The sequence below is a fragment of the Carya illinoinensis genome, chromosome 2, assembly GCF_018687715.1.
Source record: "Carya illinoinensis cultivar Pawnee chromosome 2, C.illinoinensisPawnee_v1, whole genome shotgun sequence".
Classification (NCBI taxonomy): Eukaryota; Viridiplantae; Streptophyta; class Magnoliopsida; order Fagales; family Juglandaceae; genus Carya; species Carya illinoinensis.
Genome location: NC_056753.1, coordinates 2,594,076 through 2,655,023, shown reverse-complemented (window position 1 = coordinate 2,655,023; position 60,948 = coordinate 2,594,076). Strand labels below are relative to the sequence as shown.

The 60,948-nt window shown below is 37.1% G+C and overlaps 6 protein-coding genes and 1 non-coding gene across 10 annotated transcripts; 4 read left to right on the top strand and 3 right to left on the bottom strand.

Annotated features, from left to right (window-relative positions):
• Positions 1-1,060: 1,060 nt before the first annotated feature.
• On the bottom strand, positions 1,061-4,813 carry LOC122301604. The gene is made up of 5 exons (XM_043113012.1): positions 4,279-4,813; positions 3,560-3,933; positions 2,546-3,391; positions 1,553-2,458; positions 1,061-1,291 (listed from the first exon to the last, which is right to left on the bottom strand). The coding sequence occupies exons 1-5, from the start codon at positions 4,811-4,813 to the stop codon at positions 1,061-1,063; spliced, it is 2,892 nt and encodes a 963-aa protein (XP_042968946.1).
• Positions 4,814-7,545: 2,732 nt separating this feature from the next.
• Positions 7,546-7,618, bottom strand: TRNAD-GUC. The gene has a single exon. It is a non-coding gene; the product is annotated as a tRNA-Asp (tRNA).
• Positions 7,619-9,717: 2,099 nt separating this feature from the next.
• Positions 9,718-12,003, top strand: LOC122296844 (UPF0496 protein At2g18630-like). Of its 2 annotated transcripts, none has more exons than XM_043106648.1 (2): positions 9,718-10,171; positions 10,569-12,003. In XM_043106648.1, exon 2 carries the CDS (start codon positions 10,578-10,580, stop codon positions 11,712-11,714), a length of 1,137 nt encoding a protein of 378 aa, XP_042962582.1. In that variant the 5' UTR covers positions 9,718-10,171; positions 10,569-10,577; the 3' UTR covers positions 11,715-12,003. The 2 variants fall into 2 exon arrangements, with proteins under 2 accessions (XP_042962582.1, XP_042962577.1); XM_043106643.1 differs by having other exon boundaries at positions 10,560-12,003.
• Positions 12,004-16,591: 4,588 nt separating this feature from the next.
• LOC122296838 (calcium uniporter protein 2, mitochondrial-like) lies at positions 16,592-18,153 on the top strand. The gene is made up of 2 exons (XM_043106637.1): positions 16,592-17,299; positions 17,527-18,153. The coding sequence occupies exons 1-2, from the start codon at positions 16,745-16,747 to the stop codon at positions 18,001-18,003; spliced, it is 1,032 nt and encodes a 343-aa protein (XP_042962571.1). The 5' UTR covers positions 16,592-16,744; the 3' UTR covers positions 18,004-18,153.
• A 1,296-nt stretch (positions 18,154-19,449) lies between these two features.
• LOC122296829 (E3 ubiquitin-protein ligase RNF185-like) lies at positions 19,450-20,936 on the top strand. Of its 2 annotated transcripts, none has more exons than XM_043106631.1 (2): positions 19,450-19,606; positions 20,112-20,936. In XM_043106631.1, exon 2 carries the CDS (start codon positions 20,148-20,150, stop codon positions 20,841-20,843), a length of 696 nt encoding a protein of 231 aa, XP_042962565.1. In that variant the 5' UTR covers positions 19,450-19,606; positions 20,112-20,147; the 3' UTR covers positions 20,844-20,936. The 2 variants fall into 2 exon arrangements, with proteins under 2 accessions (XP_042962565.1, XP_042962562.1); XM_043106628.1 differs by lacking the exon at positions 19,450-19,606 and adding an exon at positions 19,613-19,909.
• Positions 20,937-30,032: 9,096 nt separating this feature from the next.
• On the top strand, positions 30,033-31,411 carry LOC122296822 (probable galacturonosyltransferase-like 1). Its single transcript, XM_043106621.1, has one exon. The coding sequence runs from the start codon at positions 30,106-30,108 to the stop codon at positions 31,147-31,149; it is 1,044 nt and encodes a 347-aa protein (XP_042962555.1). The 5' UTR covers positions 30,033-30,105; the 3' UTR covers positions 31,150-31,411.
• Positions 31,412-48,223: 16,812 nt separating this feature from the next.
• On the bottom strand, positions 48,224-52,471 carry LOC122296810 (probable vacuolar amino acid transporter YPQ1). 2 transcript variants are annotated; one of them, XM_043106616.1, is made up of 12 exons: positions 52,143-52,471; positions 51,939-51,981; positions 51,659-51,685; positions 50,410-50,508; positions 50,188-50,306; positions 49,890-50,064; positions 49,433-49,537; positions 49,252-49,344; positions 49,098-49,118; positions 48,938-48,996; positions 48,730-48,796; positions 48,224-48,561 (listed from the first exon to the last, which is right to left on the bottom strand). In XM_043106616.1, exons 1-12 carry the CDS (start codon positions 52,364-52,366, stop codon positions 48,436-48,438), a joined length of 1,158 nt encoding a protein of 385 aa, XP_042962550.1. In that variant the 5' UTR covers positions 52,367-52,471; the 3' UTR covers positions 48,224-48,435. The 2 variants fall into 2 exon arrangements, with proteins under 2 accessions (XP_042962550.1, XP_042962544.1); XM_043106610.1 differs by having other exon boundaries at positions 48,706-48,796; positions 52,143-52,470.
• Positions 52,472-60,948: the final 8,477 nt, after the last annotated feature.

Here is a 60,948-nt window from a genome sequence, read left to right as displayed (position 1 = left end):
ACACTACTCTAGAATTGTCTATAACGCCCTTTCTAGATGACTCCACACAATTCCACAAGATTACAAAGGACTAGGAGGCTTCTAGATGGTTAGAAAATTCTCTAAAAAAAATCTAGGTGGTGACATTCTCCCCCACCAAGCTTCGCGACGTCCTCGACGCGGTGTCTTCATGGAACCTTCGGATGTGATCTTCAAACTGCCACAATGACTCCTTTGGTTCCCAAGTTGTCTCACTTTCGGGCAATCCCTTCCACTTGATCAAGTATTCTTGGCGTGGCATATGAATTTTTCGCCTGATGACACGGTCCGCCAAGATTTCTTCTACTTCTTTGTCGAAAGTGGTAGTTATGCCCAATGGTGCACGCTTGGACTCTCCTCGTTTTGGCTCATCTTCATCACCATGGTAAGGCTTCAAGCAGCTGACATGGAAGACTGGATGAAGCTTGAACTTAGAGGGCAAGTCTAGCTTGTAGGAGACCTTCCCTATTTTCTTGATGATTGGGAATGGTCCCTCGTAACGTCGTACAAGCCCCTTGTGTAGCTTTCTTGTGAACTTGTGTTGGCTCGACAAGATCTTTACTAACACCAAGTCGCCTATACGATATTCTGCGTGCCTCCTTTTCTGATCAGCCCACTTCTTCATCTTCTTGGTTGCTTTGTCTAAGTAGGAACGAGTTACATCTAATTGTTCGTTCCAAGACTTAGCAACCTTGAAGGCTGTTGGACAATTCCCTGCGTAGCTTGTCTCCAATGACTGGGGAGTAAGTGGTTGCTGTCCCATTACAATCTCAAATGGGCTTTTGTTTGTGGATTCGCTCCTTTGTAAATTGTAGGAGAATTGAGCGACATCCAATAACTTGGCCCAATCGGATTGATTGGCACTTACAAAGTGCCTCAAGTATAACTCTAACAAGGCATTCACCCTCTCAGTTTGCCCATCTGTCTGTGGGTGAAAGCTGGTAGAGAAATGTAGGGCAGACCCCATAAGCTTGAATAGTCCTGACCAGAACTTTCCTGTGAAGCGAGGGTCTCGATCACTAATAATGCTCCGTGGTAAGCCTCAATACTTCACCACATGCTTGAAGAATAACTTTGCAGTTTCTTCAGCTGAGCAATCCTTAGGAGCCGCGATGAAGGTGGCATACTTAGAGAATCGATCCACCACCACAATGAGGGTACCGCAACCCTCGGATTTAGGTAGAGCCACTATAAAATCCATGCTCATGCTTTCCCATGGGTGAGAAGGAATGGGTAGTGGTTCTAGTAATCCTGCAGGACTTTGATTCTCCACCTTGTCTTGTTGACACACAAGACAAGTCTTCACGTAGAGTTCCACCTCATCTCTCAATTGAGGCCAATAGTAGGAAGCTTCCAGCAAAGCTCGAGTACGTCATTGGCCCGGATGTCCAGCCCACAAGGAATCATGGGACTCCTTGATAAGGTTCCTCCGTAGGTTTCCCCACTTTGGAACATAGATTCGCCGCCCTATGGTGTAGAGAAGACCGTCCTCTACCCAGAATCTCTTGGTTTTGCCCTCCTTAGCCATGTTTACCAAGTTCTTGGCTAAGGGATCATGCTCCATGCCTTCATGGATCATATCAAGTAGCTCCCCTTGAGCTTGAGTGATAGCAGAAAGTTCCCCCTTCCTACTTAATGCATCAGCAACGAGGTTGGCCTTGCCCGGTTTGTACTTCAAGACAAAGTCAAATTCTGCCAAGAAGTCTTGCCACCTAGCTTGCTTTGGGCTTAGTTTCTTCTGACTTTGGAAGTAACTAGTGGCAATGTTATCTGTCTTGACTACAAAACGGGAGCCAAGCAAATAGTGTCGCCAAACTCTGAGGCAATGGATGATGGCCGTCATCTCCTTCTCTTGCACGGTGTATCTCCTTTCAGTCTCATTGAGTTTGCGACTCTCATATGCAATGGGATGTCCCTCTTGCATGAGAACTCCCCCTATAGCAAAATCTGATGCATCTGATTGTACCTCAAAAGGCTTGGTACAATCTGGTAGGGCCATGACCGGTTCCTCCGTGATGGCTGTCTTCAGATCGTCAAAGGCTTCCTGACACCTTGATGACCACTCCCAGGCCCTGTTCTTCTTGAGCAAGTCGGTGAGGGGGGATGCTCTTGTGGAGTATCCTTTTATAAATCTCCTGTAATAGTTGACAAGCCCAAGGAAGGATCGAAGCTCGGTAACCTTAGTGGGAGGATCCCACTTCTTGATTGCCTCAATTTTCCCCTCTTCCATGCTGAGTTTTCCACCTTGGATTTTATGGCCAAGGAAATGGACTTCGTTTAGAGCAAATGAGCACTTCTCCTTCTTGACATAGAGTTGGTTTTCCTTTAGGACACGGAAAACAACCCTTAAATGCTCCACATGTTTTTCAAGGGTAGAACTATAGATGACGATATCATCTAAATAGACTACCACAAATTGATCAAGATAGGGATGGAAGATCTTGTTCATGAGCGTGCAGAAGGTAGCTGGAGCATTTGTGAGGCCAAAGGGCATCACTAGGAACTCGTATGCCCCATAGCGAGTTACACAAGTTGTTTTGGCTTCATCTCCTTCCGCAATCCTTACTTGATAATATCCCGATCTTAGATCAAGCTTGGAGAAGTACTTTGCATGGCCCAATTGATCAAACAAATCAGCAATTAAAGGAATAGGGTACTTGTTTTTTATGGTTACCTTGTTTAGAGCTCGGTAGTCGATGCACAGCCGCAACGACCCATCATGTTTCTTTTGGAACAACACAGGTGCCCCATATGGTGCCTTAGAGGGTTGGATGAATCCGGCATCAAGTAGCTCCTTAAGTTGCCTCCTTAGTTCTTCAAGCTCTGGAGGCGACATGCGATAAGGGGCTTTGGCGGGTGGTTTAGCGCCGGGTTCCATCTCGATCTGATGATCCACCTCTCTCCTAGGTGGTAGTTGCTTGGGCAATTCTGGCGGCATGACATCCTCATAGTCCCTGAGGACCTTTTGGATCTCCTTGGGTGGAGGGGAGGAAATCTTCACTTCACCTTCCTCCATCGAAGCCAAATAAGACACCTCGCCCTTCTTCCATCCTTTCTTGAATTGCATGGCAGATAGAAGCTGGGTGGTGTTTGGCTTGGACATGGTGGGTATCATGCATGGACCGCCCTCCAAGATACACACCGAGTTGTAGTGAGGAAGAGACACTACATTGAACTGTCTCAAGAATTCCATCCCCAATACGATGTTGAAGTCATCCATGGGAGCGACAGAGAAATCCACCGTACCTTTCCACGTGCCAAGTTGTAGCTCCACCCCGTGAGCTACGCCATAAAGGGGTTTGGCTTTAGAATTCACAGTCTTCAGCCATCCTTGACCCTTCTTAAAAGGAATCCCTAGCCGTGTGGCCTCTTCCTTCTTAATGAAGTTATGAGAAGCTCCTGAGTCGACCATGGCGTGACTCTTCTTCCCATTAACGAACACTTCTACAAACATCAAAGACCCATCCTTAGTGGTTGGCTTTGTGCTTGCCTTTAGGGAGTTGAGAAGTTGTAGACACCCCAGGTGCGACTTCTCTTGAACTTCCTTCTCCTCCAACATAGCGTTGAGGGCCTTCCGCTTAGGACAATCTCTAGCCCAATGCGGTCCGTTACAAAGGAAGCAGGCATCCTTTGGCTTCTTGTCTTGAGAGTAGTCCCTCTTGCCCTCCTTTGATGTTGAAGGCTTGTCTCGTCGGTCCTTGTACTGTGAGGGCTTGAACCCCTTCGCTCCCCCACCCTTGCTGTAATTATCCTTTGAAGACTTGGGCTTTGAAGAGTTGTCACTCTTATGATACTCAAATTCTTCTAAGGTTTCCGCCACAGTCAGGGCGGTGGAGATGTCGTTGACTCCACGACGCTTGAGTTCTTGAGCCACCCAAGACTTGAGACCATCGGTGAAGTTGAAGAGGAGATCTTCTTCACTTATGTTTGTAATTTGAAGCATGAGGGCAGAAAATTCCTCAACATAGTTGCGGATAGAAGAAGTGTGCTTCAACTCTTTCATTCTCTTCCGCGCATGAATAGCCACATTCTCGGGATAGAATTGCCTCTTGAGTTCACGCTTGAACTCTTCCCAAAAATCAATAGTGCAAGTACCCTTCTCTATCTTATTATGCTTACGACGCCACCAAGTACCAGCAAGATTAGTAAGATAGAGAGAGGCAGTACGTACCTTGACATGCTCGTCTTGCATGTTCAAAGCTTCGAAGTAGCGCTCCATGTGCCACATATAATTGTCTAGTTCTTTGGCATCCCGCTTGCCATCGAACTCCTTCGGTTTGGAGGTATCCACCCTTGGTGTTGCCATCATTCCAGCTCCGACGGCGCCCCCATTGGCCACTGCACGCTTGCATATAGCCCAATCCGCCTTGGTCTCCTCCAGACCGACGCGGTAATCCTCCATTTGTCCTTGGAGTTTTGTTAGCTCCCCCAAGACCCGGTCTTGGAAAGCAACGTTCTCAACACGTTGTGCCTCGATGGTAGGGCTGATGGTGCTCAGTATGGACTCCTTGAGCGATTCGGATTGTCCCTCCAATCCTAGCTCCTCCAAACCTTGCTCCACGATGTCAAGTCGGTCCCTGACATCCGCTACCGCCACCTCCATCCTGGTCACCGTGTTGTCAAGGGTGCTCACCTCCCTGTGAGACTGATCCCAATCCTCAATCTTGGCCAATATCTTGGCCATGGCCTTCTCGATCCCATCGAGACGGGACTCCATAGATGAGCTTGAGTCTTTTGACCTCTTGCTCTTCCGTGTCTCCAGGTGCTCCAGGGTGATCTCGCTTTGATCCGCCATCCTAACTTGGTTGGCTCTGATACCAACTGTCACAGACTTAGAATTTCTTCACTCGACCTGTGCGGCCTTAGGAGGCTTTCTCTCCCACAAAGCTCCTAAGTAAGCATTCTAAAGGACTCAAGACAATAGAGAACAAACTAGAGAGAGAAGATAGAGAGAGATGCTCTAGAGAACTTGTTTCTCTTATTGCTTGGTGATTTACACAAATGAGAGCCCCTCTATTTATAGGGAGCTCTTGGTACAAAGAATGGTTAGGATTGTGACACTTGTCATCAATCCAAGGGTAAAGAACTTTTTAGATTCCTACTCTAGAATTGTCTATAACGCCCCTTTCTAGAACACTACTCTAGAATTGTCTATAACGCCCTTTCTAGATGACTCTACACAATTCCACAAGATTACAAAGGACTAGGAGGCTTCTAGATGGTTAGGAAATTCTCTAAAAAAAATCTAGGTGGTGACATAGGGCTCATATCTCTACAAAATTGTTAAAATTAATACCATAGAACTGGACAAAGGTGAAAATCATATGACCATTCTCATCTCACAGGATCCCTTCACCTCCATTTCGACCAGGATTACTAAGGCCATTGCCATCAACGTTAAGTTTAGCAAATTACTAAGCCGGGCGCATCCACTTCAATATCTTCGTAGACTTTATCTGGATGAGCATATTCTTTAAACCGAGTTGCTGTAAAGTCACCCCATCTGTCTGTTTCGTGAAAAGCTTATTCATTCTAGTGTTCATGAGTTGAGCTAAAAAAATCTTGATCTTGTAGCACTCTTGCTCTCTAGTTTGACTAATTCCCTCAATTCTAGCTTTACATCTATATAACCACAAGGACCAGCTTATTAGTGAAGGGAGAATGTCAACCACGGCATGTATTGGCAAGTACAAGATTTAGAACCAATGGTGCCTCAAAATACTTCCAAACAAAAGTTGAAATCTCTCCTAAAACTAACAAATGATTTAAAGATTCGCAATCAACCTCTTGACAACATTCACATTTAGAGGCCATAGAAACATGCAACTTCATAATATTTTGGTCAAAATTCAAACCGTTAAATTACCACGCAAATTTGTCTCTTGAATGGCTTTTTAATTTCTCAAAATGTCTTATCATTAACGATATTTGTAGTTTACTCTATAAATTAGGTATGCAATTATGGTGTATATAATATATAAGAACTGCTACAGACATAAAAAAAAAAAATTATACAAATTAAATTCATAAACTGATGTGGCTTTATGGAATATGTTAAATCTAATTTATAATAAAAGTAGCTATATAATTTGACATACCACATCAAGTCACATCAATTTGTGGGTATATTTTTGTATAATCACTTTATGGTTAAAGTATTTTTCATAATATATAAGGTAAGATCCTAATTAAAGATGTAAATCGGAAAATTTTAATAATTTATAATGTTAATTATTAATTTTGATCACATGTGAATCTGTGATCCGCTTAATGTTATATCTATCTCTCCACCACTTAAAACTTTCAGTCCTATTAATATCTGCTGCATTAGATCTGTAGGGCCTTGGCTGTTCCTAATTTTGCAGGATTTGATCATAATGGTATACTGTATATTCTTCTTTGCTTGTTACTCTCCTAACCATCATCTGGAATGCCACTGCTGCAAATGACGGACCTGAATCCTGATTTTTGCGTTTGATTGTGCTTTTAAGGATTGTTCTCTTTTTTTGCTGCTCCCTTAGTTAGTATTCTTTTGTAGAAAATATATGGTTATGTATGATTCAAAATCTGTGGATCCAGTTTCAGAGTCTGCAGCAAGGGAGGCTTTGGCCTCGTCTTAAGTACTAATTCATGAGAATGGATAAATGGTACTGCAATATTTTTAGATTTCCAAGATTTTTGGGAATTTTCTCGAGAATTGGGATTGAGTTTCTTTTTAAAATGAACAACTACACAGTAACACAAAGACGGGCCTGAATAAAATGCACATTCCTTGGGGCATCATGCTCTGATATTTCTGCACTTTAGGCTTATTCTGACAATGCTGCCCATGTAATGATCTGCATTTTGGAAAACATGGTGGTACCCTATATCATGATCATTCTGGTAATTAGCAAGAATACGTTCTGCGTTCTGCATGCATTAAATGAAAAATTTGCTCACAAGATATTGCATGCTCTTGGAACTTACCATCTGCTAGATAGTGATCTATATGGCTGTATTCAAATATTTAAAACATATTCAAATGTTCTTGAAAGCTGGTTCTTTGTGACGATATATAGTGAGATCCCGGCTCACAATCAGGCGGTTTTTTCAAGATATTCTTGACCTGAACTTCATGATCATTCTACTCTTGTCCACCATCTCCTTGCAATCTGATCCATTGAGTCTCAGTTTCTTTGCGCTCGGGAATGTCAGCCAAGCCGATCTGCAAGAGTGACCCACAATGATTTCTTTCACACTCCTTTCCTTTACCTGATCGATCTGCAAAAGTGACCCAAAATTTTATTAGGATTTGAAAAGGAATCTCCGATATAGTTGCATCCAAGATCGAGTCATATATTGAAGCCTCCTTAAGCAAGGAAGAGATGTCAAAAGAAGAAACTCCTTTCCTTTACCTGATCGATCTGCAAAAGTGACCCAAAATTTTATTAGGATTTGAAAAGGAATCTCCGATATAGTTGCATCCAAGATCGAGTCATATATTGAAGCCTCCTTAAGCAAGGAAGAGATGTCAAAAGAAGAAAACGCCGTTGCCGGGGGATCGAACCCGGGTCACCCGCGTGACAGGCGGGAATACTTACCACTATACTACAACGACTTTGTTGGAATTTTAGCTCATAGAAATTATTAATACCTTTTTTTGTAGCAATAGAAATCAAGTTTGTCCCATCAGCATTGAACATTGGTTTTAGTGATTGAGGAAAGGTAGGATGTCACTCGGTTGGAAGATTTTTAGGTGAGAGTGAAAATCAAGTATGAAAATTAGAATTGAGATTAGTGGTATTATTATTTTTCTCTCAAAAAAAGTGAGAGTACGATTAGATTAGGGTTTGGTGTTTTATTATGAGAAATACTTTATATATAAAAAGTGACGTAACTTGATATGATACATTTAATTGTAAAATTATTTTTATTATAAATTAGATCTAATAGATCACATGAAGTCATGTCAATTTATAAGTTTGTTTTTATATAATCTTTTTGTATTTGTAGCATTTCTATTTTATTATATGCAACTTAACAATGGGGTCACCTTTGTGAAAACGGATATATATAGATGTTTTCATAAGACAAGTGAAATCATAGCCTAGTAAATTATAACCCTATTTTAATTTTATAATTTTTTTTATTTAATTTTGTTTTCTCATTTATCAAAATTCTATAAAGATCTTAACTCAAATTATTTTATTAATATTAACAAATTATCTCACTATTATTTATAAAATTTTTATATATCTCGTTTCATCAATATAACCAAACAAGACGTAAGTTATAACGCATCAAAATAATAAAATAGAAAACACGATTAGTGGTAATTGGAAATCCATAGCGAAAGAGGAATGATGAAAAATCAATAACATTAATGAGAGGAAAATGAAATGTTTGGTATTTTATAATTTAGAAGAATAATTAAAGTTAATAATGATATTATGTAAAAATTATTATTGATAATTGGTTCAATCTCATAGAAACTTGTTAACGTTTGAATTGACTTATCACAAGTGACAAGTTCAACATCCAAACGAAACTATGAAGATATCCCGTTTACATTCCTTTTAGGGCTTTTTCCGGCAAAAGTGCGTGGGAATCGAATGCAGGACAAACGCATTGGACAATCCAGATACTCCGTTTCTGACACACAAGTCAAGTCAAGCTCCTCGAACTTACAGTAATTATATGTTCTCGTTTAGAATATTAGGTTGAGATATTTTATTAAAAATTAAATAAATTATTATTATAATATAATTTTTTAATATTAATTTTAATTTAAAATTAAAAAAATTAAATTATTTATTATATTTTATATTAAAAATTTATAAATATATTATATTATAATAAATTGATATTTAACTGTAAATAATAATATTTTTTTCTTTTAAGTCTGTTAAATTCTGTTTTATCAAAAGACCTTTAAGAGTTTTAATTATTTGACATGTAGTTTCCTTATAAGATTTAATGCATGATTATTATGTTATTATTATATATATAAATTCCTTAGTGTTTAAGACATGACTAAATTATTTATGAACTAATGGTGTAAGTGGGCTTGATTTCTTTGATGAGTTTGAATTTTTACAAAATTAATAAGTTATTTTATGTTATAATCAGACTCACGTGAGCTTTATTTTTATTGAATTTATTTTCAATTAGTTTTATTTGGTTATCGGCTTTGTCCTAAGTCTCAATATTTGTATTTGCATAAATAATCTATTTTATTAAATGAGATCTTTATTGTATATTTTAATGAAATTTAATATAATTATTTATTATATTATTAATTGAAAATGAAGATATATTATTTTATTTAATTAGAAAAATATACTTTATACAATAATTATATATTAATATTATAATGATTATATAAGATAAATGATACAAGAAAGCTTGAATTTGGTTATACAGACAACCATAAATATTTGGAAAATGTTCATATGCTCTTTCCATTTGCCCTTTTAAAGTGATTGCTGGTCATAAAATTTTTTTTAATTTTTTTTTATTTAATGATTAAGAAAATAATTTTAAGTGTATTGATAATTTTTTTTAAATATTTAAATATATTAAAAAAATATAAAATTAAAAAAAAAAAAAATTACAAAGGCGGTAAACGCTGCGCGGTATGGTAGCATCGTCCTAAATATTTTAGAGAACATCATTACATATTCAACGTAGTCGACGAAAGAGGCAGATACGTTCACAACTGGTGTAAGAGTAGCACTGGTCCCTGTAGTTGAAACTACGTAGAGAAAATACACTGTTAACAACACGGCTTTAGCCGTCAATAAATACTCTCATTCGTCTACCCTCACTTTCCTAATCCTTTCACTTGCGCTGAAAAACCCCCTCTACAAGCCGCCTCTGAGCTCTTCCGTTTTTTTTCCCTGCATAACCCTCCTCGTTATTGCTTATAGAAACCTGTTCTTTCTTGATAGTTTTGTCCTGTTTCAAATCATTTCTTTAATTTACGGGCTTCTTTCCGTAATTTTTTGTTCATTTCGTAATTATTATTTCTTCGAGATCGTTTACTATTTCACCGAGATCTTAGTTTTTAAAGATTATCACTGTGGTGGGGTATGGAATTGAGAGAAGCCCATCTAATTATTGTGATTTCAGCTGAAGTTCAGTTACCCAACACGCTATTAACACAGAACAGGTAAGATTTTCCCGGAAATTTGGCATTTTGATCTTGGAGCCTTGCATTTGTTTTCGTTTGAGTCTAGCTTGCGTCGCTAACTGAAGAGTAAGCTTTTGGGTTCTCAAATTCTTATCCAAAGGTTTAGAATTGAGCTATTTTCTTCTTTCCCAAGCGCAATCGACACCTGATTTTACTGAATTTAGTTAAACTTTATTATATTATTTCTTTGGATAGTGTGATCTGGTTAGCTGGTTACTGTGCTTTTCGTAGGGTTGAAATTGATTCAATCTAATTGAAGTGAAAAAAAAAAAAAAAAAAACTGAATTTGCTTTTTCGGTTTACAATAAAGTGATCATTTGTATACAAAGCTCAGTTTTGGCTCTCCTGAGGTTTTTCTCGTTATTAGCTGTAAAAGTTGCATGTGATGGGAGGAAGATTTAGCAAAAGGACTGGTGTTGATGTCCCACCAGCCCAATCCCTCCAAATACAAAACAATAGCCAATTCACACCCGATCTGAGCTCCTATGAGGCGGCGTGTATGCTTGATCCAGATTTGCAGTCATTTGATGCCACCCTCCAAGAACGAACCGGCCGGGTCATCAGCTCGCTTGCCTCGGGGGTGGAGGTTCGGTCCTTATCTTTTGACTCACTTAGAGAGGTCACCAATAGTCTGCTTGAAATGAACCAGGAAGTTGTCAAAGTCATTCTAGAGTGTAAAAGAGATATATGGAACAATCAAGAATTGTTCTCATTGGTGGAAGATTTTTTTGAGAACAGTCTGAAGACATTGGACTTCTGTGGTGCCCTTGAGAACTGCCTGAAGCGCACACGTGATAACCAGTTGATAATTCAAGTTGCTGTTAAGAATTTTGAAGAAGTAGACGATGGGGTTGATGGGGTGAGGTATGCAAAGACATTGCAAGAACTAAGGAAATTTAAGGCTGCTGGGGACCCATTTACGGACGAGTTTTTTGCACTGTTTCAATCAGTTTATCAGCACCATGTATCAATGTTGGAAAAGTTGCAGCTTCGGAAGAGAAAGCTAGATAAGAAATTGAAATCTCTAAAGACTTGGAGGAGAGTGTCCAATGTCCTTTTTGTGGCTGCTTTTGTTTCAGTGTTGGTTCTCTCGGTGGTAGCAGCTGCCATTGCAGCTCCTCCTGTTGTAACTGCTTTGGCAGGTGCATTGGCTGTTCCCATAGGTTCAGTGGGAAAATGGTGCAACGCTCTTTGGAAGCGCTATGAAAATGCAGTGAAAGGACAAAGGGAGGTAATCAGCTCAATGCAGGTTGGCACATACATTACCATGAAGGACTTGGATACCATTCGGGTAATGGTCAACAAACTGGAAATTGAGATTGAGTCAATGTTGCAGAATGTTGATTTTGCTCTCAGAGAAGAGGAGGCAGTGAACCTGGCAATGGATGAGATCAAGAAGAAGCTGGAACTGTTTATGGATACCATTGATAATTTAAGTACGCATGCTGATAAGTGTAGCCGGGATATAAGGAGGGCGAGGACAGTGATTTTGCAGCAGATAATAAGACATCCGACAAATTAAAAGCCCTCTGGTATGTTGTGCTGATAAAGCTTCCCTTGTTAGTGTTTATACTAATTTCATACAGCAGTTAAATAATTGCTGAGCTACACCTGGATTGATTGACGTTGTCTCAAAGAATCTAAAGAGAGAGTTTTGTTGCTGAGCAGGCTTTTCTTTTCCTTTTTTCTTCTTTTCTTTTGGTGAAAGGGGGGAGGGGAGTGGCTTTGTAAGATGTCCTATGTGTACGACTAAATTCTGTGTTACCTACTTGCTAATACAGATATATAAAACATAATTTTACATTCTTAAAGTTGACTGTTGTACTATGAATTTGAATTGATGATGGATCAAAAATATAGTATTATTATTTGGAGAAAATTAGACAGATCACTTCAACTGTAGTTGGAGTTACAATCTTCAATATTTTATGGGAAACTGCTAGATTTACATGGGAGCAAGATTACTGTGAGCTCTTCATCATTTTCTTTGGAAGAATTGCATTTATAATAGTATTAGGGTGAAGGAGAAGCAATCAGATTGTCATAATAGATTATCTTAAGTGACTAGAACCACCATATAAAGACTGGAGAGTAAATTACTCAAAACTATATCTACTAAATGAGCCCGAGAGGTGGCTACTCTATCGATGTGGATCTGTAACATTCTTCCTGCATCGATTAATGGCCAAATACCAAAGACAGTCCTCAGATTAACTTCCAAATAACATTCTTCTCACATCCAATGCACAAACAAGCATGATTCTCTGTGGGCTGGTTATGAGAAAACCAACTGGCTCTGTACCTTCCCTGTTACCTTTGTCTTTAAATGAAAAAGTTAGAGGTCCATGGTTCAGGAATCATAGAGAACGGGAAACTTTTGGTTATAAGTGATGCAAATCACTAATAGTTTTGGTTGGTTTTCTCCTACTAGCCTTTTTAATTTCATAATTATGTTAACTGTTTATGATAGTAAGTGTTGCCTTGTTTCAAGTTCTCCTAGTTCTTCTCCTCTGCTGCTATTTCCCTTGACTAGAGGGCTAAAGAACACCACTGACTTTTCCATTCTGGGGCAGTTAAAAAGGCATTTCAATCCTGTAAAGGTGGTAGAAAGCAAAGCAAACAAGAACACATTGGGACTTGAAGATGCTTCCCAATAGAGATTGAGAGTTGGATCAACTTAGTTGGATACTATAACTTTGGATCGAATTAGTTGTGATCGCATGATTGTATTTTATGATTGATGTTTAAGGGTCATGACCTATGAAAGGCGAATTGTTTCATTTATTCCCTGGCTGTTTCTTCACGGCTCAGAGTTCTAGTTATTTTCATAGTGGATTTTCATGCCCTCTTCACCTATGCCTTCAACTTCTTTTCCCATCTTCCTCTTCTACACCCTTTTTGTTCATCAGTATAAAGAATTTATGTCCCCATTAAACTCACTTATAGGGTCTGAATGTTTGCTGGGTCTGGTTATTTGGGGGCGAGCAGCCTGCTAAGAGTTCTTCTCATCCTCTTCACCTGGGCGCAGACCCACAATTCGCCCTCCTTAGATTTGTATTTGGATATGTATTTATGGTGCTTGGATATTAATCTTTAGGGTGTTTTGGCCTCTTTCGGGTTTGGAATGCGAAGGCCAGATAATGGCAGTGGAGAACCCGCCTGTCCGTCCAGTGGGGGTGGGTGGTTAGGTGGTTGTGTGGGGCCGGGGGCGTAGTGGAAAATTGCCTCCCAGTCCAGGTGGGGCCAGGGTCCAGGTGGGGGGTGCTAGCCCCCTACTGCAAAGGGAAGGGAAGTTTGAGTTTGTGGCTTGGGCTTAGGCTTATGTTTATTCCAAAGTGGGCGAAGTGGTCTGAAGGGAGGAGGGGTTTGGTTGGGTTGGATGGGGGCGTTCGAGTCTGGCCCCAAGTTAGTGTGAGTTAGGTTGAGGAAGGGGGTAATGTTGTTTGGGTGTGCGTATGGATTGTTGGAAGAAAATGTAGGGCTAGGCCATGAGGAAGGGCGGGCAGGTTGGTTGGTTGGATTATTAGGGGCTAGTGTTGGGTTAAAAGGGTATTACGAGAAGATAGAAGAGGACGTTCTTTTCTTGTTAGTGGGAGAGAAGGTAGGATTTCTGTTCTAAATATTTTCCAAGTATTCGAACAGAGATAGAGACAATATTGAAATACCAGTCAAAACCGAAAACGGAAGGGTTTTGGGTTCTTTCAGTATCTTCTGTCGACCGATGAGAGGGATAAGTCAATTCACTGGATTGGGGAGGGGACTTTTGACCTTTGAAGACTGCTCGCTTTGGAATGGTAGTTAGTAATGGATACATATATATATTTATATATATATATATTTTTTTTGATAAGTTATATATATATATATGTATATATGTATACATCAAATTTTATATGGATTGAGTCAGATCGATTAAAAGAAGTTAGAATGGATTGAGTTTGAGGACCGAGCAAGATTGAGGTACTTAGACTAGAATTATATATAGGGGAAATTATAGGTTGGACACCTGAACATATATCCCATCTGTTTTTATAACATACTCTTCAAACTCTCAACAGGACTGATGGCAGCTTATGAATCTCTTGCATTCACTAGATTGATTTAGGGGTGGCAATATGTTATACGACCCGTTAATCCAATACGAATACGACACGATAATAGCGGGTTAGGGTTTAGTCTTAACGGGTTCGAGTCAAAACGGATTGACCCGTTAAGACACGATTGCTTAACGGATTGATAACGGGTCAATCCGTTTTGACCCGTTATGACATGTTAAGAAAGTTAAAGTTACAATTATACCCTTATACCTAAAAGTAAAATTGTTAGAATTTTAATTTTGATATTTTTATTATTTAGATTGTAATTTTGGACTTGTAGTTAGTTTTATAATTTTTATAGATATTATGATTTTAACATTTATAGAAAATTATGTTAAATTTAATCAAGTCAAACAGGTTAATTTCAGGTTTATTCAACCTATTTATATAAACAGTTTGAAACGGGTCGTATTGTGTCGTGTCAACCTATTTAGTAATATTCACTAATGGGTTAAAATGGGTTGACACGACACGACACGTTACGTTAATGGGTCGTATTAGAGTTTGAGATTTTGATACGATAAGCTTAATGGGTCGGGTTAGGGTTTATCTTTATAGTATAATATATATATTTTGACACGACACGAACACTACTCGTTAACACGATTTGACACCCCTAGATTGATTGCTTCTTGTCATCCCACGTCTGTCTTCTGCTCCTAATCTGTGCTTGGAATACAAGTAATGGCAGGAACCTCAAATCTTCCACCTAGCTAGAAAGATCATGATCTTTTTTATTTTTGTTTTAAAGAAGAATATGGTATTCCAATTTTTATAGAGCTTGGGTTGACAACAGAAGGATATAATATTAAATAACTAGGTCCTATTTGGTTGCAAGACTCAATTAAGATCAACTCCGTTCAGTTTAATTTTAAGTTGAGTCTAACATCTAAATATCAAACACTTAAATTATTAAACTTATTTCAACTCAAAACCTCATTACACTTGGGATCCGTAATTTTTTTCAACTTAACACATCTTTATATACAGTATCAACAATCTTTTTATAAGTTTCTTATAAATAGTATTAAACTTATCTTAATATATAAATTCCTTTAAACTCATGTTAAATGTGCTTTACATAACTCACTTCATCTATTCAAATTACTACTATTCATAAAAAACTCATTTCAACATCTAAACGCAGTCTAAATTTACCTCTTTCCATTAGTTTGAACTTTTAGATCAATGAGTGATTATGCATGTTATCAACTTGTCAAACCTAATGGTCCTAAGTTCGAATACTACCTCTACACTTTATTTTATTAATTAAATAATCCATATATTGAACCCTTTTATTCCATATATTCCATATCTTGCATACACGACAGGGATGGTTACTACGCCAACTTATGCAAGCTCAGCAATATGGTAGTGTTGGTTGGATGCTTGCTTAATGTCCCATAATTTTAAAAAAATAAAAAAATTCCGACTCAATATTAATTAATGCCACGTGCTCCAATTATACTTTGAAGGATTGCTAATAGTTTGGACTTGGTATAGGATGTTTAATATTTTTCTTGAGCTATTACCTATTGCATTAGAGCAAATTGTAAGGCCAAAGACTTCAGAAATTTAAGGGTGGATTTTGTAACTTTCCATCAAAATCTTTGAGCGTAAATCCCTCGTTAGAGTAGTCCTCATTTTGTAACTTTTCATTTAAAATATATATATATATATATATATGGACAGAGAGGAAACCTCGTGAAACAGCAACTACTTTGTCTAAAGTTTGTCTAAAGAAAGAAAAGAATTCCAGATGCGAGTGGTAGTGATGGACAGTGACAAGGCATATGTGGCGACGCGTTTTCGCGTTTTAAAGAAAGAAATTGAAAAAGAAAAAGAAACACAAGCAGGTTTTGAACATTATTCGTGGATGTAACGGCGGAGATCGGTCTATAAACCTCATCCATCCACGTATTCACTTATTATTTTGATATTAAGCGTTGTTATATATCGTCCCATCATTTTATTTATATTTTATTATATATAAGGTGATATATTTATTATTTAATAATAAAAAAAAATATAATAAATAATTATTTAATAATAATAAATATATCACGTTTTATTTAATAAAATATAAATAAAATAATAATATAATATATAAAATTTTTGGTTAATATTTCATGTCATGTTGCACTCGCCACCTCGATATTAACACATTTTTATAAAAATAATATTAACAAATTTATTACAAGTCAACGTGCGGAAGATATATGGCTAAATACGATTTGTGTAAAATTAGATAGAAATTTAAAGCACAAAGCAAATTCGAAGTTCTTTAATTTATTTTATGAGTCCCATTTTTTTACATATTCAAAATTTGTATAAATTATGTCCTTAGGCAGAATCGTTTTCGTCATCTACCCGTGTGCGCAAATAAGAAGCCACTGGAGCAGTTTCCCTTGTATGTCAGACGGCACTTCAACTCTTCCTCACTTCTGTATGATCAATGGCGTTCAGGAAGACTCTAGCTCGGCGTTTCTTCAATATAACCAAGGCCTCCGCCCAAACCCTCGCCAATTCCTGTGTTTCTTTGTCCTCTGTGGTCTGGAGGGTCCCACCCTATCCTAACGAAGCTTCCATCGCTCCCGATCCCTGTCACAACGGCATTTTCCGGCATTTCCTTCACAAGAGAGCGTCCTTCCAGTCGGAGCTACGACTGCTTCCTCTCGGGGAGAACTTGATGTCGAAGCTAAAGTCCATAGGCGTTGCCCAGAACCGGATCCAACTTGACGGCCTGATGCCTCTGGCGGAGAGTACTTCGGGAGCGACGGAAGGCCTGACGGTTGAAGATGCGAGAAAGTTGCTGAGGGTGGCGCAGCTGGAAAAGGTGAAGGAGAGGCTGAGAGAGATCCATAAAAACTGGATACCTTATTCGGACTTCAATCGGGTCTGTATAGAAGTCTGCTCCGATCCTGATCAAAGTCTCGCCTTGGCCAAGATGCTCGATGAGTCCGGAACCGTAATCGTGTTGGGAAACGCTGTCTTCCTAAGGCCTGAGCAGGTAAAAATTTCTGCTTTCTTTCTATTTTTCCGTTTCTTCATTTCGGGAATCGAGGGAAAATGGATAATTAATTTAGCAGCTGCAACTTAACTGAGAGTGGATGAGTTTTCGGAACAGGAGAAGAGGCCATGAAGGGGGAAATATCTAATTCTCAAAAAGCTATAAACAAATCCCATATTTTCTCATCAAGGTTTTCAATTAATGTATATCAAAACCTTGGATTGCAGATAACAAAAGCCATCCAAAGCCTTATTCCTCTAGCGGAAGCCAACCCGGGTCACCGGAGACAAAAGGAGCTGGAGGAGATGGAGAAGCAGAAGGCGGCCATTGACAAAGAGGCCGATGTCTTGGTGCGCCGGGAACTCTGGTGTGGGCTGGGATTGTTGGTGGTCCAGACAGCTGGGTGCATGAGGCTAACATTTTGGGAGCTGTCATGGGATGTGATGGAGCCAGTTTGCTTCTACTTAACGTCAATGTACTGCATGGCTGGCTATGCCTTCTTCCTCAGGACCTCCAAAGAGCCTTCTTTCCAAGGGTTCTATCAGGGCAGGTTTGAAGTAAAGCAGAAGCGTCTCATGGGGTTTCATGGTTTTGACATTGCAAGGTATAATGAGCTCCAGAGAGCATGTTATCCCAATTCATCTTCTTCCCAACAAGCAGCTTCTTCAAGTAGTACTGCTCCAATGTTCAATCGATGGTTTTGACAGATCCATGTATAAAATTGAAGAAATACGCAACCAAACTTCTAAACCAATAACACCAGTCCCCCTGGCCCACCCAATATGTAACATAAATGTAGCTACGGCTTTCAATGAACCTAATCTTTGTGGGAAAAATCATTCCGGTTTGAAAAATGCTTTAGTCATAAACAAACAGAAATTATAACAATAAATTTATAAATTCACTTGGTTTAGTGTAGTAAATTAGATTGTAAAATAATTTTTATTTGAACGCTTTTTTTCTGAATGACATATTCAAATTGTACATCGAATGACAAAAATTAAAAAAAAAAAAAGGTCAAATTGTAGACAATACTTTCGAGCAGGTCGTGAGTTATGCTTCAAAGGAAAGGAAAAGAACAAAGAATATGAAAGAAAGTACAATAGTCTTAATTTCACTAACGAAGTTTTTCTTATTCCTCGATCGGGAAGAGTTGCTCGGAAACAGGCTCCATTGTAAATGATCATGAAATCTGAACCTCCTACACAAAAGTCCATAATTAGCACATGATTCACTGAAGGGAACGTCACAAGAATTGTATTATAAAACACTCGAAACGATTGTCACAAAATGTAACAAGACTCGGACTGCTTGAAGTGCTCTGCAACTGACCATGGCAACGTCTATGGTATCTCGTACGTGCCCATCATACCATATGGGGCATCCTTGTGTTTTGTATCCAGCGTCCAGTTGGGGGGGCTTTCTTGCAAGCCTCATTTTTGGCATATTCAACCATAAGTGGGTCATAGAATGATGAAAAATAAGTGGGTCTCGACAGACCACGTTTCGAAAAAGCAAAACTCAATTAAAGAAGAGTTTTTGCTTGAAAGCCCGAGACCCTATCATGTGTATCTCAAATCTTAATTACCCTTGTAATATTCCACCTCTCTCTCTCTCTCTCTCTCTCTCTAAACCATCATTCTCTCTAAATCCACCAACGAGATCTATAAGGTAAAAGAATCGGCGCTTCAAAATGATGTACGCGTGTGCCTTATGCACCACCCATCATGCCTTATGCCTCACATTTTCATAAATTGACCGTCTACATAGCCATGTAATTATGATCAGATACCCATTAGACTGATCAAGCCCATCTTTTATTCCCATTTATTATACTAAAACACAAAATAGACGTACTCCCCTACATAGGAAAACAAGTTGTAAGCTTGAGACATTGCCGCCATTTACCACTATCAGTACCCTCAAGACTATTTGGCAACTTCTACAGTTCTACTGGCCGCAACTTACTCGGAGGCTTAATTAATGGCATTAAAATCATACAAAAGTGACGTGTTGTTTATTGTTTAATCCACGAAGTTCAACCTCCTAATATTGTTGCTGGCTCACCAGCATAAGTTCTCCACCCATTCACCTACAACCAAACCTTTAAATCTTATAAATTCGGGAAACTTAAAGCACTGTAGCCCCCTAGGCTACAACGATGGAAAAATGGCCTTTATTAAAATTAAGGTACTGTTTACCATAGCCCATATATTTATATAGCAAGACTCGGAAACGATCACAACCGTCGGATCCTTTTCTCGACACAATAAAATTCGACCGCAGCCATGAGAAAAATGGGAAAAGGTCAGTGTTATTCCAATCTCAGCCTAACTCCTTTTTTTTGTCAGTTTCTCCGAAAATCGTTGATTAAAATGAGCATGTTTTTCTTAATTGTTTATCATCTCCCTGATTTCATTTGAGGTTTCACATTTGGAATTGTAGAGACTTTTCTGCGTTGTTCAACATGTGGGGATCGCTTATTCACTTTTGATCTGATTGTTATTTGAGGGGCATAAAGAAGTTTTGAGAGTTTCGGTTTGATTAAGAAAAGTTCCTGATTTTCTTCTTATTCCGGATTCAACAACGGGCATTTCTTCAGCAAACTTTGTCTGTGTTATTTTGAGAGTCTCGGTTTGATTAGTATTCTTTGTCTGTGTAATTTTGATCGCAAGTCTATATTTTTAGTTCTTTTTAGTGATCCTTGGTTATCTTCGTTTATATGATGTCAATGACGTTCCTTTTGCTCTTGCCCTTAATCTTTTGAGCAATTTGTCTCCTCTGCTAATCAGGATTGGTAACATTCTTGCAGGCGCGTTTGAATTTTAAACTTTTAGAGGTTAGGGAGATGGCAAGTGGATTTGGGGAATCAACAAGTTTGCCACGGCAAAACTCGCGTTGCTCGGGCAATATTGGCAATGATGCGGGAGATTTTGAATGCAATATCTGCTTCGAGTTAGCTCAGGACCCAATTGTTACTCTTTGCGGCCACCTCTTCTGTTGGCCATGTGTATACAGATGGCTCCATCATCACTCTCAGTCCCAGGAATGCCCGGTTTGCAAGGCCTTAATACAGGAGGAGAAATTGGTTCCTCTCTACGGAGGGGGCAAAACACAGAGTGACCCAAGATCAAAGTCGTATCCGGGTATCGATATTCCTCACCGCCCGGTGGGGCCGAGGCCCCAAAGTACTACCCCGCCTCCGCCTGATGCAACTCGGTTTAACTTTGGAAGTCATGGATTTGGATTTATGGGTGGTTTTATGCCAATGATGACAGCTAGGATTAGTAACTTCACCTTGGCTTCTGCTTTTGGTGGTTTGATTCCATCATTATTCAATATTCAGTTTCAAGGCTTCCCGGATGCCACTGTGTACGGGCAGACTTCTGGTTTTCCCTATGGGTTTCATTCGTTTCATTGGGGCCATGCTCATCACAGGTTTCATCAGCAAACAAGTCGAGTACGGCAGGCTGATAATGTTTTGAAGAACACTTTTATACTGATTAGCATATTTGTGATCATTGCTCTTCTAATTTGTTGGTAATTTGTGTTTGCTTCTTATACTTAAAAAAGCTAATAATGAGTTTCTACACCGCGTGGTGAAATCTGAAAATGGAATTTTATGCTTTTTCTTAAATGTCATGCAAATCTCTCTCTAGTTTTGCAACTTCTTCATCTCAAGGATTGTGCATTCAGATTAGTGTGATTTAATTTATTAAAGAGGAAAAGCAATTTTCACTCTCGATTTAGACTTGATCTTTACCATCAATGTACAAAAAAAGGACACATGGCACAATCTAGAAAATTAAATCGTAACTGAGGGTATAAATTACCAAAATGTGGTAGTTTGGTATGTAAGTTGATAATTTTTATAGCTTTAAATGTAAATTGAAAAGAACGTTGTGATTTGGGCGTCGGAATGTTCTCTTCCCTATTATACTGAGAGTTTTATAAGGAGCTCATTGCGATGGACACGCTTCTACAGGAAAGCATCAAGTACAAAGATGCTGATCTTTATTTCATATGCCCAACTTCTTAGCAGATAACTTCATTGAAAAAATGCTCTTGGAATCGTATGCTTTACTAGCAAACGAATCAAGAATGGCATAGCCATACATACGATGTCAATTTTGGGACTGACGAGGGCCGTGGATGTTGGAGTAGAGGACGATATTCTTTCCTTCCGCGGCTGGGAGAAGTAAAGCTATGTTTGAGGTTGAGATCTACAGTAGGTTAAAGTCAAAGATATGTAACTGATATCATTATTCCTCCACATAGATCAAGATTTTGAGAGAGAAGGATGATCCATCGTTGTTGGTTTTCGTAGTCTAATGTTTTGTTTTTCTTCATCATTTTACTTTATCGATCTTGTTTTATCATTTCTTTTGCAAGTCATAGGTCAGAACAATACTTTAGATCATAGGGTGCAGGATTTATATATCATACTCTTTTGTGAAAAGTTGTATGTAAAGTTGAGGTTTTAGATCTATCAATGTTGGTTTCCCTTTGAAACTGATCTAGGCAGCGAGGTTTTAGCATGCTTGAAGCCCTTGAACATCCTTATTGTTGCCATTTTTTCTAATTATATGCATGGCCTAAATCGGTTATGGATCCTTAGAGGAGCTAATGAAATCCTTAAACGAATAAATTGTTTAGTTTTCCATTTTCACTGAAATTTCTTTAGCAAACTTGAGCTTTCACTTCTCCTCTGTCCCGCGTTTGATCTTGAAAAATCCTAAAATAAAGATCTCATATAAATCATAATTGGAGAAGAAAGCACATTGGATTTGTTTTCAAGGTCGAAGACGATGTTCACTTCTCAGTTTCTGCAAGGTTGCAACAAAGGTTAGGAAATGTTGTAGAGAAATGATTGTACTACTTCTTCCCCTTTGATTTTCAAAGGAGTGACAAATTTAACTGAATGGGTCAGCTGTCACTCATACGTAGGGCATCCCAGATTGGCCCATCCCAATCTGGGCACAAAATACTTATGCAATTCACAAATGGACTAAAAACCCAACAACGCATTTAGATTTAGAGACTTAACAATACAACAATTAGTACACAAATGGATGGTTCTAATCGAATCAGATTTGATACAAAATATAAAATAAACAGAAATTGAGGTGGAGAAGAGAGGAGAATGAGAGTAGGATTTGATGGCTATACTTTTACTATTTTGAATTGGAATTGAATATATAACGTAGATTTCTATTTATACGAAAATTACGTAGAGATAAGATACTATTAAACCAAGAATTTGATATGATATTATTTCTAACAAGGTTAACAAAGGTGAAGGGTTAGTGATCACTGTTATTTGTGATGGACCATAAGCAACTTCAATTGAGAAGTAACTGTTGATACCGTGTTTTGTGACCTAGGCAATGGCACGGGCCCGTTTCATAGAACCTGCAAGACAAACAAAGAGTGGATTCGGGTTGAGCCTGTGAGACCTCCGATGCTTAAGTCAGTTGAGAATTATTGTGTATATAAAGAGTGTCCAATCCTTTTTTGTGGAAGGAGTTGAGTTATTTATACCTGACCTAAACCTTGTCTTCGAGGGGAAGCATGGAACTCCAAGGTGTGCCTTGGTCAGACCTGTCCTGTCCCTGATTTGGTAATGCTCTGCCATACCATGGTCGTGTGCGAGTATATTTTGTCATGTAATAAATGCGACATGTCCTTGGTCTCTCGTGACTGAGCATGTCATAAATGCGACGTGCCTCTAACCATCCACGATTGTGCAAGTCATAAATGTGACATGCTTCTAGTTGCCCATGCTCGGGCAGGTTTGACTTCCTTTCCGGGTTGGGGCAACCCAGTTGGGGCCCCAAACCTTGTTGTGGCCTTGAGGAGGGTTGAGTTTGTGATGGGCTTTCTAGTTGACCAAAGCCTATTATTTGAGGGACTCTTTCGTGAGGCTGAGGGGTCCATTGGGGTGGACCTAGGTTCTAGGTCACTTGGAGGTTCTTGGCTGGGCCGTTTGGCTCGGGCCGTTCCTCTCACAGTAACTTTGGATAATTATATTAGCAAAAGAAATTTATGAGAGATGAAAGGAGGACTAAGGTCCTTGAAAAGAACGTATAACATAGCCATGGGTCCAAATGTAACTTTTATTTTAATTATTTGCAATTATCTGTCCTTCTCATGTTTGTAATGAACAAGCACATCTGCACATGCAAATGCAGATAGGGGGGATTGTCAGTATGCTAAACAAGTGGCATGATCTTCCTCTCGATCTATCATTGTTCTTTGCCGGGTATCAAAATTATATTAATTGCTATAACATGAATGAAAATGCCCCGAGGATACGTTACTTTTTTAACACAAGTTTCAAGTTCGATATGTGTGGACCATTTATTTAAAAAAAAAAAAATGATATATGAGTACGGGTCTACCCCTTCTACCTGAAAGTTCATGTGGAGAACACACCCTCTATATTTCTCTTATAAATCAAATCAAATCATATCATTATATTATTTTCTAAATTGATTTGGAACTATAACTAAAGCACCTTAATTTTAAGCAGTTGTGATGATCACATCATTAGCTATGTTTGAAACACAAACTCACCTTAATTCATTTTAAAATAATCATTGATAAGATCTATTACTTTTTTAATTTTTTATAAAAAAATTAAACTCATCTCAACTTACTTCATAAATTTAAACACATATCTTAATTAATTAACATTTAAACACATATTAATGAGACTCATAAAATATTACTGTTCACAAATCAACTTAGATAATCGATCTAAATTATCCCACCATCCAAACGCATTAATTGAACTTTGGTGAAAGTAGCCTCCCCTCAAACAAAAGTTACTGGAGGTCTTAATTTGCATTAGACCAATCTGGATTCTGGACTGTTTTCGTCCGGGAGGTCCCTGAACATCATGGTACTGAGAATTAAGAAATTTTTAAAGGTTAAAGACTATTCTAACATGGAAAAGAAATCCATGTCGGCTCTGGACATGGCAGTAATTGGGCTGATCTGAAGGTTCTGTAAATTTACAAGAGTGTGGCTCCATTTATAGTTCATACTCATCATGATGATCATCGGGTGCCGTGATTCCAGGCGGTATAGTTAAACTGTATATGATTGAAGAATTAAACTTTGAAAAGAAAATGAAGAAAGCCCTCAAATCTGGGATCAGCTTTGCACTGATATGGGTGATATCACCAGCGTGGTGAAACTCCAAAGCATTTTATATATATAAATGAATAGATAGTGGGTCCAAGTTCTGGCATTCCGGACATGTATGCCGACGACTTCATTTGTCTACAACTTTTGGGGAACGTTTTTCACGCTGAATTCGTAGCATTCTTTATTTTTTCTTGCCCTCTGCCCCACTGTTGTATTTTACATGCATTTTTGTATGCATTTGTTTAATTCTGAAATTTTCCTCTTAAGTTGAGTACTTTTCACTTTACATAACTATTATATATATATATTGAAAATAAAATAATAACAAAAGGAGTCTAATAAGTAAAAATGTAAATAATACTACAAGCTAGTACACGTAGCATAACTCGATCAATAAAAAAAATCGAGTTGTAAAATAGATTACATATATGTATCATGCATGTCATTACTCTCTTTCTTTAATTTGACTTCCAATCAATAGACAGTATAAGAAAATTGCTCAGTTGTGCCCCATTATTTTTTACATAATGATTATTTTCTGTTTAAGTGAGTTTGTTTATGTTAGAAATAGTCATTCTCGTCACATATAATCCATCACAAATGGTTATTTTTCTTATAGCGCGAACATATTTTGCTTAGCTTTAATATATGTTAATTTTCATAATCTAGATTCCGATTTCTAGATCGCGTTTACTTATATTAATTCTATTTTATTGGAGTTTCAATCATACTCGCTAGCTGTATATGAAACAATTAGGAATTCAAATTAAACTAAAAATTATTATTTTGAAGTTGTTTTAAATTGGAATTTTGATATTTAATTAAGAGATCATGATCAGGTTTTAATCTAAAAGTTCTATGCATGGGGATTTTTTTTTTTCCTTAAAAAGTTTGTATAGGACTAGTTTTTAGAGTTCTATACTATTTTAAACTATTTACAAGTCATGAAAATGATTGTAATACCAAGATCTGATCTGGGAGGAAAATTGCGTTTCTACAACATATGGCCGTTAACTTGTCTGTGAAATCCCGATTAATTACATATACTAATTTATGCATATCATGTAATTGTGATCCAGAAATCAAGCTCATTGCCACCGGAAAAGTCAAAACTAGGCCGCCGCCGGGCAGGAGATGATCATGATCATGTCTCACGGCCGGCCACTAAGATTTCGCATTAATAACGCTGAGTAGAAATAAAGTAGGGTGGGAGATTATCATGATCGATGTCAAATTCTTGAATCTTGAAAATGAGACAGAGTTTACTTAGCGTGAATAAGTACGACTTTGGTGTACGTGGGGCTTAATTATACGCAGTACTTGATCGGTAGGGCATGTCGTTTTCGCCTTCACTTGGACGTAAAATCAGGTTAATTATGAGCCAAAGGCTAATAACTCCACATAGAGCCTCCGGTTCGGTGGGTGATCAACTTCATTCATACATGATGATGATATATGCATAGAGGACTTCCGTTTGGTATCGATGTTCAGTTTATTACTGATCTCTTTAAGTTATAATTTATACCATAATCTTTAATTATCAACGTGCTATTGCTTTGGGACGTCCTTTCAATTCCATCAATTTCCAACATTATTATAAACATCAATATACATATCATTTTCTATTAATTTCAAGTATGACCAATTCATTGAAAGTGACTAAAATCTTAAAGAAGTAATAAAAACGAGATTTCCAAATCCAATGCAAGGATGTACAGTACAGCAGAAGTGAAATCTGAACAGATTTTTGTACGTAAAGAGATATGATCGATTGTCATTTTCATGTATATATTGAGTGACTTGCCGAATATATATATGATATGGTAATTTTTTCTCTTTATTTGTTTCTTTGTGGCTTGCAGTTTTCCAAACGAACAAAGATTAAACTTACAATATGAAAGGTGAGCCCGCCATGTTCGGCTGACCTTTTCGGCCATTCTTGACCCACGCCATGCCATTAGTGTCGGTGAGTGAGACGTTGGGCGTGATAATCGCTCACAATCATCAAGATAAAAGCTCTCATGCAGTAATATATAGAGATAAATGTCAACAAGAACTGTAGATACATTATGTATAAAAAGGGACATAAATCTCTCTTTTTTCCTGCTTTCGATTCTTTTATTTTTCCCCTTGTGTCTGTATATATACACAAGAGTAATGCTAGATATAATATATATATATATATATATATATATTATATTCATATGGTGTGTAAGTTTCATATGTTCTATTTTATTTTATAAATGGATTGTATGAAACATGCATGCGCATCGATCACAGGACTGCACAAATTAATAAATTATCTTCCTATTTTACTATATATATATATATATATATATTTATAGATTAATTCCAAGAATAGCTCATGATCGATCCAAAAGAACAGAACTAGCTAGTTATTTTGCCGTCAAATTAATATTGAAGTAATACACATGACATATATACATCAATGAACCCCTAATAATGAAGGATCGATGTATTCACCACCTTTTCCGTTCCAACAAATATCAAAATACTGAGTGAAGGCCATGTGAGGTGCACATGCAATTCAACCTCACATGGCCTTCAATGATATATTATAGTTGAGTTTGTACTTTAGCAATTAAACGCTTAAGATCATCAACTGTACGTACAGTTTAGCTACCTATCGAATCCATTAATTGAAGACTTAAGCGTGTCCCGTTTGGTTACCAAATTTTTTTCAACTTTTCATCTTATCATTACACGTTTTTTAAATCTTATACACATTTTCAAATTTTTATATAAAATATAATAAAAAATTTAACTTTATCAAATCCCGACACACTCATAATATTTAAAACTAATATTTTAATAATATTTTATTCAACTCAACTCAACCCAACATCCTAATCCAACCTTAAGCTTGATATATACGATCCATGCAACTTGATCTACCCATGAATTTCTTATATTAACACTGTAAGACTTAGGATCATATCATCATGTTCATTTTGTTTTGGTATAGTTTTGCCATTGATCTTTTCTTTTTTTAAAAAAATTTATTTCAAATTTTATAATGTTGATCAATGGAGTGAATTAAACTTAATTGGAAAATTGTCTTGACGAGGGATGCTAATCATCATCATCATACACCACATATTTTACATATTTAAAATTTATTTATTATTTTATTTTATTTTTATTAAGCTAATTAAATTATTTTACTTATCATCCATATGCTATTATAAAAAAAAATTAAAATAAATATGATGTATGATGTGTAGGGATAATTGTAAAATTATTTGTCTTGATTTGCCACCCACTTCATCTTTTACAAATGCTAATATTTGGTGTTTTTGTTTTATAATTGTAAAATAAATAATCCTTATCAACATTTATAATTGACAGAAAAAAGAGAAAAAAGTCACCTTCAAATCAATCAAAAACTCCATACTATATTATTTAATATTGATATGGTGATTGATTTACATTCTTTTAGATTTTATTGGATACATTTTGTTGAAAAATGAATAGATAAGGTTGAAAAATTGACACAAAAATCTATTTATTTTTCTCGCTTAAAGTAATCTTGCCAATTAATTTTTAATATTAACATGATGTATTCAAATTTTAACTGAATATAAGCCAAACTCTTCTCATTCTTTTTGCTTTTTACTTGTGCTTTTAATTCTGGTAACTTGTAGTCGGCAATGAATGGAAGTATATAATTTAGGATACGAGTGTGAAATTGGAAAGGAAAGGAAAATATGTCGATATTGGAGTTCGGCTGTCTGTCTCTTTCCATCTTAAAAGAACAAGGAGCCCGGTTTTCTTCCTCCATTAATGATAATTTGCCCAGGAGGCATCATATGGGTCCCACTTGTGCAGTACTACGTGGCAACTCTCTCATTCTTGTAGGTGACACGTCTATCCCTCCAAGCCAATTCCCTGTAGTTTAGGGTGAGGTGTACAAACACACCCAGATGATGTCTCCGGATTTTGGGGCACAAATATTGGGTAACCAAATAATTACTTGACTGGCCTGTCCAACAGTCAGCCCAAGGATGATCATTTTCTTCATGATTTTTATGAATTTTTTACATTAATTGATAGAAAATATCCGGAACAAGGAGAAAATGTTCCCAAATTAGAATATTTTCTAGACAAATTAATTGATTTCTTTGCCTCCTGTTTCATCTCCATCATCATCTCTATCATCTTGCTCGTCGGCGACGTACTAGTTATGTACATCTTTTCAACTTAAAATGAGTTTCATATGCCACTTATCTTTTATATCGTATGTCTTACTTCTGATTCAATTCTACACATGAGAACTTTCTTATGAAAAACTACTCCATTTCTTGATCAAAATGGTAATCTCGTAGGCAAAAAAAGCAAGTGATGGGATCCACTCCTTCGTATCATCAGAAACTGTCCCTAGAATTGTTTGAATAAAAACAAAAAGGTGAGAGGATGAGTCGGGGCTTTTCCAAACGTGGATGGCTCAACGAGAGAAAGTGAGAGTAAGATATCATGTCGAGTACCAACTCCTGTACCTTCATATCAACTATAACTAATATCTTCAAACTAACCACATTAATGTGACATGAAAAGGTAATTAAAACTCTGTTCAGCTCACTTCACTCCATACACGTACGTACAACTGCACTCATAATATATTGTTGTTTCTTACATAAGTAATTAAACTGAATGTTATGGCAGTTGTGCTATGAACATCCCAATTTTATTCATGATTCTTACACATGTCTATTGCATATTACCTTTGTAAATGTGCTAAAAGTAAGAAAATTTGCTATTTTCTATTATCTCTGACATCATCATTCTTTACGTGGCATCAAGGAATTGAAAGATAAATAGAGAATGATAAAAAGTTTTCCAGTCATTTGATGCCATGCGTTAGGTAACGATATTGATAGGATCGATAATAATTAAGAAAAAATTTAATTGTAAATATAATTATGTATTAATTTATATATTAATTTAATGTAATTAGTTAAAAAGTAGATTTTATTAAAAATAATATTAATTTAAATTTTAAATATGAATGAATTAATATTAATATACAGATTAGTACGTAACTTTGTTTATACGTAGCAGAACCCAATAATTAATAGTATATATAAAGATGTGAATAGTACTTCTCTAAAAAGAACATAATTCGATCGTTATATCGTATGCTAATTGTTTATTGTAGAGTAATTCTAGTGTCGTTTTGAATTTTTAATTAAGTATTTTCAGATATTAAAATATTCTTAAGTATTTAAAGATATTTTAAAATATTATCATATATATATTTTCTTTTCAAACATAAAATATTTTCAATTTTAAATTTTTAATTTTTTGTCTAACTATTACAACTTTTCAAAATACTTCCAAATAAAATATAAAAAATAATAAAATTTTTTTGATTAAAAAATTATATTTAAACAATTTATTAATTAACTTTGTAGTATTTTTATTCAATTTTTTTCTTTTATTTTTCAAAACTCAATTAAGCATCGATCTTAATTTAAACTATTTTAAGTATTATTTATATGTATTCTAAAATATTCTAAAACCTAAATGGAGAGCTACTAAAGAGATTATATATATTCGCAGCTTACGTTTTTTTCCACTTACAGAGAGATACTATAAAGAGCTTTCGTGACTTTCACTACTGGACCACTCATAACATGCCAATACCACAAACAACAAAGCACCGCCACCACCACTTCTCACTTCTCCTGATCCTCTTCCTCCTCTGCTTCAACGCCACCGCTACTCAACAATTCCGTGAAGCCCCCAAGTTCTACAATTCCCTTACCTGTCCTTCTATTCCTGCTACCGCCGAGCAGAGCTCCGATGAGGCTGTTCACGTCGCAATGACCCTCGACACCTCTTACCTCCGTGGCTCAATGGCTGCCATTCTCTCCGTCCTCCAACACTCTTCCTGCCCTGAGAACATCATTTTCCACTTCGTCTCCTCCTCCTCCTCCGCTTCCTCTAACATTCTCAGCACCACCATCTCAAACTCCTTCCCATACTTGAAGTTCCGGGTCTACGCCTTCGACGATTCGGCCGTGTCGGGACTCATCTCCACCTCGATCCGAGCCGCTTTGGACTGTCCTCTCAACTACGCACGGAACTACTTGGCCAATATCCTCCCTCCAAGTGTCAGGCGCGTCGTCTATCTCGATTCTGACTTGGTCCTCGTCGACGACGTTGCCAAGCTCGCTGCGACCCCGCTAGGTGATCGAGCTGTCCTCGCCGCACCCGAGTACTGCAACGCGAACTTCACTTCATACTTCACACCGACGTTTTGGTCCAACCCGTCTCTGTCCATGACCTTCGTGGGTCGTGACGCGTGTTACTTCAACACCGGCGTGATGGTCATTGACTTGCAGCGGTGGCGAGCCGGAGACTACACGACTAAGATAGTGGATTGGATGGAGCTCCAGAAACGAATGCGGATCTACGAGCTGGGCTCTCTGCCACCATTTTTGTTGGTTTTCGCCGGGTATATAGCTCCGGTGGATCACAAATGGAACCAGCACGGTCTTGGTGGAGACAACTTTCGTGGACTGTGCCGGGATTTGCATCCCGGTCCGGCGAGTCTGTTGCATTGGAGCGGGAAGGGCAAGCCATGGGATCGGCTAGACGCGAACCGGCCATGCCCGTTGGACGCGTTGTGGGCACCTTACGATCTCTTAAAGACACAGTTTTCTCTCGAGTCTTAGAAATTATATTGTATATCAATCTTCACTTAATAAGGTTTTTTCCATCTTTACTTTTAAGACTTTCATGAGAGGAATTAGGCAATGGTTTAATCTAATATCAGATGAATAGAAATCTTTAAACAGATCTCTTTTCACTCTGAGTCTCGTTTGCAGATTGATACATATACATATATATCAGTGAGTGAAGTTCGCTTGTACATTTAATATACATTGTATTAACATTACATCTTAAAGAATGATCAAGCTTTTTGTTTTTCCACTACTTCTGTTGCTGGGAACTGGAAATTACAGTGTATGAAAGCGATTGTTACTAAGAAGAAAAGAAGGCAAATTATATATATAGGGTTTATTCTGTTTATTTTTCTGGCTTAAAATACAGTCACAGCTTCTTCCTGATCTTAACATAGGTTTTGAGAGTTGCTGTATATGCTTTTGAGTTTTGGGCATGCAAATCTATTTTAATATTTGACACAAACATACACATGACTTGGTATAAACAAACTGTGATGATCAAGTTCATTTACATGAGGCGAGGCATCTAAAATGCTCTCAAGTGAGCAACATTTTATGTTGCTGTAATGTGAAATCAATTTGGGCAATCAATTATGAAGGTAATTGATTACACTCAGCCTTCATGTCCAGTCTTTTTCCAACTTTAATTCGAATACAATGCAAAGATGGTTCTTTTTGCCTTGAATTCTTACAATATGTTACATCTCTTTACCTTTGCAGGTTCATTTCTGGCATGTGTATGGTCTGGCCAAAGCCAAACATTACTTTAGGGGATTGACGAATTGATGAATCTTCTTAGCAACAAAGTGTACGTCAGTACTACCTACATATTATGTACTGGCAGTTTATCGTCGGATTTGATAATTAAAGTTCTACGATCTACAATTAGTAGTGTTGCTTTTTGGGCTAATTTGCCTCCCATTACATGAGATTTCAAGATTATTTTTGTAAATTAATATAAATATGCTCTCTTTATTGTAATTTGCAAGTTCGCAATTCTTAATTTATAAGACAGGTGGATGGTTCTTTTTTCTTTTTTCTTTTTTTTAAAAAAAAAAAAAAACCGTGTGGGGTAATAAAAGTCACGTCCAGCAGATACTTTTGTACTACTACGTACTGCTCTTTTCAAATAAATAGTTTTTTTTAGTTTACTTTTTTCTGGACGAAATATTTTTGGAAGAGCTTTGGTAATCTATATATAAATATCAAAGTGCATGACATCACATGACATATTTATTTGAGTTTTGCTATATATAAATTTAGTCGCGTATTAATATGTATATTAATATTAATTTATTTATATTTAAAATTTAAATTAATACTATTTTTAATAAAATTTACTTTTTAATCAATCACATTATATTGGTATATAGATTAGTATATAATTATACTTACAATTATATTTTTTCTATTTATTTACCCGGCTAGAAGAAAACGACAACATCGATCAGAGACGTGATGTTCATACATGCGATGAAGTTTTCCTCCATATATTCATTTTAATTTATATATCATTTATATATTTTATAGATGTGAATGATTAAAATAATTATTTTATATTAACATTATTATTTTTTAATTGATTCAATTGCTTTAAGTTAGCCATGTTGAAGGAAACTTCTTCTGGGAGACATTCATGAAAAAATGCAAACGCCAAAATATAGATCAGCATCTGCAGTATTAGGGGATACTGCATCAAGTAGTTTAGGTTGCTTGGGGTTAAAGACGATTATGTTCCATTCTTGCGACAACCTCCAAACACCGTATACCTACAAGAAATAACGTCTTTTCATGGGAAAAAGAATCTCTGTTAACAACACGTACGTACCACAATCTCCCCAACATAGGTAAGTGGTAACTGACATATGAGCTGAGCAGCCAGTAACAAGGTAGCCGTTCTTCTTGACCAGCAATAGCATCAATCACCTCGAGTAATTGTAATTTTGTAAGATCCGATAGTTGAGTGTGTGTGTGTGTATATATATATATCGCTTAAAATTTTATCCTTTTTTTTTTAATATTTAACTTTTGAGTATTATGAAAGAGAAAATTTCTAATTAATTAATCATCATTTTAACTATTAAAATTTGAAAAATCTGATATTAATTATATCAATAGACAACTATAAAATGATGATAAATTTTAATCTGCATGCTATAATGGCTTTGGCCTCGCATTCGACTCAGTTAAATTAATAGGAAGGCCAAGGAGTAAGGAATCCCATGTGATAACTGATAAGTCAAGCTGTGTGGATACCCATTGAATTATGATAGTCTCCTTAATTATTAAAGTGGAGGCCGATATGACTTTGATCTTTTTGTCCATACTTGAGACACTTACCAGCTTTCTGCACCTTCCATGGCTATCCCATTTCTGATCAACTCAATTCCATTTACATCCACAAAATATATTATAAAGAAATGAGAATTACGTACTACGCGTACGGTCTACAGAAATAGAGAGATTCCATAAAAATGTTAACTGATATTGATGCATTAAATGTATTCCTAATCTGATGAATTGGAAAATTTTGATTTTAATTTGAGAAAACCCATGAATATTGTATTGTAATTTTTTTCTTTTTTTGGGGTCCTGTTTATTAAACCTAGGAGAAATCTGATCAGGTTTCCCGTGGGATTAAAGTCTTAGCTGACTGAAAATCCGGTAAATTAAATGTGCGTGAGGGAGAGATATAATCTCTGTTGCAATGGAGAATTGGAGATCTGTAAGTGTCGATCCAGCAATATGAGACTACGTATATATAAAGCTACGGTCAACTTATTGGAACTTTAGATCGATGCATGAGACTGACTCGTAGTCGTCGAAGCTTTTACACATGCATGATCATGATATAATTATATGTATATAGAAAAATGTGACATGGGAATTAAGTATGGATTATATTGGCTTATCTACCTTAATTTAATGCAGTGGGTTAAATACGACTTTCAGTACTAGTTGTTAATTATTAATAGTTGATGGTCCAACCAGAACATGGGGGAGTTTGGACTGCTTGGTGCTCTCTCTCTCTCTCTCTCTCTCTCTCTCTCTCTCTCTCACACACACACACACACACACACACACACACACACACACCTCTTTGTGGCTTGAGGAACATGCATGCAAGACAACATTAAGAAAGTGTTAGCTAGGATCTGAAATTAGGTAATTTTCACATGAAATAGGGAGTGAGTAGATCAAATGAAGCTTTCTAGTAAATATATATTGCTTTCATTAATCATACTTTTTTGTGGGTTTCTTTCACTCTGCAAAAAAGATAGAAATTCAAGTAGCCCATTCATGATCTAGACAGAAATGAGCTCTCTCTCTCTCTCTCTCTCTCTCTCTCTCTCTCTCTGTGAAATGAACTCCCCTTTGAAGTTCACTTCTGGCCACAGGGTTCATGACGATTCATTTATGACAGACGCTTCATTATGGGTAGCTCACATGCATGCTTACATTAAAAACTCATGCGAGAATCAACATCAACGTGATTGCGCTTTATTTTACTATTAAATTAAGTTTTCTTCTCTTGATGATCATCTCATTGAATCGTGACACATGAAACGAACCCATTTAATAATGGCAAAACAGGGCGTACTACTGCATAACCATTTATATATATAGCCAAGCTGTTTGAAACAAATTAACAGCTTTACATAACCAATTAGAACCTTTTTCATCAGTGTACGTTTCTTTGTGGTATATTTTATAGGGCTGTAAAGAAATAAAATAGAGCAATACTATATATAGTCGTAGAGTGTGCAAATGTCGTGTATGCATTTTGAAAAAAATTGAAATATACTACTAAAAAACTAGTTTATTTATTTTTTATTTTTTTATTTATGTAAGTTTCATATTAATTTATTTTTTTTAAGAGATTGTATGGTATTTACACACTTAACGACTATAAATTTCATTTTTCAACTAAATAACTTTTTACGCATTTACTCTAGTTAACAGCTTTATAATGAAAATATCTTAGGTATTTAAAAATGGAAAATGCTACTATGCCTCTTAGCTAATTTATATCACTCACTTTGTCCATTTGATGTGGTGCCACGTGGCTTATTAAAAAAGTTTAAAATTTTTTTAAAAACATATATATATTCAATATAAAATGACACCCCAAAATACAAAATAAGTTTTGAATTTTGGAGATAAAATAAAATATAATTTATTGATAAGTTCGAACGTCTTGACTATGTTTGAAAAAAAAAAAAAACTACAATAAAAAAGTTTAACTAATATTAAAAAAAAAAAACAGAGTTTTATTTATTTTAATTTATTTTTATTATTTATTTATTGAAAAATGGGTCTTTGCATGGCTGAACTGGTACGAATCATTTTCCTTTTTTTAAGATATTCAACTTGTCATGGGATTGGAATCATTTGTGAAAGACCCTCCCCCAAGCTCACAAGTCATGATATATAACGTGGCTATTCTCTTGTAAGTCCAACAAATCCATTAACTGCATATATAAAGACCTAATAGAATTTAGGGCCTTTTCCTGGCCTTTTATTATTGGGCCATTATGTTTATGGATTTCTGATTAATTGTATTTGCATTTGCTGGACAAAGGGGTGGATATCATTTTCTTTACTTGAAGATGAACTTTGTTTTAAAAAATTCTTAACAATATATTCTTATCTCACTTTTTTATTTTTTTAAATAAAAATTAATCTAAGGATGATCGATAAAAATATCACATTTTATATAGTGAGATATGTTGTGAAAAACAATGACAATGAATTGAAAAATAATATCGAACGAGAAAAACACACACACAATCACACACGACACAAGATGTACGTGGTTCGGCAAATTGCCTACGTCCACGGGAGCTACATAGGATTTTATTATTGAGGAATATCAAATTACAAGATGGATCTCAACACTGTACGTCCACAGTATTCACTCATACGGCCATATGATGCAAAAACATCATATATATAGTTACACGGCAAAAAATCCTAAAAATGCATGTTCGCTCGAGCGACGTGTCGAGCGCGCGTTGAGTGAACTTCCCTTCCGCATCCTGCTCGAGCTCACTGTCGAGCTGATATCGAGCATTCGACTCTGCCTGACTTTGCTCGAGTGACCAATGCCTCCGCTCGAGCGACCAATGCCTCCGCTCGAGCGAAAACTTCCTGCTCGAGCTCACTGTCGAGCTAACATCGAGCGTTCGACTCTGTCTGAATTCACTCGAGCGGCCAATGCCTCCGCTCGAGCAGTGTGGACCATACTCCACAGTACTCAACAATTCTCCCACTTGGAAACTGGTACACTCGCTGCATTGCTGTCTTCCTCAAACATGATATCCTCCACCTCTGCAACTCACTGCTCCTGTCTTCATGCTAGAAGACCAACTGAAGTTGCGCACAACTTCAGTTTCTCAAGCGTAACACCCTTTGTCAATATATCAGCAGGGTTCTTGCTTCCACAAATTTTCTCAAGTAATAACTGTCCGTCATCTAACAATGACCGTATGAAGTGATACCTAATCTAAATGTGCTTGATCCTGGAATGGAATGCTGGATTCTTGGCAAGGAATATGGCACTCTGACTATCACTATAGAGAGTGCCTTTCTAATTCTTCTTACCCAATTCCTCCAAGAAGCCCTGTAGCCATACCATCTCCTTTGCAGCCTCTGACACTACAATATACTCAGCTTCTGTTATAGACAAAGAAACTGTTTTCTGTAGATTAGAACCTCATGACACTGCAGTACTACCAAGTGTATAAACAAAGCCCGTGGTACTCTTTCTGCTATCAATATCTCCAGTTAAATCAGCATCAACAAAGCCCTGCACCTCCAAGCTCTCTCCAGAGAAACACAAACAAGATTCTAAGGAACCCTTTATGTACCTCAAAATCCATTTCACTGCTTCCCAATGTTGCTTTCCTGGGTTACTCATGTATCTACTCACAACTCCCACTGCATGGGCAATGTCCGGTCTTGTGCAAACCATAGCATACATAAGTGAACCAATAGCTGAGACATAAGGAACCTTACTCATGTAATCTTGTTCCTCCTCTGACTCTGGTGACTGATTCTTGCTGAGTCTGAAGTGACTTCCCAAGGGTGTGCCAACTGGTTTGGCCTTATCCATATTGAACCTGCTGAGTACCTTGTTCACATACTCAGCCTGTGAGAGTCTCAACGTACCTCTGACTCTATCTCTGACAATTCTCATGCTAAGGATTTGCTTTGCAGCTCCCAAATCCTTCATTGCAAAGTGCTCTGACATCTGCTTCTTCAGATCATTGATCTCATAAATACTAGCCCCTGCAATAAGCATGTCATCCACATACAACAACAAAATGATGTAAGAATTGTTGCCTGACATAGCAACAGTGATTTGCCTGACATCTAATATATCCTGCACTGTGCATGAAGTTGTCAAATTTCTTGTACCACTGTCTAGGAGCTTACTTCAGGCCATACAAGCTATTCTTCAGTCTGCAAACTGAACCTTCCTTTCCCTGTACCACAAACCCCTTAGGCTGGTGCATGTAGATGTCTTCTTCAAGGTCTCCATGAAGAAAAGCTGTCTTCATATCTAACTGCTCAAGAAATAAATCTTCAGTAGCAATCATCACCAGTACCATCCTGATAGTTGTGATCTTCACCATAGGAGAAAAGATCTCAGAGTAATCAATACCCTGCTTCTGCTGAAAGCCTTTTACAACAAGTCTAGCCTTGTACCTCTTACTGCCGTCATGCTCAGTTTTCATCTAGTACATTCACTTGTTGTGTAATGCCTTCTTCCCTGATGGAAGTTATGTTAACTCCCATGTCTGATTCCCTAACAAGGAATCCATCTCATCTTTCATTGCCAGCTCCCACTTGTTAGAATTTTTATCTTGCAAGGTTTCTTTGTAACACTGCGGTTCTCCACCATCTGTCAACAGAATATAATTCAAAGTAGGTGATAAACGCTGTGGAGGACGTATAGTCCTACCTGACCTGCGAACTGCAACTGTAGGAGTGGACGGTTCTGAAACTGCCTGCGGAATAATAGGAATGGGTGCACTGGACCCACTTTCCCCGTCACTCACATTTCTACACTGCATTGTGACTTCTGGTAGGTCATCCAATCTCACAGACTCAGACTCCTGAGGAGCTACTGCAGAAGCTGTACTAGACTTATCCTTGTACATAATTTTCTCATTGAAAATCACATTCCTGCTTCTTATGATTTTTCGACCCCGATCATCCCAGAAACGATAGCCAAATGCCTCGTCTCCATAGCCAATGAAATAACATTTTTTTGATTTAGCCTCCAGCTTACTACGAGCATTAGAATCAACAAGCACATAAGAAAGACGACCAAAAGTTTTAAGTGAGAAAATTTAACCTCTTTCCCGCTCCAAACCTCCTCAGACAATCCACAATCCAGTGGAACTGATGGCCCTCTGTTTATCAAATAAACGGCAGTGCTGACTGCATCTGCCTAGAAAGTGGGTGGTAGTCCAGCGTGCAACCTCATGCTTCTAGCACGCTCATTTATGGTTCTGTTCATACGCTCAGCAACTCCATTTTGCTGTGGTGTCCCGGGAATGGTCTTCTCCATTCTGATACCCAGAGCTGCACAATACTCCTTGAACCCATCATCGACATACTTACCACCATTGTCAGACCTCAAACACTTCAGTTTCAAGCCTGTCTCTGTCTCAACCATGACTTTCCAAATTTTGAACACATTAAATACGTCAGATTTATGCTTCAAAAAATAAACCCATACCTTCCTATTATGGTCATCAATGAACGTAACATAGTAGCGAGAACCTCCAAGAGATGCCACTGGGGAAGGACCCCACACATCTGTGTGCACAAGATCAAGTCTTCCTGTCTTAGGCGTCCTGCCACTTTTCAAGAAGTTGACCTTCTTTTGTTTCCCCATAACGCAGTTCTCACACATACTGAGATCAACTGACTTCAGTTCTGGTAGCTTGCCTCTAGACAGAAGTTCTTTCATACCCTTCTGACTCATAAGGCCAAGCCTGCAATGCTACAAATCTGCTGTGCTCTCTGCAACGATAGTAGCAATAGTGTCAATCAAACCAGTAGTCATATATAGTGTACTAGTTTTCTTACCCCGAGCTAGTACCAATGCCCTATTGTGATCTTCCAGGTGCTATCTGAGAACACCACTGAATGACCACACTCATCGAGCTGCCCAACAGAAATGAGGTTGTTCTTCAACTCAGGAATGTGCCTGACCTTTTGCAAGGTCCATTTGTTCTTGCCAGAGAGTGCAATGTCAATGTCTCACATCCCCACTATGTTCAAAGTCTCACCATCAGCCAAGTACACCTTCCCAAAATCACCTGCAACATAGTTCCGCATTAGCTCCCTGTGGAAAGATGTATGGAAGGAAGCCCCTGAATCCAGTATCCAGTCATCAATTGGACTGTGAACTGCAAGCAATAGTGCATCATATACTTCTTCAGTTACCACATTAGCACTATCATTCTCCATCTTCTTAGGGTTTTTGCAGTTCTTCTTTATGTGGCCAACTTTGCCACAATTCCAGCAAGTTGCCTGCTGACTAGGCCTCGACTTGCTCTTGTCCCTGTACTTTGATTTTGATCTTCCTCTGTTTGAGTTCCTGTCATGTGATCTCCCTCGAGAATCAACATTTAGGGCTGAACTCAAACCCGAGGTCTCGCCTGAAGCTTTCCTGCGCACCTCCTCAACCAAAATCAAATCACGAATATCATCATATTTCAATTTTGATTTACCAGCATAATTACTAACAACCATTCTCATGGCTTCCCAACTATTTGGCAGTGAAGCAAATAGTATCAGTGCACGTATCTCATCATCAAATTCAATTTCAACAGACGACAGTTGATTTGTGATAGTATTAAAATAATTCAGATGTTGTGCAACAGAAGTACCATCTGCCATTTTCAAATTGAATAACTTTTTCATCAAATGTACCTTGTTATTCGCTGACGGCTTTTCATATATACCTGACAAAGTTGCTATGAGATCCGCAGTCGTCTTCTCCTTGATGACGTTGTGTGCAACAGATCTCGACAGTTTTAATCGAATAACCCCCAGAACCTGTCGATCCAACAGGTTCCAATTAGCATCATCCATCTTTTCTGGTTGCTTCCCTAATAGTGGAAGATGAAGTTTCTTCCCATAGAGGTAGTCTTCTATCTGCATCATTCAGTATCCAAAATCCGTGCCATGAAACTTCTCGATCCCCAATACCTTCAAATCATCTCCAGCCATCGTTTTTCCTCAGACCCAAACCTTGGATCTGATACCAATTGTTATGAAAAACGATGACAATGAATTAAAAAATAATATAGAATGAGAAAAACACATACGCAATCACACATGACACAAGATGTACGTGGTTCGACAAATTGCCTACATCCACGGGAGCTACAGAGGATTTTATTATTGAAATATATCAAACTACAAGATGGATTTCAACACTGTACGTCCACAGTATTCACTCGTATGGCCATATGATGCAAAAACATCATATATATAGTTACACGGCAGAAAATCCTACAAATGCATGTTCGCTCGAGCAGCGCGTCGAGCGCGAATCAAGCGAACTTCTCTTCCACATCCTGCTCGAGCTCACTATCGAGCTGACATCGAGCATTCGACTCTGTTTGACTTCGCTTGAGCGGCCAATGCCTCCGCTCGAGCGAAAGCTTCCTACTCGAGCTCATTGTCGAGTAGGAAGCAAATAGTATCAGTGCACGTATCTCATCATCAAATTCAATTTCAACAGACGACAGTTGATTTGTGATAGTATTAAAATAATTCAGATGTTGTGCAACAGAAGTACCATCTGCCATTTTCAAATTGAATAACTTTTTCATCAAATGTACCTTGTTATTCGCTGACGGCTTTTCATACATACCTGACAAAGTTGCTATGAGATCTGCAGTCGTCTTCTCCTTGATGACGTTGTGTGCAACAGATCTCGACAGTTTTAATCGAATAACCCCCAGAACCTGTCGATCCAACAGGTTCCAATTAGCATCATCCATCTTTTCTGGTTGCTTCCCTAATAGTGGAAGATGAAGTTTCTTCCCATAGAGGTAGTCTTCTATCTGCATCATTCAGTATCCAAAATCCGTGCCATGAAACTTCTCGATCCCCAATACCTTCAAATCATCTCCAGCCATCGTTTTTCCTCAGACCCAAACCTTGGCTCTGATACCAATTGTTATGAAAAACGATGACAATGAATTAAAAAATAATATAGAATGAGAAAAACACATACGCAATCACACATGACACAAGATGTACGTGGTTCGACAAATTGCCTACATCCACGGGAGCTACAGAGGATTTTATTATTGAAATATATCAAACTACAAGATGGATCTCAACACTGTACGTCCACAGTATTCACTCGTATGGCCATATGATGCAAAAACATCATATATATAGTTACACGGCAGAAAATCCTACAAATGCATGTTCGCTCGAGCGGCGTGTCGAGCGCGAATCAAGCGAACTTCTCTTCCACATCCTGCTCGAGCTCACTGTCGAGCTGACATCGAGCATTTGACTCTGTCTGACTTCGCTCGAGCGGCCAATGCCTCCGCTCGAGCGAAAGCTTCCTACTCGAGCTCATTGTCGAGCTAACATCGAGCGTTCGACTCTGCCTGAATTCATTCGAGCGGCCAATGCCTTCGCTCGAGCGGTGTGGACTAGACTCCACAGTACTCAACAAGATAGTATCTTATTTGCAACGAGAATATATTCATTTCGACAGACAATAATCATTTTGATAAGAAATAACCAACAACAAATAAATAGTTTTATTTGTTTTGAGGAAAAAATAAATGTATTTCGCAAGCTAAGAGGTATATATTTACCTAGGTGATGATGCAAAGATGGACTTACAATATCCACTAGAGATAAGGGTTTAAAGATAAAATTTGAGTTTTTATTACTCTTAGTTATATACATTTATATGTTGATGTAACATATTTTAAATAATTGGTCCTTTTAAGTGGTTGTAAAATGCATGTATTATAACTCAGCCGATCCCTCCGTATGAAGTGTCGTTCAGGACCCCGAAGCTTGTAGATGGGGAGCTCTGTTTTGTGTTCTCCAAAGAGGAAATCAAGCGATCAGCAGAACCGTTTCGGTTCTCGTTAGTGTTGAAATTCCTTCGGCGCCGTCCCTCTCTTGATGCTATCCGATCTTTTGTTCGTGCTAGATGGGGATTATCTGGTCTCCCGGTTGTGTCTTCTATGAGCAAACCAAGGAATGTTTTTATCAGATTTCAGTTAGAGGGCGATTTACACAAAGCGCTGTCTCGTGAAGTAACCGATGTTGATGGAGTCCATTATAGGGCTTTTCGATGGTCGATTGAATTTTCTGAAGATGAGGAGCCTTCTCTGGTCCCTGTTTGGATCAATCTTCCAGGTTTGCCATCTAATTTTTTTCATTCATCTTTTCTAAAAATCTTTAATGCACCTATTGGGAGGTTTGTTTGTCGAGATAATTCTACTCGATGTGCCACAAGAACGGACGGTGCTCTTGTTTGTGTGGAAATGGATGCTGCAAAGTCTCCAATCCGATCTTTCTGTATTGGGTCCCCTGGCTCTTCTTCTAGCTGGTTACAGGAAATCATTTTTGAAACCCTCCCAGCCTTTTGCGTTAAGTGTAAAGTTCAAGAGCATAATGAGAAGACTTGTAGAGTTGGTGGGGATAGAGGTATTCGAAAATTTCATAAGACTGGCAAAAAATGGGAGGAGAAAGTATCAGGTGATTTAGTAATAGAGCAAGAGCAAGTAGGGACAGCTGTGAATGGTTTAGATAATGTGGTTCAAAATAACAACCAAATGGAGAATGTTAGGCCTGATGATACTCAATCAGAAATGGTGGAGAATGTAGGAATTCTTATAGAAGATAACCAGCCATCCATGGTGGATAATGAAGAAATTAGTAGTGAGGAAGTTGAAGAAGGCGAAGTGTTTCCAAAATTAGTTCATGTTGAGAGTTTGAAAGGAGTACATGAAGGGAATAATAGTAAGCTTACGGAGGTATTTTCTGTGCAGGAAGATGACATGTGTCAATTTGCGATGGATACACATATTAGTATTGAGAAGGGGGAGGAAGGGATGTGGTTGTCAAGTGTTGTTCCATCAGGGTCAATGATTGTGGTAGGTGGTCAGGTAGAGAAAGATGTAGTAAGTGAAGAGGCATGTGTGACGAATCAGTTAGAGGAACCTGGTTTCCAGATGGGTGAAGAAACCGATCCAGAAATGCCATCTTTGATGGACAATGAGGATGTTCAAATAGAGGGTCACGCTAATGATCAGCAACGAATATCCTCTCATTCTGATTCAAAGGGTGTACAACCTAATGATCATTTTCAATCAATCAAAGAAGTTAGTTCAGATCCTGAAGAATTAACTAAAACTGTTGTGGAGGGAAAGGAAGTTAAAGTCAGGCAGTCTAAAAGGGCTCGAAGCAAGCCTTCACGTTTTCTTTGATGATGCAGAAAATTTTGTATTGGAATGTACGAGGTCTTGGAACATCTAGAAAAAGGTTGTTGAAGATGGTGAGATCTAGAAAACCTTGTGTTTTTGCAGTTGCTGAACCACTTGTTGATGGCCAGCATCTTGAGCGTTTGAAGAGTGATGTTTCTTTTGAAGGTAGTGTTTCGAATAAAGAGGTGGGGGGTAAACTTTGGGTGCTATGGTAAAAAAATGTGAAAGTTATGGTGTTGAGTTTGTTTTCTCAAAGCATTACTATGGCGATAGAGTTGAATTGAAAATGTTTGTGGATTTCTTTTATATATGCAACATGTAACTATGGGGAACGTCGACAATTATGGGATCATTTATGTAACTTACATGTTTCGCATATTCCATGGATGGTTATTGGAGATTTTAATATCATCAGGTCAGACTAGGAGCGGATTGGAGGACATCCTCGTCTTCGTATTGCAATGGAGGAATTTAATACTTTCATTGACATGGCTGGATTATCGGATTTGGGTTTCCAAGGAAATCATATGACTTGGTGTAGTGGTCATGCAGGGAGGTCGAGGTGTTGGGCACGGTTGGATAGAGCTCTTGTGAATTCTGCTCATGTTTTGGAATTCCCCTCGGCAGAAGGTAGTTATTTGCCTAGGTTGTCATCTGATCATGCTCTTTTGCAGGTTGATTTAAGTCCAGAAAATATGAGGTATGGACATGTTCCTTTCAAGTTTCAGCAAATGTGGACAACACATGAAAAGTTTTCTGATTTTGTTACTAATGAATGGAAGGAGGTACAGGAGGGTGGTGAGATGGTTAAATTGACCAGAAAATTGAAAAAGTTCAAAGGGGCTCTTCATGGATGGAACTATACTGTTTTTGGCTGGACTGAGTTTCATATTAAACAATTGGAGAGACGAGTGCAGGACTTGGAGGAACAACTACAATTGAGTGCTTCTGAAGATGTAGAACTGGATCTTTTATCTATTAAAGTTGAACTGGATACGTGGAATACTAGAGAAGAGATTCGTTTGGCTCAACAAGCCAAGCAAGAATGGCTGCATTCGGGAGAAGCAAGCTCAAAATTTTTTAAGGCCATGGCTTCGAAAAATCATAGATTGGTGGGACAGATGAAAGTTAGTGAAAATGAATGGTTGAAGACTCCGGAGGAGGTACATACAAGTGCTGTCGATTTTTTTCAGAATTTTTTGGCCTCTAATCATCAGTTCCTGCTTCCGGATTTATCTTCTCTTATTGCTCTAGTCATTCAGGAGGATGATAATGTAAATTTGCTAGAACTTCCTTCAATCCAAGAGGTAAAACAAGTTATTTTTTCCATTCCTACTGATAGTAGCCCGAGCCCTGATGGGTTCAGTTCAGGGTTTTATAAAGCATGCTGGGATATTATTGCCATGGATGTGGTGGATGGTGTTCATGATTTCTTTAGAGGAGGCAAAATCCCAAGAGAATTTACAGCCTCTTTCTTGGTTTTGATCCCAAAGTTTGATCACCTGAAAAGCTTTGATAAATTTTGCCCGATTAGTTTGTGCTCAGTTTTTTATAAGACATGCACAAAAATTCTGGTGAACCGGATATCTCCTTTACTATCTCATTTGATTTCAAAGGAACAATGAGCTTTTATTCCTGGGAGAAGCATTTTTGAAAATGTGAGCTTGGTACAAGAGATGATCCAAAACATAAACAAACCTGTTCGTGGTGGTAATGTGGTTTTGAAGATAGATATGGCCAAAGCTTATGATAGTATGAATTGGGATTTCTTGATTCATGCTTTGGCTAGTTTTGGTTTCTCGGAGGGTGTTTGTAGCTTGGTACGTCAATGCATCTCTTCGCCTTGGTATTCAATTGTTATGAACGGTATTCCAAAAGGTTTTCTTCAGGGAGGGAGAGGTCTGAGATAGGGTGATCCTTTGTCACCTTATCTTTTTATTTTGGGGGAAGAAATATTTTCTAGATTACTAAAAAAGAATTTTCAGGAAAGGAGGATCATTCCTTTTCAGCATCCAAGAGGGGCTCCTATTATTTCACATTTATTATATGCTGATGATATTATGATATTTGCAAATGGAGATAAAAAGTCGATTCGGGCCATTTCTGAGGTTCTTACAATCTACGAAAGTTGGTCTGGGTAGAGAGTTAACAAAGAGAAGTCATCCATTATTTTCTCGAAGATTGTTCCTCGTTCTAGGAGAAGAAGCATGTTGAGTATATTTGGATTTTCGGAATGGTCGCTTCCTTTCAAATACTTGGGGGTTCCCATTGTGTCTGGAAGATTAAAGGCGATTCATTTTGATGAGTTTCTGTGTAAGATCAGGGACAAAACTGGGGGATGGCATTCTCGCCTTTTATCTAATGGTGCTCGCCTCTTGCTATTAAAGCATGTGCTTGGTAGTCTCCCCATTCATCTACTATCTATTTTGCAAGTTCCTAAAATCTGTCCTATCCTCTATATCCAGATGTTTTAGTAATTTTTTCTGGGGTTATAAAGATGGAAGACCGAAGAAACATTGGAAGTCTTGGGCTTCGATGTGTACTCCTGTAAAAGAGGGCGGAATTGGCATTCGGAATTTAGATAAGGTACAAAAAGCTCTTCATATGAAATTTGCTTGGAGGTTATTAACGACAAATTCTCTTTGGTCCAGATTTTTCAAGGCCAAATACATAAAGCAGAATCATGTTTCTGTGGTTAATCCAAACAAAGGATCTAGCTTCTGGAAGATGGTGATCAGGAGTATTCCAGATGTTATTGAGCATTCCAAATGGAAACCGAGGAGAGGAGATATCTCTTTTTGGTTGGATAAATGGATAGGTGATGAGCCTCTGGCGGTTTCAGTTCCTATAGTGGCACCAGAAATTAAAGTACATGAATGTTACAAGGCAAGTGTATGGGATAGGGATCTCCTTTGTCAGTTAGTGGGTACCCAAAAGGCGTAGGATATTGTTGATACTTTTTGTAGTCTAAGGGATGGGGATGACTGACTTATTTGGGTGGAAAAGGAGGATGGGAATTTCTCTTCTAAGAGTGCTTGGGAGGTTATTCGGGTAAAAGCACCAACGATGGGCTAAATGGATATGGCACCCGTGTATCCTGAAAAATATGGCAACTATTATATGGAAAAGTCATAATAATGCTCTTACTGTTGATGACAAAATTCGAAGTGTGGGAATTCTTATTGTTTCTAAATGTAACTGCTGTATACATGGAAAATATGAAGACATGAGCCATGTGTTGGCTGTGGGTGAAGTGGCAAAAGTTATTTGGAGGAAATGTGCTGTGCAAGTGGGCTTTCTTCGGCATCAACATAGTACTTGGATGGAAACTGTCGCTGCTTGGTTTGCTAAAGCATCTATGTCGTCGCTTAGGGGTCAGATTTTGGGTATTATCCCTATTATTGTCACTTGGAGGTTATGGATCCGTCGGTGCCGTGCTCGTATGGAGGGAAAATGGGAGTCGGTAGAGGACATATGAAGGAGCATTAAATTCTGGATTGCTAAATTAAGCGCGAAGCTAAAGGTTTTGAAACCACTATCTCGATGTGATAACATTTTATTGGCTAATTTGTGTATTCCTTACAGGTGGAAGAAGTGTAGATCTTCTAAAGTTGTATGTTGGGTTCGGCCAAAGGAAAGCTGGGTAAAATTGAATATTGATGGGAGTAGTCGTGAGAACTTGAGAAAGGCTGGTGCTGGTGGTAATCTGATCCTAGTTTTTTCCTATCCTCTTGAGTATGGTACTAATAACTATGCTGAGTTCATGGCTTTGCTGCATGGAGTTAAACATGTTCGGAATATGGGATTCAGAAATGTAGAAATAGAGATGGACTCTATGATTGTTGTAAACAGGATTTTGACCTCCAACTGCCCCATTTAGTATTTAGAAGATTATTGGATTGAACTTATGGATTTACTAGGCAATATAAATTTCTCCATTCGACATGTTTATAGGCAAGGCAATAGCCCTTCTAGTTTCTTGGCCAAGTTAGCGTCTGAGGATTGTGCCGCTATTTGGGAGACCTTGGTTATGGTCCCTCCTCTTTTACGAGATATGATTAGGACTGATAAACTGGGCCTTCCGTATATTAGAGTTTGAGATATAGGGCTAGTTTTGTGCTTTGTTGCTTTGTTTTTGCAAGGTCTGTTCGTTGGTTTTGGTTTATGGTTTTTTTTGACACTTGGTTTTGGGTTAGTTTTTAGAGTTTTATCTTTGTAAACCCCCAAGTGTTCTTTTGTTCCACGGTATTCCTCCGCCACAAGTGAGGGTTTATTAATAAACTTGAGACAGGGCTACTATGTGTGTGGCTACTAACTCTTATATATAAAAAAATGTATTATAACTCAAATATTCTTAGATATATATATATATATATATATTATACACTACAAGAAAAAAGAGTTTTTGTGATTAATTTATTATAATGAAAAGAATATTCGCAATCAATTTTTGTAATCATGTTTTGTTATATAACCAAGACCCAAATATCCCCACCTCTAAGAATTTTTTTCTAATTTCATACAATATTACTCAAATCACCTAGAAAAATATGAAAGAAAACACAATGTTTGCACTTTGTAAAATCCATATACATATAATCATTAAAGAAATCAACGGGAAATTATTATAACTCTCAACTTAAGAGCTATATAATTATAACACAGACATATAATACAAACACATCTACCTAATTGCATGCATGTGAGGATCATAAATTAGATTAATATGGTACATCAAGATCGCTTTGCAGATATCGATGGAATACAATAACGCCCAATATTAAGAAACAACATGATGAGCTTTAGTACTTGCAGCAGCTTCCACGTAGTCTCCACAATTATCTCCATTAATACTTGATGATCTTGTCCTCCCAAAGTTTTTGTAATAGATATACTGCAGTATGATCTGTAATGTTTGATTCTGTTAAGGTTTATGTATATAGTACTAGCACTCGACAATGAGAGGCTGGACAAAGAAGATGATGACGACGACAGTAATGATATTAATTTCGGGGCAATCGAAAATAAAGAATTAGCAAATTAAGGATACCAATAAGTCAAGCGCCACGCATACTATAGCATCCAGCAACCAAGGCATATTAGCTTTGATTTTTTTCCATTCAGTAGTCCTTACGAGAATACTGCCAAGTGGTGGTATCAAAGTTAAATTAACATGATGAGGGAACAAATAAACAAAGAATTAACTTGAGAGAGAGAGAGAGAGAGAGAGAGAGAGAGAGAGAGAGAGAGAGAGAGAGAGAGAGAGAGAGAGAGAGAGATACCTTGCCACGTAAGTAGCATTGGCGACCAGTGCAAAAATGAACATGAGAGGATTCAAGCCCTATAAAATAAACAAGGCAAAAAGGTCTTAGATTGTTGAACAATCACTGCAAGATATAATAATCTAAAAGCAGGAGAGTGATAAGACCATATATGACTCACCTCTACACTCCCCCTTTTAATCTGTCCAATTAATACGTTCAATAACTTTGTTAGAGACAGTTTCATTGAATTAAAAAAGTAGACGAAATATAAAAGTATGTAGGTTATGAAACAGTTCTTTCAAAGATTAAAAATGATAGTACTAATTAATTACATTTAACCATATCTGAGGGAGTCGACCGCCCATGTAAATAGCAGCCATCAGCCATCCCAACCATTGCCCATAAACATTCTCTCCCCCTTGTTCCTGTTATATAAAGTTCCTATAGTAAGAAATCATGAAATGGCATTTGAGGGTCTTGATACAGTTAATGTGAAGTACTACCACTAATTACATGTAAGAGATTCCTCGCAGTGAATCCAACGTATGCTTCTGTCAAACCCTTAGTTTGTAGCGGCAAGTTGACCGATGCAGCTAGAAATGTTCCATAACCTGCTGCCTGTTAAATGACGTCCATGCAGTCATGGTGAACCAACGTGCAATAAAGGTGAGTTTAAAGTAATAATATATATAATTTTGAAACGCATCGTATAATTGTTTTAAAAAAGAATAAAATTTATTATTAAAAAATTAACTTTTTATATAAATTTTATATATATTTTTTTTAAATAATTATATGGGACTTATATATTCATTTGTCTCGAAGCGAACTTAGATCACATATTTTGCATAATAGTTTTATTACGTATAGGTAAAATCGCATACTAATTTATATATCAATATTGATTTTTTTATATTTAAAATTTAAATTAATATTATTTTTAATAAAATTTATTTAGTAGAAGACTCACAGATCTTGGTATTGGCCTAGGCCGGCTAATAGACTTGTTAGACGGAATTGGAGCTGCTTCATCCTCAGACGATGAATCATTGTGAAGTGCTTCCATGGCTGAAGGACCGCTCTTGGCCGCCCTGAGATAGCTCCGAAAGGGAGGGGTACCGCTGCCAGCCAAAGATCTGGGAGACCTGAAAAACTCAAAGACATATATTTATTTGTTAATCATGATATTAATAAAGAAACTATAAAATATGAAATGCATTACATAAAAACGTGTAAACAGCTAGAGAAGGAAAATGATATGTACGTACATGTAGAAGTGGTACTGATCTCGTCGTGGAGTACTGCCTTTTGGTGTAGCTCTAGGTATTTGAATACGGCCTGGATCATCTGATTTAGTTCTCAATGGTTTTTTCTGATCTTCTTCAGCCTAAAGTAACGGAAGAATTGAACTCTTATATATGGTCCATTTATTTCTATGTTTTTAGAAGATATATTAACTGATAAAGTTGAAGGAAATTAAACTCATGTACAGCTTGGTTAACATTGATCTGTCGACACTTGAACCATCTGCGGATATGCTCATAGTACATGCTCTGCAATACCAAGGCTATAGTACTGGTAGTGTAAAGCTGCAAGAAAATACAAAAGATGGTATTATATATTATTAAAAGCTCGTGAACAAGACATCCTTTGATCAAAAGTGGGTTGGTATGTATATAATATGAGTTTTATTATGTATAAACACAATCGAGTACTAATCTGTATATCAATATTGATTTATTTATATTTAAAATTTAAATTAATATTATTTTTAATAAAATCTACTTTTTAATCAATCATATCATATTGATACACAAATTAATATATAATTATATTTATAACTATATTTTTCTATATAATATATATGCAACAAGTTTTAAATTGCAAACTGGCAGACAGGCAGAACCTAATCTCAAGCCGATTACTGATCAGCGAGTGTGGGTTGAAGTTCTTGGCATAAGTCCAGACGTTAAGGTTGGGTTAGCCTTGGAAAAGAACGCAGATTGGTACGGTATTGTAACTTTTGTAGGAAATATAATATAGGGAATCACTAAGAAATAAAAAAATAAAAAATAAATAACTGAGAGCCATTCTAATGAATAATATTATATATAATTATAAAATATATAAATATATAATTTTTAAAAAAAAAATAAAATTTATAATTAAAAATTAAATTTTTTTATATAAATTTTATATTAATTTATTTTTTAAAAAAATATTATATAAAACTTATATAATTATGAGTATAAATATCATTATTCTATTTTAATAAAGGATGTCGTTTAGTACCCGACCCTTTTGTCTACATTTTTCTAGCCACGAGCACCAGTACCCAAACCATAAAATGGTCGAATATTATAAAAAAGATTCTGTCACAATTGTAGGATAATATTAGGATAAGAAGCGGTAGCATCTCAAAAAAAAAATTATAAAAAAAAATTTATAAATTATTATAATTTTACATTAAATTTATTTTATAATTTAAAATTTTAAATAAAATTATATTAATTTATAAATTTATTTTTATAAAATTATTTTACAACTATTGAGGGTGGCTTCTTGAAATGATCCAACAGGACCTACCCCAGTTGCTACCTTAACTTATTGCAGTCAGGTTTACTCATGGTATCATTAATTGCATAGGGAAGTGAGATTATGAGAAATGCAGTGTTCATAGACATATATATATATTTATATATATACATACACACATTCCAAAGCCAACGTTGCTATTACCAGAGCCGTGTAGTACTGTTTAGGCAGCTGCATCAAAAGCAAAACAAATTCAGAAGATTAATTTGGTTTGGTCTTTGAGGGGAAAAAAAGAAAGGAAAGGAACGGAAGAAATTGCTTGTGAGGACCAAAATAGTGCACAAGTTGATGGAATACTGCAGTTTGATATAATTACAGATAGGGTCACAACCAGAACCACCCAAACTCTGGCCGTTCCCTGGACCACGTCGAAACTACCAAACAACAGATCGAAAACAATAGTTTCTCAGGCGTTCATACTCACCGTTGCTGGTTCCAGAAGGCAACCCACCAGATTAAAAACATCACTGCATTAAGAAAAATAAAGAGGAAAACTAGTCGAAAGTGATTCAAAGCAGTAAGGACTGAAGAAAAAAAACTGAAGAACAGAGAAACTAGCTGTGTGCGCTTCTGTGCATGCTTGCATGAACACGTTTTGTCACTCGGCCGGGGAATTAAGAGAATATACCCAACAACCCAAGTGAGCAGAAAAGCAAGAGAAACTCCATGGCCGGACTTCGTCTGGAAATTGGTGATGATTTGTGGGATTTCAGCCACTCCCCAACAGACTAGACTAATAAACCCAAAACCGAAGGACAAATCATCTCTTAGGTTGCAAAGGCAGTCTTTAAAATATTTCTCAATCCAGCGCACACAGGGCTTCTGCTCCTTTACACAGTAAGAGAACTGCATTATTCTCTCTCAGCTTTAGCTATCTCGCCGTGGGTGTGTTGTGGTTGGGAAGGTAGGCGATGATTTTATAGTAGATAAAGGCTCAATCACTGACGAACAACGCATAAAAGTGAACAGTAAGTATATATTGGAAGAATAAGTCTAAATGCAGTCGGGGATCTCAAACGGCGCACAGTCGGCTCAGTCAAGCCGCTGACATGGCACCCTTTAAACAACACGGCATCGTTTCATTAATAGGAGAAACGTTACAGAGCTCCCACCCATATCCCTTCGCATATCCTTAGGTTATAGACTTCCCACCCATATCTCTTCGCATTCTCTCGTGCCTCTGTCCATCCATCTCCATTGGAGACTGAATCTCCTCAGCAGCCCGAAGCCTTGGTTTCTTTCAACACTCCCTTATTTGGTTTCTTTCAGCACTTCCCTTATTTTTTATTTTTTATTTTTAGTTCTAGGGAAACTGCCCCTTGTGAAACTTTATTTTGAAATCTGGGGAAGCTCCAGAAAACATGTAAATGGTCTTGTTTCATGCAAGATCTTGTTCTTGTAAAAGCTATGAGGTTAATGTAAGAGATTGCAGCAGGGGCTGCTAATTTTCTGTTATTACCTATCCAATTTTCATATTATGCATTTCGGGTCTGTTGTTATTGCTCTCTCGACAAGGTCTTATTCCCCATTGGATTGAGATGTATTTGATCTGAAATAATTACATAGGATGGCCAGAACATTTAAAATATAACAAATATGCAGTATTTAATCTGAATTACTGACCAGTGATGGGCAGAACATTTTAAAACAAAAAATATGCTGGGTACACATCCTTTCTCCATTAATAGTATCCCCTGTAATGGTGAAACCTGTGTTGTTTAATTTCCAACACAGCAAAACTGAAACCAGTAACAATGCTTTGTCTAAAAGGCCGTAATAAAAATCACAAACTTATAAAAAATGCATGTTTATAAAAATCACAAACTTATAAAAAATTCATGTTTATATTTAGTAAACGAGTATAACAATCACAGACCAAAACTTACCTTTTCAAAAGATGACCCACACGACACCCACACCAGAGCACCACGAAACCCAAGCTTCAGACCACGAGCACGAATTTTTCAGATCTCAGACCACTTCCAACTATCAGACCAAACTACACGAAATCTTTCTCACACAGATCGCCTCCAGCGCACACGTCCGTAGCATAATTTCTGTGAGCGTGACGAGCTCAGTTGCAGAACGAAAAGGCGAAGCGAAACCTTTTTTTTTTTAGCTTTTCTTTCTATTTCAGGTGGTGTTGTCTAATTCGGGATATTGTTTCTATTTCGGGGGCAATATAGGGTTTTCAATTTCGGAGCAATCTAAACACGTGATTGCTGAGTTGGCGACTGCGGGGCGACTGCTTTACCCGACTGTCCGTAGCATTGTTGATATTGGAAAGTGGGATGAGATAAAATAATTTTAAATAAAAATAAAATAAAATATTATTATTATTTTAAAATTTAAAAATATAAAATTATTTAATGTAAAAATTTAAAAAAATTATAATCATAATACAAAATCGTTTCTTATCCAAAATAAGGCAAAGGTACCTAGGGCCACTACTTTTATTGAACCTTGTCTTTTTATGGGTTAGATGTAAATACCTTAAAGTAAACAAAGCTATAATGTAGGTAAGCATATGCTGTTTTTTTTTTCTGCCGATGCTCTGAATATCTGTCTCTGTGCCACAGGCAATGGAGCACAAAAATTTCAGCATCTGTGGTACACTTATACGCATATTCTTGTTGATCATTATACTTGCATGGCCAACCCCAATTGACGGTGGAGACTAGTCGGAAAATTAAGGGATCAGTAACAAAAGGCAAATGGGAACAGCATGTCGAGAACATGACGACATTTTCAGAAAACATATAAAATTATTTTATTTTTTGATATCGACCTCCATAGATAACAAGAAGTGACTGTGTTCTCGAAACTAAGTATGAGAGTTTACCTGCATAGAATATGAGTATTGTCCTAATTTGTATTTACATGTATTTTAACTAATTAGTTATTGTATTTCTTAGAATTATAAGTTTTTTTATTTTAAATTTTAGGTGATTTACGTGATATTATTTTATAATTTTTAATTGTGAAATTAAATTTTATGTGTTTTATTGTTATTAAAATATTATTTATTATTTAAAATATTCTTTGTTTTAAATTATGTTATTATTAGGTTTTATTATTTTATTTTACTTCGTCATTGTATTTAAATTACTGTTTTGAAATCATTTTTGTTGGATTAATTTTTTAGATCCCAAGAGGTAAAGACTAGATCTAATTTCTTTATCTTTTTCTTTTTTCCCTTTGTCCTTTTCTTTTTCTTCCATTTTCTCTTTTTTGGTTCCTTATTCTCCCTTTTTTCCCTTAGCCTGCGTGCGACACTTCACTTTCCTTCTCACCATGTGTTTTCTTCTCTCCACCTCAGCACTACCATGCACTACCGTTCGGCGATACTGACGAGTCCACAACCTCCCCCACCCTCCAGTGAACTCACCCACCCCAACCACCACCTCCACACCCCCTCCTTCTCTCTCTTGGCCATGTAGAGCCTGAGTGGGCTATAAACTCGCAGCATTGCCATGCGCTGCTCAATGGTGCCACCATCACCACCATAGCTTCCCCTCTCGCCGGCCATCATCTCCCACCAAGCTCAAGTCCTAACTCTTTGACGTTCGCTCCCACGAGGTTCACCAAGATAGCTTTTCCTGCATTCCGCCGCCGTCACACCACCACGAGCCACCATCCCTACACCATTTCACCACTGATGTTCTAGCAATCTAACCCACCCATCCTCAGCCCTGATCCACCACCCTTGAAGCCCCTTGAGCTACACCTTTAATTTATACTTTTTGGCCTCCAACTGCAACCCACGTAGTCACCCACGGCTAGCCACCACCACCATAGTCTCATTAACGCCCCTAAAACCTTCCTTAGCCATCCCAAGTCTTTGTTTGTTCCCGTTCAAAATTAGGTATCTTGAGACCTACAGCTGCTACTTGAAAAACTTAGATATGCTGCTGCTCCACCACTTTTGGCGTGATCTTTGATATTTCATAATTGACTTTTAGTATTGTAAGTAATTTTCGAAATATCTTTTTGAGATTTAAATATATTTTACACTAATAATTCTTTATGATCTGGTTGGTTGTGTCGGTTGGATTGGAGGATGGAGTTGTTTGTGAGCGTGGATTGTGCTTGGTATTTTTTATGTTTTGCTTGGGTTCATGTCATACATTGCATAATTGCATATATGTTCAAAAGCATAAATGAAAACTGAGTTTTCATGTGTAAGATGATTTTTGAGTACATGTATATCATGCCCCAGGCTAAGATTAGATATTATCTTAGTGGAGTTCATCTGATCACTCAGGAGTAGAATATACTAAGTAACGTCTCTGGAATTGTCATTGGGTGACAAAGGAATCAGATGAGATGGTAACACTCTCGTGCTGACTCCATAGCCCCTCTACTAGCCTGGGTTAGAGGATGCTTGACCACAGATGCGTTGGGCACGGAATTGGGCATCGTTCATTATAAAGTCACATGCACAGTCGTTACCTATGGTGTAGCAAAGAGAGTCAATGTGTGTGGATGATCCTTAGGGGAGATTATGGTGCATATTAATTAAAATTTGATATTTGCTTTTGGATAAATGGATTTATGTGAATCATTTTCGGAAAAAATGATAGATTTTTATGATGAGTCATTTTTTGGGAAAATGACAGTTTTGATAAATAGATATATGTGGACCATTTTTTGAGAAAATGTAAGATTTTATATTGAGTCATTTTTTGGAAAAATAGCGGTTGATTTTAATAAACTTTGTTTTTAGGCCAAAATGAGATTTTGGCGTGCATTAGAAAATAATCATTTTTGGAGAAAATGATGTTTTGGATATCATGCATATTTTATCATATGCACACATGTTTGATGTTGCATGAATGTATTTTCATCTTTTAGACTGTTTGGATTATTACTTACATGCGGTATCGTTTCTTGGTGTCATAGATTTTGATACAGATGATGAGAAGGTTGAACTTGAGGATGTGGTTTAGCCGGATGAGTGATTTGGTGTCACTTGCTCATATATCGGGATTTGTTTCCTGCTTTTAGATCTTGTATTATGGTTTTATTAAGTTTTCATTGGATAACTATAATACTTTTGAAATACTTCTATTTAAGTGAAATTATATTTAAAAATTCTGGTACTTAATTGGTTGACTTTAACTTAATCGCTATGACTTTTGTCTTACATGTGTTGTATGTGCACATATTTAGCACTTGTTGTTGGGATGTGTGACTCGTGTTGTTATCATCCCGACGCTTCGATTCCCGTGTTTCTGTATGTGAAAGTTGGGGGCATCACAAGTACATGTCCTTGACATGTAACGTATATAGAACTGCTTTTTGCAAAATCCAGATCAATGGTTTCGTCTCGTTTAGTTACACAATTCAGATGAGATGAGATGAGTATTGTAGCCTTTTGATCTTTCCACTCTCAACTTTTGTGGTTGACCTTTTGCAGCAATTGTGCATGTGTCATTTCACATAAAAAATAATATTTTTTACTTACATGCATTTTGTTTTTCTTCATTGCTTGTGCATGCTTTACTTGACTGTATATATTTACAAAAACTCTAGACTCAGTCGCTCGGTGTAAGTGCGGTTGATATGATCAAATAAGATGAAAACACACTGTTTTGAGCACAATCGATCCATGAGGCTAGTCGCTCTTGGTGAAGCATTGGATCATGTTGTTAGAGGCAAAAACGTTTGGTAACCCAGGAGGACAATGGGACAAGAGCAAGACAAGAAAGAAGGTGACCCAGAAGGACAACATCGGAGGCAAGGTCGTGGACGATGATGTGAGCGTGGACTTGCTTGGTTTGGAAGATGGAAGGGCGGGATGGGAGAGAGGAGAGAGGTGAGTGAGAGTATGAAAGTATTTGGGAAGAAAAAAGAGGGAGTTGAGAAACCTAAAAGAAGTAAATTCCCTCTAATTTAATTTCCCACTAAAAATACATGACCTCCAAATTAAAACAAATTAAAAGAAGTAGATTCACGAATATTTCTCTTTTCTATTTGTTTGGGATACATAATTTAGGGGAAAAAAAAAAGAATAGAATCCACTACTATTGTTTGAATGAGAATGGTGCTTCACTGCTTCTATACACAATAATTTTTTTAAAAGAAATTGTAAAAAAAAATAAAAATTAAAGACATGGAAAGTGGAGATAGAGGCAGAAACTATAACTGTTACATCTCAATTCTCTTTCCAGTGTATTCATATACAGCCTGTACAAGACTTTAAAAGTCAAGAAACTTTTGAGAATCTAGAATGCGCTCTAAACAGAGAATCTTACTTCACTTCTGCTTTCAACTTCGACTCCATAGTTATCGGTCTCCTAATTTAAAACCAGATCAGAGAAAGAAGAAGACCCACCTGAAAAGCTCTATTTTTGCTTTCATCTCCGGCTCCATAGTTGCTTTCATCTTTGCCAAGAGCGACTTGCCTTATGGATCAGTTGTGCTCAAAACGGTACATTTTCATTTTATTTGGCCACATAAACTATGCTTACACAGAGCTTACACGGAACGACTGTACATAACAGAATTGATATATTTAAATATGCATGGGAGACATAGATATGGAAATTAATAATTTAAGAAATGTGTATGCGTGTGATTTGTCTCCCTGCATGGTGTGCTCAGCATTATTTTCTAAAGGATATTGTTGAATAGAAGCATGCAATTACCAAATCTTCATTTAGTACTTTAAGAAAAACAATACCGTAAATCAGTGGCCGAAGCTTCTCAACTTCTCAATGTTCGGATCGGTACGAGATATTAATGCATAATCAGCTCAACAATATTATTTCCTAGCTAAGCGTGCTCAGGGCATGAACATCATATATCATGATCATGTTACAGGCACATCTTCTTTCGATTCCATTTTTTCCCTACAAGATCATGTAGTACTAGTACGTACGTACTAACTAACTACAATATCTAATAATGTAAAACGTACGTGATTAGTTTGAATTGTTAGTGAACACGATGGCATGTAAAGAATCTGTCAATTTATGCATGAATTGAAAGCATCTCATTGGACAGTAGTCAAAAAAATCCCTAGATATCTAAAGTCCACAATTAATCGATCATGGCTTATTTTTAAGCAAACAATTCTGGTTCTATTCTTAATGCCTATTCTGATGTTGATTGGGGAGGCTGTCTCGTTGATAGACGATCAACTAGAAGATATTGTATATTTTTGGACAATCACTTAATTTCTTGGAACTATAAGAAACATCATACTATGGCTCGTTCCAATACTGAAGCAGAGTGCAAATATGTGGCCAATACAGCTTTTGAACTCATTTGGTTACAAACTTTATTAAAAGAACTTGCTTTCTCTTTATTTCAGCCTTCTATATTATGGTGTGACAATTTAGGTACTACCTATCTAATGGCTAATCCTATTTATCATTTTCGGACAAAACATATGAATCTTGATTTTCACTTTGTTAGAGAAAGAGTGGCAGCTAAGATGCTTCAAGTCAAATTCTACAATGGCAATGATCAACTAGCAGACATTTTTACAAAACTTTTGGTGTTTGATCGATTTTCTTCACTAAGGATGAGTTTGACCGTGCTTGACACCCAGATCCTTTTGAGGGGGCGTATCAACCTTACTTAGCAAGATAAACCTGTACAAGTATCAAGCTGCCAAAACCTCTTGATCCACCTCAGCAAGCCTAAAAGATTCTACCTTTTTCTCTAATATAAAATCTGTTGTAACAAACTTCCATTCCATTTTACTTTTTTATCCTTAATATTTACATTATAAATATGCCTATAAAAGGCAACCGATACTCCTTGTACTATTCACCGAGAAACAATTCAATTCAAGTATATTAAGAGAATATTGATTGTTGCATTTAGCTTTAATTCTCTTAACTAGGAACTAAAGTTTTGAATACTGTACCGGAGGTCATACATGTCAAGGCACTGGAACAAAATATTTCGATACCGATATCGTTTCGTGTATCGTTTTGGAATAATCGATCTATGAATAAATTATATATATATATAAATATATGTATATAAAAATTATATTTCAAAATAATAGTCTATATATGAATAAATTATATATAAATACATATATATAAATTATAAATAGTTTGGTCTGAATTGAGGGTAAACAAATGAGCTTGTAGTTTAAAAAAATGAAAAAAAAAATTAAAGGCCAAGATACCGACCATCACGAGCCGAAATAATAGTCTATATTTTGGCTTGTACTAGCCAGTACCAGCCAAAATATCAACAGGTATGTAAGGCAGTACGAAATAGATGTAATACCTATACCGGACTAGTGGCCGGTAAGGAATATATCGATAGTATTGGCCGGTATGGTATGGCATTTAAAATACTGCTAACAACCAAATAATTAAACGAAATGATATTTTTAATTTTGTTTTTTTAAAATGAAACTTAATAAATATGAGATCCATATGAAAAAAGTTAATATTTTATCAATAGACTCAACCCTTTTTTAAAAAGAGTACGTAATGCCTACACAATCCATGAATATATCTAAAGAGTAATATTACATATAGTTATAGAATGCGGGCATAAGTGCTGCATAATCTTTTTTAAAAAAAGTAGAATATATTACTAAATAATTATTATTTTTTATGTAAAACTCATATTTACTCACTGTTTTTAAAAAACTTTCATGACAGTTATGCCCTCTAAAATTACAAATTATATCATTTATCTTATCTAAATTACTCTATAATTAAACCCAATAATCGGTTGGTCAACCTTGACTCTTCAATGATCGGCCTTCAGGTTCACGCTTCATACCCTAAATTAAGGGTAATGATACCCTTCCGGTTGGTTCACTACTCGTTTACCACTTATCCTACGTGGACTATTTTATATTCTAAAAACTGAATGCTTCTTCCGATAAAGTTGAATGCTTTTTATCACTTCTATTCTCTCTCTATATGTCAGAAGATGAGATATTGATGACGTGATTTCTGCAATCCACAGTATAGAAAGATTTTACCTTGCGCCCAAAATGAATCCCTTTGCAGCTTTGCCGCTCTGTTTCTTCTCTGCTCTCCTCTCTATCTCTCTCTCTCTCTCTCTCAAACCAGATTTAAAACTTCCAGTTTCTCCTGCTGCACCGTTGAACGGCGTCGACCACAACTTACTTGCCTTGCCTAGCCTAGCCCACGAGTCCATTCGTCGAGCCCACCAGCTCACGGGCCCTCAAGCCCAACCCATCCAAGCCCAGACGTCAAGCCCACTCCGAGCCCAGACGTCGAGCCCACCTCCACTGTGGTGAGGATATTTCTAGTAATTGTGATTTCTGTTTGTCATGCTTCCGTGGTGCACTTTTTGTGGTATGAAAAAAAGAGTAAATTATTTGAAAATTCTAAGATATAGTATAGAATTTGTGGCACGTTCTTGCAAGCATACACATTAATTGAATTTGTATACCATACACTTCTTCTGTTTGAGCAAAGTTCTTT

What these genes read in the sequence shown, in the direction of transcription:
- LOC122301604 (XM_043113012.1), bottom strand. Translation starts at nt 4,813, where the DNA reads ATGGCGGATCAAAGCGAGATCACCCTGGAGCACCTGGAGACACGGAAG. An exon ending in CAAACCGAAGGAGTTCGATG is followed by an intron (nt 3,934 to 4,278) that starts GCAAGCGGGATG and finishes ACATAAGTGAAG; the next exon opens with AAGATCTCCTCTTCAACTTC. An exon ending in CTATGTTGGAGGAGAAGGAA is followed by an intron (nt 3,392 to 3,559) that starts GTTCAAGAGAAG and finishes TTCATTAAGAAG; the next exon opens with GAAGAGGCCACACGGCTAGG.
- LOC122296844 (XM_043106648.1), top strand. Translation starts at nt 10,578, where the DNA reads ATGGGAGGAAGATTTAGCAAAAGGACTGGTGTTGATGTCCCACCAGCC.
- LOC122296838 (XM_043106637.1), top strand. Translation starts at nt 16,745, where the DNA reads ATGGCGTTCAGGAAGACTCTAGCTCGGCGTTTCTTCAATATAACCAAG. An exon ending in TCTTCCTAAGGCCTGAGCAG is followed by an intron (nt 17,300 to 17,526) that starts GTAAAAATTTCT and finishes CTTGGATTGCAG; the next exon opens with ATAACAAAAGCCATCCAAAG.
- LOC122296829 (XM_043106631.1), top strand. Translation starts at nt 20,148, where the DNA reads ATGGCAAGTGGATTTGGGGAATCAACAAGTTTGCCACGGCAAAACTCG.
- LOC122296822 (XM_043106621.1), top strand. Translation starts at nt 30,106, where the DNA reads ATGCCAATACCACAAACAACAAAGCACCGCCACCACCACTTCTCACTT.
- LOC122296810 (XM_043106610.1), bottom strand. Translation starts at nt 52,366, where the DNA reads ATGCAGTTCTCTTACTGTGTAAAGGAGCAGAAGCCCTGTGTGCGCTGG. An exon ending in GCCTTCTGGAACCAGCAACG is followed by an intron (nt 51,686 to 51,938) that starts GTGAGTATGAAC and finishes CTTTTGATGCAG; the next exon opens with CTGCCTAAACAGTACTACAC. An exon ending in TCCCTCAGATATGGTTAAAT is followed by an intron (nt 49,119 to 49,251) that starts GTAATTAATTAG and finishes TTAATTGGACAG; the next exon opens with ATTAAAAGGGGGAGTGTAGA.